Source organism: Dendropsophus ebraccatus, chromosome 9 (genome assembly GCF_027789765.1).
Source record: "Dendropsophus ebraccatus isolate aDenEbr1 chromosome 9, aDenEbr1.pat, whole genome shotgun sequence".
NCBI classification, from domain to species: domain Eukaryota; kingdom Metazoa; phylum Chordata; class Amphibia; order Anura; family Hylidae; genus Dendropsophus; species Dendropsophus ebraccatus.
In genome coordinates, this window is record NC_091462.1 from 112,917,332 (window position 1) to 112,978,279 (window position 60,948).

A 60,948-nucleotide genomic window follows, 5' to 3' on the forward strand; every position below is an offset into this window, starting at 1 on the left:
ATTAGGGGGCGCTTCATTGTCTGGATGGGGGAGGATGGAGCTCTGACGCCATTAGGGGGCGCTTCATTGTCTGGATGGGGGAGGATGGAGCTCTGACACCATTAGGGGGCGCTTCATTGTCTGGATGGAGGAGAGAGCTCTGACGCCCTTAGGGGGCGCTTCATTGTCTGGATGGGGGAGGATGGAGCTCTGACACCATTAGGGGGCGCTTCATTGTCTGGATGGAGGAGGAGGAGGGAGCTCTGACGCCATTAGGGGGCGCTTCATTGTCTGGATGGGGGAGGAGGAGGGAGCTCTGACACCATTAGGGGGCGCTTCATTGTCTGGATGGGGGAGGATGGAGCTCTGACACCATTAGGGGGCGCTTCATTGTCTGGATGGGGGAGGAGGAGGATGGAGCTCTGACACCATTAGGGGGCGCTTCATTGTCTGGATGGGAGAGGAGGAGGATGGAGCTCTGACGCCATTAGGGGGCGCTTCATTGTCTGGATGGAGGAGGAGGAGGGAGCTCTGACACCATTAGGGGGCGCTTCATTGTCTGGATGGAGGAGGGAGCTCTGAGACCATTAGGGGGCGCTTCATTGTCTGGATAGGGGAGGGAGCTCTGAGACCATTAGGGGGCGCTTCATTGTCTGGATGGAGGAGGAGGAGGAGGGAGCTCTGAGACCATTAGGGGGCGCTTCATTGTCTGGATAGGGGAGGGAGCTCTGAGACCATTAGGGAGCGCTTCATTGTTTGGATGGGGGAGGAGGGGGGGAGCTCTGAGACCATTAGGGGGCGCTTCATTGTCTGGATGGAGGAGGAGGAGGGAGCTCTGACACCATTAGGGGGCGCTTCATTGTCTGGATGGGGGAGGAGGAGGGAGCTCTGACATCAATAGGGGGCGCTTCATTGTCTGGATGGAGGAGGAGGGAGCTCTGACACCATTAGGGGGCGCTTCATTGTCTGGATGGGGGAGGAGGGGGGAGCTCTGAGACCATTAGGGGGCGCTTCATTGTCTGGATAGGGGAGGGAGCTCTGACACCATTAGGGGGCGCTCTCACAGATCTACACAGGACATCTGTATTAATACACCAGAAGGAAAGGATCTGTTGTTTTATAGTCATAGTGATAACAATATAAGATTATAATACATATATGATCAGCGTCTGACTAATCTGCTCCGTCCTCACACTCCATAGGCACAAAATCTGTGAACGCAGAGGAAAGAGACAACAAAGTGTTAATTTCACAAGTATGCAGAAACACCGATCTACATGATGTCTTGTCCTCTAATCACATCCAGAGCTGCAATCGTGATTCTGCTTTTACATATTCTCTTATCCTCCGGTCACCTCCAGAGCTGCACTCACAATTCTGCCATTATACCACATTTTGTTCTCCAAAAACATCCAATGCTATAATAACGATTCTGTTATCAGGTTTGGTATAGCGGTGTTATCCAGTCACAGTATGGTGGTATCAGGTTTGGTATAGCGGTGTTTTACAGTCACAGTATGGTGGTATCAGGTTTGGTATAGCGGTGTTTTACAGTCACAGTATGGTGGTATTGGTCAGGTCTGGCAGTGTTATCTAGTCACAGTATGGTGGTATTGGTCAGGTCTGATATGGCAGAGTATATATATATATTTTAATATTGGGGTCTGGGTATCACTGAGACCACACAGTAATCCAGCAGAATCCTGGATGCAGCTCTGGATGTGACTGGAGCCTTCCTCAGCATAGGATGTGGCGGGTGATACTCACAGTCTACAGAGGACATGATAGAGGATGAAGAGAATGATCACCACCACTGAGCTGATCAGGATGATCCTCAGGACACGCGCCATCTTCACTAGAGGAGAAAGACACAGAACTTACAGCACAGGATCACTGCTACAACTACTCCCATCAATCACAGTGCAGTCTTTGGCTGTCCTTTTCTGTATCTGGGAAAGCTGGGTTACAATATGGCCGCTCTCACAGCCCAGGTCACTCAGCTTTCCCACAGAATGGATATAAGTATTTTCCCCTCTATGTAACCTGTATTCTATGGGTCATACCATTTGTATCGGTCACAGGGGGTTCTCCAATAATGATGGAAATTTCAGAGCTCCGTTTTATGTCATCATCGGGGTAGTCAAAAAACATGGCGGCTCTGTGGGTGGAGCCAGAGGAGGCGGCGGGGAGGGAGTCTGGATGGGGGTGTCCGGGCCCTGTGAGAAGGAGCAGCACATGATCATTGCAGTCATTACATCTAATAAGATGAGTAATAGGGGAGTATAACACCGATAGAACCTTTCTTCCATCCTTAAAAGCAGGCGTCTGCTTTCTTCCAGACACAGCAGAACTCTTGTCCTCAGTTTGGGTGTGGTACTGCAGAACAGTTGTAATACCACACACAACCTGAGGACAGGGGTGGCGCTCTAGTGACAAGATATAGCTGTGCTTTTCTGTAATTTGGTTAGGATGGGGATTCTTCGGCCCTCCAGCTTCACTTTGGCTGCCCAGGCATGATGGGAATTGTAGTTTTGCAACAGCTGGAGGGTCAAAGGTTCCCCATCCCTGCCTTAAACATATAATAGGTTTGGTGGTGATGATGTCATTGTTCATTAACCCTTTGTGACACACCTGCAATCACAGCAATAAATCCTGAGAGGATCAGCCAGCAGAGGGCAGCACCAGCTTCCATCTTCCTTCCTGCGTATATTTCGCTCTGCCTGAGTGACATCACAATCTCCTCAGTGACATCATCCACAGGCTGGAGTCATGTGACTCACATTGTTTTCTTATGGCCTGTGTCCTTACATTACATACAGTAACTAGATGAAACCTTGTGCGGTATATGGTTTCAGTTCCTTGTCATTTGTAGCAGTTTTCCCCCGGATACCTACTCCTCACACAGCTGAGGGATTGTTACTGTGTATCACAATGACGCTACACAGACGTGTGACACAACCCAAATATACATGTGATACTACACATACACACAATGACGCTACACAGACGTGTGACACAACCCAAATATACGTGTGATACTACACACAATGACGCTACACATATAAATTCATGAGACAGAACACACACACAATGGGGGAGATTTATCAAACATGGTGTAAAGGGAAACTGCCTCAGTCGCCCCTAGCAACCAATCAGATTCCACCTCTCATTTTCCAAAGAGTCTGTAAGGAATGAAAGGTGGAATCTGATTGGTTGCTAGGGGCAACTGAGCCAGTCTCACTTTACACCATGGTTGATAAATTTCCCCCAATGACACTACACAGATGTGTGACAACCCAAATATACGTGTGATACTACACACAATGACACTACACACATATACATGTGACACTACACACACACAATGACAACACACACGTGACATTTCACATACACACACAATAACACTACACACATATACATGTGACACCACACACACAATGACGTTACACAAACACATGACACTACACGCACACAATGACGCCACACGAAGATGGATTTAGGTTCCTGTATTTATTGTAATATCGGCCCCACAGGAGGCTCAAGGCACAAGTCAGATACAGAGAGTAAAGTATAAAGTTCTGGATCTCCCATAAGGAACTCCAGGGGGGGGGGGGGGGGCGAGGAGTGGGCGACAATGGAGTAAGGCCACAGATAGCCCATCAGACTGCTGGAGAGCAACTACCAGCAGAACTACAGGATGGTCCATTACTCTGCTGGAGAGCAGCAGAGCATATGATGGTACATGACACTGCTGGAAAGTAACTACCAGCAGAGCATATGATGGTACATGGCACTGCTGGAAAGTAACTACCAGCAGAGCATATGATGGTACATGGCACTGCTGGAAAGTAACTACCAGCAGAGCATATGATGGTACATGGCACTGCTGGAGAGCCCGGACCAGCAGAGCATATGATGGTACATGACACTGCTGGAAAGCCCGGACCAGCAGGGCATATGATGGTACATGGCACTGCTGGAAAGCCCGGACCAGCAGAGCATATGATGGTACATGGCACTGCTGGAAAGCAACTACTAGCAGAGCATATGATGGTACATGGCACTGCTGGAAAGCCCGGACCAGCAGAGCATATGATGGTACATGACACTGCTGGAAAGCCCGGACCAGCAGAGCATATGATGGTACATGACACTGCTGGAAAGCCCGGACCAGCAGAGCATATGATGGTACATGGCACTGCTGGAAAGCAACTACCAGCAGAGCATATGATGGTACATGGCACTGCTGGAAAGTAACTATCAGCAGAGCATATGATGGTACATGGCACTGCTGGAAAGTAACTATCAGCAGAGCATATGATGGTACATGGCACTGCTGGAAAGCCCGGACCACCAGAGCATATAATGTTACATGACACAGTTGGAGGAGAGCCCAGACCAGCAGAGCCACATGAGGACATGCATTGGGGTTGGACAGGAGGGGGGCAGAGACCAGAGGTAATCAAATAACAGGGTTGGCCGGGGGTCTCCTTCACTTGTCGCCTTCCTTCGGTGGGGGTACAGTGCTGGGGAGTCCGAGGAGGCCGGTGGCCGTGCTGAAGAGGTTGATGGGAGTGGAGCCATCTGTGATGAGAGTCGACTGGATCCCCAGACCCTGCAGCAGCTTCACCTGGGAAAACAAAGGGTTAAATAGTAAAAACCACAGGCCAGACTGGTGGGCACGGTGCGGGGCACAGATGGGGTCACTCACCTGTAGCTCAGGCCCGGCCAGCGCTATGTCCCTCAGGGTGCCCGCTCCGATGGCCTCAGTCATGCCCCGGAATTTCTTGATGGCGATCTCGGACAGCTCCTGCTCCTTGGCGATCTCCAGCTTGTTCTTCTCCTGCAGGTACTTGAGCTCCTCGTTCCGGGCCTGACGCAGCCTCTGTAGCTCCGCCTCCTGCATATGAGGGATAAAGGTTTGGTCAGGAGACGACCCCAGAGGCACCCTCCATCCCCTGCACCGCTCAGCTGGCCCCACTCACCGTTTCTATGGCCAGGGCCTCGGCTCGTAGTTTGGCTTGCAGCACGGCTCCTTCACCTTCGATCTTAGCGGCTTCGGCTTTGGACTGTGCCTCGGCTTTGGCGGCTCCGGTGCTCTCTACCACAGTGCTGAGAGTGGAGAATATAGGGTTAGATGGGTTCATATATGACTACTGGGGGTCCTGTAGACCACACTAGACCCCGCTCATACCTCAATGCCTCCAGCTCCAGCAGCTCCTTACGTGCCCTCTCGGCCTCCGCCTGGTCGGTGATGCGCTGCCTCTCCAGACGTCCCTTTGCCTCTTGCTCCAGCCTTTCGGCTTCATGTCTGCAGTGCAACAGAACAGAGGTCAATATGAGCGACAAATTGCATATAACTATTGGGTGCAGTACCCCTCATCACCACCGGGTGCAGCATAGGAGATGCCTCTTCACAACAGCTCCTTTCCAATCTCCTATAATAGGTTGGAAAGTCTCAGAACTTTTCCGAACCCCCCTCACCCCCTCCTTCCCAGTCACCTGGCTGTGGCCTCCTGGGAGTTTGTGGTGATCTCGATGGCGAGCTGCACGCTCTTCTGTAAGGCGTCCCGGGTGCGCTGGTCCACAGGCTCCACTGACTGGATGTCCACACTGGTGATCACCAGGTTATTCTGAGGAAACTGGAAGGAGCTTCGGATCTTCACAGAGTCGTCAAATCCAAAGACGGCCGAACAGATGATGCGGTTGGAGTTCTGGCCGATAGAAGATACAATGGTCAGCCATGACTATAAGGTATGTAGACTCCCTGGGGCCCCTGGATCATATGTAACATTGGCCCCAGCTGAAGCAGACTGAACCTATCCCTCACGCTCTCACCTTATGGAAGTCATCAAACTGCACCGAGGCCACAGCTCCTCTGATCCGGGAGGCAATGGCCTTACAGGCGTCACCCACAAAATCCAGGACACTGAAAATCTTTGAAGCTTCCCGGGGGTCGGTCTTGTCCTTTATCTCAAAATGCCTGCGAGACACAGGGAACATGGATGTCAGACAACCTGCCGGAGTGCTGCTTTGTATCTAACTGCCCAATGACAGTTGTCTGGGCAACCACCGAGCTGTGCACCTCTACCCACCGGGACACAAGCCTCCTACCACCGAGCTGTGCACCTCTACCCACCGGGACACAAGCCTCCTACCACTGGGCTGTGCACCTCTACCCACCGGGACACAAGCCTCCTACCACCGAGCTGTGCACCTCTACCCACCGGGACACAAGCCTCCTACCACCGGGCTGTGCACCTCTACCAACCAGAACACAAGCCTCCTACCACCGGACTGTGCACCTCTACTCACCGGGACACAAGCCTCCTACCACCGGGCTGTGCACCTCAACCAACCAGAACACAAGCCTCCTACCACCGGGCTGTGCACCTCTACCCACCGGGACACAAGCCTCCTACCACTGGGCTGTGCACCTCTACCAACTAGAACACAAGCCTCCTACCACCGGACTGTGCACCTCTACCAACCAAAACACAAGCCTCCTACCACCGGACTGTGCACCTCTACCCACCGGGACACAAGCCTCCTACCACCGGGCTGTGCACCTCTACCCAACTGAACACGAGCCTCCTGCCACCGGGCTGTGCACCGCTACCCACCGGGACAAAAGCCTCCTACCACCAGGCTGTGCACCTCTACCCACCGGGACACAAGCCTCCTACCACTGGGCTGTGCACCTCAACCAACCAGAACACAAGCCTCCTACCACCGGGCTGTGCACCTCTACCCACCGGGACACAAGCCTCCTACCACTGGGCTGTGCACCTCTACCAACTAGAACACAAGCCTCCTACCACCGGACTGTGCACCTCTACCAACCAAAACACAAGCCTCCTACCACCGGGCTGTGCACCTCTACCCAACTGAACACGAGCCTCCTGCCACCGGGCTGTGCACCGCTACCCACCGGGACAAAAGCCTCCTACCACCGGGCTGTGCACCTCTACCCACCGGGACACAAGCCTCCTACCACTGGGCTGTGCACCTCTACCAACCAGAACACAAGCCTCCTACCACCGGGCTGTGCACCTCTACCCACTGGGACACAAGCCTCCTACCACCGGGCTGTGCACCGCTACCCACCGGGACACAAGCCTCCTACCACTGGGCTGTGCACCACTACCAACCAGAACACAAGCCTCCTACCACCGAGCTGTGCACCTCTACCCACCGGGACACAAGCCTCCTACCACTGGGAGACACAAACCTCCTACCACCGGGCTGTGCACCTCTACCCAACTGAACACGAGCCTCCTACCAAAAGGGCTGTGCACCGCTACCCACCGGGACACAAGCCTCCTACCACCAGGCTGTGCACCTCTACCCACCGGGACACATGCCTTCTACCACCAGGCTGTGCACCTCTACCCTCCGGGACACAAGCCTCCTACCACCGGGACACAAGCCTCCTACCACTGGGCTGTGCACCTCTACCAACCAGAACACAAGCCTCCTACCACCAGGCTGTGCACCTCTACCCTCCGGAACAGAAGCCTCCTACCACCGAGCTGTGCACCTCTACCCAACTGAACACGAGCCTCCTACCACCGAGCTGTGCACCTCTACCCACCGGGACACAAGCCTCCTACCACCGGGCTGTGCACCGCTACCCTCCGGGACACAAGCCTCCTACCACTGGGCTGTGCACCTCTACCAACCAGAACACAAGCCTCCTACCACCAGGCTGTGCACCTCTACCCACCGGGACACAAGCCTCCTACCACCGAGCTGTGCACCTCTACCCACCGGGACACAAGCCTCCTACCACCGGGCTGTGCACCTCTACCCACCGGGACACGAGCCACCTACCACCGGGCTGTGCACCCCTACCCTCCATGACACGAGCCACCTACCACCGAGCTGTGCACCTCTACCCACCGGGACACAAGCCTCCTACCACCGGGCTGTGCACCTCTACCCACCGGGACACGAGCCTCCTACCACCGGGCTGTGCACCCCTACCCTCCATGACACGAGCCACCTACCACCGGGCTGTGCACCTCTCCTCACTGGGACAAGAGCCTCCTACTACCGGGCTGTGCACCTCTACCCACCAGGGAACAAGCCTTCTAACAATGGGACACGTGCGACCATTTTAAATATTTTATATTGCCATGTTTGACACCGTAAGGACCCAAGCTATAAAGCTATATACGATTATCTATAGAGCTATAAAAAAAAAAAAAAAACTGCTTCAGAATTGCTGCATTTTGTCAATCTACCTCATACATTACATCCCCCCTACACTGCAGCCTCCTATACATTACATCCCCCCTACACTGCAGCCTCCTATACATTACATCCCCCATACACTGCAGCCCCCCTATACATTACATCCCTCCATACATGGTGCCCCCCTATACATTACATCCCCCCTATACATTACATCCCCCCTACACTGCAGCCCCCTTATACATTACATCCCCCCTACACATTACATCCCTCCATACATGGTGCCCCCCTATACATTACATCCCCCCTATACATTACATCCCCCCTACACTGCAGCCCCCCTATACATTACATCCCCCCATACATGGTGCCCCCCTATACATTACATCCCCCTACACTGCAGCCCCCCTATACATTACATCCCCCCTACACTGCAGCCCCCCTATACATTACAGCCCCCCTACACTGCAGCCCCCCTACACATTGCAGCCCCCCTACACATTACATCCCCCCTATACATTACAGCCCCCCTATACATGATATCCCCCCTACACTGCAGCTAGGCCTGTATTACCAGCTGCTGCTGCCCTAGACACTCAACCTGAAGACGCCCCATCTTTGGGGGGGGGGGGGGGGGGGGGGAGGGTGGTTTCGGCCACATGCATTTCTCTACATGTGGAAACATTGTCTGAATCGCGTTTTTCATGGCTTTTAACTGCTTAAACATAAACAAATTTCCACATACAATCAATGGTTAGATCTGTTTGCATATTGTGTGAAGTCGTGACATTTAAAACCGCCACACCAGACCTGACCAATACCACCATACTGTAACTGGATAACACTGCCATACCAGACCTGGCCAATACCACCATACTGTGACTGGATAACACCACCACACCAGACCTGACCGATACCACCATACTGTAACTGGATAACACTGCCATACCAGACCTGGCCAATACCACCATACTGTGACTGGATAACACCACCACACCAGACCTGACCGATACCACCATACTGTAACTGGATAACACTGCCATACCAGACCTGACCAATACCACCATACTGTGACTGGATAACACTGCCACACCAGACCTGGCCAATACCACCATACCGTGACTGGATAACACCGCCATACCATACCTGACCAATACCACCATACTGTGACTGGATAACACCGCCACACCAGACCTGAACAATACCACCATACTGTGACTGGATAACACCGCCATACCAGACCTGACCAATACCGCCATACTGTGACTGGATAACACCGCCATACCAGACCTGACCAATACCGCCATACTGTGACTGGATAACACTGCCATACCAGACCTGACCAATACCGCCATACTGTGACTGGATAACACTGCCATACCAGACCTGACCAATACCACCATACTGTGACTGGATAACACTGCCATACCAGACCTGACCAATACCGCCACACTGTGACTGGATAACAACACGATACCAGACCTGACCAATACCGTCATACTGTAACTGGATAACACTGCCACACCAGACCTGACCAATACCACCATACCGTGACTGGATAACACTGCCATACCAGACCTGACCAATACCGCCATACTGTGACTGGATAACACCGCCACACCAGACCTGACCAATACCGCCATACTGTGACTGGATAACACCGCCACACCAGACCTGACCAATACCGCCATACTGTGACTGGATAACACCGCCACACCAGACCTGACCAATACCACCATACTGTGACTGGATAACACCGCCACACCAGACCTGACCGATACCACCATACTGTGACTGGATAACACCGCCACACCAGACCTGACCAATACTGCCATACACGCCCACCCCCATCGAAAAGACTCCAGATTTACTGACAAGTCTGAACAGGAGGCGGGAGACTAAAAAAAATAAAAGTTGTTTCCTTCCCCCTGCAAGGTGCTGCCCCAGGCACCGGACCACGGGTGCCTAGTGGTAAATATGGCCCTGGCTGCAGCCCACCTATACATGGTGCCCCCTATACATGACAGCCACCCCTATACATGGTGCCCCCATATACACAACAGCCCCCCTTATACATGGTGCTCCCATATACACGACAGCCCCCCTTATACATGGTGCCCCCATATACACAACAGCCCCCCTTATACATGGTGCCCCCATATACACGACAGCCCCCCTATGCATGACAGACACCCCCATTCATGACACTCACCAGTTGTAGGACAGCTGAATCTGGAGTCGGGCATGATCCGCTGTCTCGATGTTGATGAGGTCGGTGCAGAAGTCGGGCCCCAGGAGCAGGCAGATGGCCTTGATGAAGTTGGAGCGTTTGGGGGTCCCTCCTGAGAGACTGAGGACTGTGAACTGCTCATCAGGGCCCAGAATCACCAGCTCGGGGCCAAACACCACCCTGTAAGACAAAGCAAGATGGTTACATATAAACCCATGAGACCACCACCACCTTTAACCTAACCCAGCAACTACATGTCCCATGATGCTTTACTCTGACATCATATAGGGGGCGTGGTCAGATCCCACCAGTGTCAGGGCCAGGAGGGGCAGCAGCATGTCACAGGCATTGTATACCACATCCTATCCTTTATACTCAGGAGATGGCAGTGATCTCAGGATCATACAGAAGATGGAGAGGGCTCACCTGGCCTTCTTCTCCCGGTAGTCGTACACTTGGACGGCCGCATTATGCGGCACTCGGTAGGTGACCACCCTGGTCTTGTCTCGTGGCGGCACCTCTTGTGATTTAGTCCCGCGGGCTGATCGGTCGGCCACGGGGTCTTTCCCAGATGCCAGGAGAGCCTCAACGTTGGGAGGAAGCTCCTTCTCCCACAGCTCCTCATCGTGGGTTAACATATAGGTGTGTCCAACAACGGCCCGCACCTGAGGGAGACATAGAATCTCATGATCCAGGCAGGAGGGATGATGGGGGTAGTGGTGTCCTAGGTTATATATATAATAATAGCCAAGACACTGAAGCTGCTACGCATGGTCCACCACTCCAGGTGCTATGAACATCCAATACGATACAAGAGACCAGCGTTTGCAGGTGAATCATGGATTGTTTATTTCATGACCCATAAAACCACAGACACATCAGCAATCTGCTCACAGAAATTGTCTATGTATCATGACTGATACATTTTCAAATGAGCTTATCGATGTCCTTGCAGCCCTTGCCCAAATAGTAGACATTACCCATCCATGCTCCAGGGCTCCTCCTGCTTCCTCCCCCGTCCCACGAGCTTCAGAGCGGCCAGTCAGAGCTTAGCCAATCTGTCTGGGACCGCCGCGGTCAGTGATTGGCTGAGCACCTGCCGCTCTGACAGGCCACTCTAATGGTGCGTTTACACAGAGAGATTCAGCTGACAGATTTTTTTAAGCCAAAGCCAGGAATGGTTTTAAAAAGAGGAGAAATCTCAGTCTTTCCTTTAGTCTGTTCCTTGTTTATAGCCTGTTCCTGGTTCTGGCATCAAAGATCTGTCAGATAAAGCTGTCTGTGTAAATGCACCATAAGGCTGCAGCACACGAGAGCGGGGAGGAAGCAGGAGCAGCCCTGGAGCGTGGATGGGTAATGTCTACTGTTTGCAGAATCGGCAGCCGCTGGCCACACATTGCTATTACATGCAGCGATGCGCGCTCTGCGCCTGATGATTTTAAGTTTGGACCTAATGAAACGATCAGCCGATGTCTCTGTTAATCAGCCGATTATCGCTCAGTGTAATGGGGCCCTTAGACACATACTAATACGGTGTGATACAGAGAAACTGCATTGGACATAGTTCTGTATAATGTTACTGATAGAGGAGCGATTCCCGATGCTGATTTAACCCATTAGGGAAGTATGTTTCAAATTGGAAAATCCAAAATGCTTCCGTCTCTTGGAGCGTACTCCTGTTATCCCCACCTCTCCGAGATGACTGTATCGACTCTCAGGGAATCAAGCTCGCCTCCATGAGCGGCAGCAAAGTGTAGGAATCTGTCAGGCGCTTCCCTAATGGGTTAAATCAGCGTCAGCTCCTCTATCAGTAACATTATACAGAACTATGTCCAATCCAGTTTCTCTGTATCACACCGTATTAGTATGTGTCTAAGGGCCCCATTACACGGAGCGATTATCGGCCAATTATCGCTCAGTGTAACAGAGACATCGGCTGATCGTTTCTTTAGGCCCAAACCTAAAACCATTGGGCACCGACCGCGCATCGCTGTATGTAATAGGACCATAAGAGTATAATTAACTCTATTATTATTGCAACCAAGTGTTTTTTATGCATTGTCTTTACTTGAGCTGAATGCTGTTTAGTACACTGTATTGTATTTTGTATTACATGTGTATCACATTACGTCCTGACGTCAGGAGGGGGGGGGGGCACGTGATGTTTAAATGGCAGCTGATGTGAGAACGTATCTGTCATGATTAAGGGTGCGGCTGCTCCAAAAACGCGTAGACAATTTCTGTGAGAAGATCGCTGATGCGTCTGTAGTTTTATGGGTCACAAAATAAACAAGCTTTGATCACTTGAAGAGGCTGGTCCCTTGTATCATATTGGAAGTCCTATGTTATATATCAAGGATGAGGAACCTTCAGCCCTCCAGCTGTTGCAAAACTACAATTCCCATCATGCCTGGAAAGCCAAAGTTTTAGCTTTGGCTGTCCAGGCATGATGGGAATTGTAGTTTTGCAACAGCTGGAGGCCCGATGTTTCCCCATCCCTGTTATATATACTGTATATGTGAGGAAAGGGTTAAATCCACAGATTGCTATGACGACAATCATAATGACCGCGTCAGCTGTCAGAACGGGTGCGGCTGGTCTCGTATTTCACATAGTGCAGTCCTTGTTCTATTCCTGGCCATGATGCTGACTGATGGACGATGCAGCTGGAGCGCAGCAGCCCAAGTCTTATTGGTTATGGATGATGGGGGTAGTCATACTGACCTTTCCTGTTTTGATGTCTCGCACGTATATTCCTTCATTTTCATCCAGAGGGATGGACTCTCTCCGCACCACAACCTCCACCTCTACTGGGGGGACATACTCCACGGGACCCCGGATCATCCAGCGGTCTCCGGGTTTTCGCTCCACATCATTCCCGTCCTGGTAGGAGACACAAGAAAGAGAAAGATAGGAGTAAGGAGGAAGATGGGTCCATGGTCATCTCCACATGTCATACTCACCTCATCCTTATCCTCCAGGGCCTGCACGGCTCTCAGGACCAGACCCTCCTCCTCAGACAGAATATACACATCCTGGATTCCTAACTCCAGACTTTCTCCAGGCAACAGGAAGAAGGACTTCTCCCCCTGCAAAAGAAGAGAGAGAGGTTAGCAGAGGTAATCACCCACTACTGAGGCCGGAGACTAAGCAAGGCTACCCAATACTGGGCTAGGCTGCCTACAGGAGAGCAGAGACTGGGCCAGGCTGCCTACGGGAGAGCAGAGACTGGGCCAGGCTGCCTACGGGAGAGCAGAGACTGGGCCAGGCTGCCTACGGGAGAGCAGAGACTGGGCCAGGCTGCCTACGGGAGAGCAGAGACTGGGCCAGGCTGCCTACGGGAGAGCAGAGACTGGGCCAGGCTGCCTACGGGAGAGCAGAGACTGGGCCAGGGTGCCTACAGGAAAGCAGAGACTGGGCCAGGGTGCCTACGGGAGAGCAGAGACTGGGCCAGGGTGCCTACGAGAGAGCAGAGACTGGGCTAAGCTGCCTACAGGACTGCAGAGACTGGGCCAGGGTGCCTACGGGAGAGCAGAGACTGGGCTAAGCTGCCTACAGGAGAGCAGAGACTGGGACAGGCTGCCTACGGGAGAGCAGAGACAGGGACAGGCTGCCTACGGGAGAGCAGAGACTGGGCTAAGCTGCCTACAGGACTGCAGAGACTGGGCCAGGGTGCCTACGGGAGAGCAGAGACTGGGCTAAGCTGCCTACAGGAGAGCAGAGACTGGGCCAGGGTGCCTACGGGAGAGCAGAAACTGGACCAGGGTGCCTACGGGAGAGCAGAGACTGGACCAGGGTGCCTACGGGAGAGCAGAAACTGGACCAGGGTGCCTACGGGAGAGCAGAAACTGGGCCAGGCTGCCTACGGGAGAGCAGAGACTGGGCCAGGCTGCCTACGGGAGAGCAGAGACTGGGCCAGGCTGCCTACGGGAGAGCAGAGACTGGGCCAGGCTGCCTACGGGAGAGCAGAGACTGGGCCAGGCTGCCTACGGGAGAGCAGAGACTGGGCCAGGCTGCCTACGGGAGAGCAGAGACTGGGCCAGGCTGCCTACGGGAGAGCAGAGACTGGGCCAGGCTGCCTACGGGAGAGCAGAGACTGGGCCAGGCTGCCTACGGGAGAGCAGAGACTGGGCCAGGCTGCCTACGGGAGAGCAGAGACTGGGCCAGGCTGCCTACGGGAGAGCAGAGACTGGGCCAGGCTGCCTACGGGAGAGCAGAGACTGCCTTTTAGGCAAAATATCAGATTTCCAATGGGAACAATCAGGGGTAGGCATTGTACATGAAGTGTATGCTGGGTCTTTGGATGATGCATTGCTGTAGGTATTATCAGTCATCTTTTGACATTACCTTCACTACTTTCCTCTGCCCGAGTTGTGGTTTCCCATCTGCCCCCACAGGGTCCAGGATGACACAATACTGCCGGCTGTTGAGCGTGGTGATGTCCACTACTCCCACCACCTCCTCGTACACATTGGGGATGTAGGCCTCCGCGTCTTCCATGGTAACCAGCCACTCCTCTCCAGTTCTCCGCAGGTTCCCCTTCTCATCGCGGTATGTTTTGGTGGCTTGGATGTGCAGAGCTTTCTAGAAGAAATAGACAATGTGCTCAATGGACCTGTGTGACTTTCAGAGCTGTCACCTCTGATATGGTCATAACACGGGCACAGTGAGGTGTCAGGTGGGTTGTGGAAAGCTTACACACATAATACATGATTCTATACATTATCTTGGGATTACTGGAGTTCATTTTTTTGCAGGATATCCATGGGCTTCAGGTTAGGGGTCATGATGGACAAGGGTCCCCCAAAAAACTTGCAGTGGTAAAGAGTACGTTATGAAATATACAGAAAGGACACAGCTGAGGTTCCCTGTATCCCTATGACTCTTATCACTCTATTCCTATTGCTTTATTGTAGTAGATAAGGTCACATTCCTACTGGGTAGCCGGAAAGGGCAAGGCACCTCCGGCCCCGGTACAGAGCTGTCACATGACGTAGCAACAGATGACCTTTACACTTATGTCTGATGACTTCCTTTTTTTTACAAAAAAATATTTTTTATGGTTTAGAATAAAAATTACATGGTGTACAATTAGGGTCTGTTCACACTAAGTAGAACAGGCGGAATTCCACCTGGAGCCCCCGCAGTGTGTCAACGCGATGCATCACGTGCTTCCGCTCAAAGAATTGACATGAGCAGAGAGCGGTGGAGAGGGGAGAGCGAGGCATTCTGCCTTTTTTACCCTTAGTCTGGTGAAAGTTGATGGCACAGCTAAGAAGGTCTGAGGGATACAGGGGTCCAATGCTGAACCACAGCTAGTACAAAGCAGCAATCATGGGCCTACAGGAAAATGTGGAGTTGGATAGTGTCGCTTTTTACCTTTTCTGTAAGGACGTAAGCATCCACAACGTCCACAACCTCTTCATATACACCCGGAAGATATGCCCCAACCTTCTTGACCAGCCATTCCTCCCCTATAAGATAGAAAGAAGTAGTCAGTGAGATATGGAGTGGAGGAATCACAAAGAAGGATGAGATCAGTGACCTTTCATACAAAAACTGACCTACTGGCCCATTATACATAGACTGGCCTCCGCCCCATTATACATAGACTGGCCACTCCACACTCCCCCTCCATACATAGACCGGCCACTCCACACTCCCCCTCCATACATAGATTGGTTACTGCATACTCCCCCTCTATACACAGATTGGCCACTGCACACACACACCCTCTATACATACACTGCTCACTGCATACTCCCCCCTCTATACACAGACAGGTCACTGCATACTTCCCCTCTATACACAGATTGGCCACTGCACACTCCCCCTCCATACATAGACTGGCCACTGTACTCTATCCCATTACTCAAATAGGACTCTTGCATACTGACCAGTGACTCTGGCATGGTCCTCTCGGTCCTGACACTCTTTGCGGGCCCGCAGGCGGATGGCCTGGTTGTGTCGGATCACTGTTGCTTGGATGGTCTGTACCACTTCCACCTCCTTCCTGGGGATGTAGGTGCCTATATGGAGGCAACATGCTACAGCTTAGGGCCACCTTATTAAAAGGACCGCATTCACAATATTGATATTTACACAAGATCCTACCTGGACCCTCAAAGAGCCACTCGTCACCAGCCACAAACTTCTCATTGTCATCCTCAAAGTCCAGTAGAGCTTTCAGGTGCAGGGCGGTGTTGGCAAGAACCACGGTCAGCGGGGTGATATTCTGCGCCCAGAGGGAAGACGTTAAACCTATTGCTAAATATTTACAGGTAAAAAGAATAAGCAGTCACTGAGGGGGATCTCACTGCTGGGCCCCCCAGGACTGATGGAATGGGAGTTGTAGTTGTAGTCATGGAAATCGGGGCTCCACCTGTCAACAAGTGACTAATAACTCAGCAGAGCCAAAAATGATCACATGACCTCTCTGCAGCCCTACCAAACAGAAAGTGTCCAGTTTCTGTGGAGTCAAGGGGCGGGACTTGCTTCTGATTGGCTTCAAGGAGCCATTTAGAGGGGCAATTGTGTCCAGTATATATTTACCTGCTGAAGCTCCTCCCCTGGGTAGAGAGGGAATGGATCCTGGGCCAGTCGGATCTCCTGATCTCCATGTCGCAGCTTGGCCTGTCCAACATCATCAAACTCAGCATTGAGCCCGGTGTCCCGCAGCACTGGATTCTGAATTATGCAGTAGTGACGGGGAGGGACCATGACCATACGGACCGGGTGAAAGAGAACCCTGCAGACCATCGCAACATTATGTCATACACAATGTACAAAACCAGGGAAAGAGAAGGAGGCTCCCCCCACAACAACAAGAATCTGTGCCATGATGGGAATATATATATATATATATATATATATATATATATATATATATATATATATATATATAATGGGATTTCTTTAATGCTGTCCCAGAGGTGACTGGAGCTGCCCTTTAAATCCATAAATATATCACAATATGAAAACATCAGCTGGTATGTGACGTAGATCATAACCTCAAACCCTCCCCGGATCACAACCACATCCCCCACCCTCCCTGGATCACAACCCCTCTCACCCAACCCCAACCCAGATCACAACCCAACATTGCCCCTGGTCACAACCTCATCCCCAACCCCCTGGATCACAACCCCTCACCCTGGCTCATAACCTCGTCCCCAGATCACAACCCCTCACCCCGGATCAGACCCTCCCCCCTACACTGAAGCTCAACCCCTTACTCCAGAACACAAACCCTCATCTCAGATCATAACCTGGGCCGAATTAAGGTCGGTAGAGGTTACAGGCAGCAATTTGGCTTCTCCCCAGTCTTTCCCATCACTGGTAACCTGCTTCCAGGCTGGTGGAGGCCACAGGTGCCGTCCCTTAATTCCCCCCCCCCCCCCAGTGTGGTCCTCACCTCTCATTGTCCTGCCGGATGTAGGTCTTGGGTCCGGTCACCACGCGGGAGATGTTACTGTTCTGGTCCAACACATGGATGTAGTGATAGGGGGGGATACGGATGATGGATTCCTCAGTCATTCTTAGGCTGGAGAGAACACAGCTCTATCATTATCATTATTCCTCCACATACAGGACACCTAAACTACACAGGAATCTAGTACAAGAGCGCTATGGAAGTCCTTCCTTCCTGCTGCGGTTAGGCTATACAACCAACACCAACCTAAGCACAGATCACCCCATACAGAGAAGTGAAAGATTCTAAGGTTTTTACTGCATCTTTTCACCTTTTTTTTCCCCTACTTTAACCATAATGCCTTTACTTTACCCTTTAGCTTTTTGTATGTGTAATATCTATGCTGCTGTAACACACTGAATGGTGGGACTATTTAAGGATTATCTTACATAACCAGGATAGCTGTCCAGGCATGATGGGAGTTGTAGTTGTGCCGCAGCTGGAGGGGGGGGCAATGCTCTATACATTATACAGCCCCTGCTCTATACATTATTACATGACAATTCACTATAGTCTTAGGGTACTATTACACCAAGCGATTTTTCAATGATAAACGATGTCAAGCGACCGCTATGGTGAACGACCTGAAATCGTTCGCCCAATTACACGGAATAATGATCGTTACTTATAATCGTTCTTGCGGTCGTTTTGTCTTTGCTATTGCGTTAGTCACTACTGCGAACGACCGAACAACGTCTTATTACATGCAAACTAACAATAAAAATAGGGCCAAATCAATTTCTCGTTGATCGTTTAATCGTTGTCTGCTATTACACTAAACGATAATCGTCGTGTGTTATAGGGCCCTTACTCCCACTGTTCCCTTCTCACCACCTAATATCCTCTTAGGGTGGTATTACACGGAACGATTATCGTTCGAAAAATCGTTAAATCGTTCGGATTTGAACGATAATTATTTCGTGTAATAGAAGGCAACGGTTAAACGACCAACGAGAAATCGTTGATCGTTTAATAGGATCCGGACCTATTTTTATCGTTTGATCGTTCGCACATCGTTCGGTGGAATAAGAATTCACAGCTGAAAAGTACGCAATAGCGACGACTAAACGACCGCAAGAACGATCATAAATAACGATCATCGTTTCGTGTACTTGGGCGAACGATTTCGGGTCGTTTGCCTTAGCGGTCGTTTAAGATCGTTTATCGTTAGTCGTCGGAAAATTGCTTGGTGTAATAGTACCCTTAGTCTTCTATCAGGTGTTTACAGGACTTAAGTGTCACCCCAGGGTCACACTCCTGCCTGACCTGACAACCGGCTGGCACAGCTCCAAACAAATCAGGCCACACCCAGCCGGTATCCTGTGTGTATTCAGAATGAAATTCACCCTGGGCGCCGTATACCTCCACACCTGTCGTCAGGCTGTGTGCAGAGCTACGCTGTAATACCGCACCCCAACAGAGCACAGAAGTGGCGCTGTTTCTGGAAGTTAACGACTATGATTCTCTATTCTTAGATAACCCCTTTACAGTATAGGAATCCCCATGTGTAATGTACGGCCTCATCAGGACTGTGAGGGACTTTTCTCCATTGCATAAAAAAATAAAAAAGTAAAGCTGCCCGACTTCTCTTCTCTACATAAACAGGAAATCCATGTGAATGTGCGGAGTTAATCCCTACGGGGGGGAAAGGTAGATCACCTCCCTACACCAGTGATCGCTGGACGCTGCACCAAAGACAACTCTACCTGCACTGCAGAACACACACAACCCCACTATACAGCAGAGTTGAGCCCGCGCAGCCCTCCTCCACCACTCCCCATGCTAACTACATTTCCAGGAAGCGTATTCCTGGCCCTGCTCCCCACCAGGGGTCCCTAGTATGTCCCCAGTATGTCCCAGTTACCTTCCCAGTACACCCAGCAGCACGGCAGATCAGATGAGGAAGTGGCAGGGCAGAGGGGAGAGGACGGCAGCAGCCACTCCTTATATTAACTCCTCACGGCTCAGGCTGATGTCATCACCTGTCATGTATCTGGGTGGAGCGGCCATTATACAGCAGTACACAAGGGGTTAACCTTCTGTAGTTAGGTTACTGGCAGTGACGCGGGGGTTTTCTCTCTTTGAGGTCATTGGGCGATTCTTGTTTTTAGTGGCTGACCAGATGCAGGGATTCGCTGTGGATTAGTGATGCAGATTCAGCACTTTAAAGTAGGATACGAGGGGGCGGGGTTATAGGAGATTATCGCGCGCCACGGACCAACATTATGGAATCCCCCTTTAAATATTTCCCAAAACTACAACAGAGGCGTAGGTTTTGTGGAGGATGAGTGGCGGGTAATTCCTAGGCCTGGCGGCTGGTCAGGCAGGACGGATACACTGCAGGCGGTACACCTGGATTGTGCGGGAAATCTGCAGCGTAATGTGAATGAGGTTTAACAACATCTGCTGATTATTGGAGAATCCGCACGGTACAGCAGAGTCGAGCGTGTGTGTGTGGAATAGTGAGGGCTCAACGTCCCCCAGCGTCATGTGGGGGCTGTATGCCGGGGTTCTTTAACCCTTTACAGGCTCCGATTCTGAAGCAGTCACATGGAAAGGTTTGTTACACCTAAGGCGATGTTCACACAACATCAAAAAAATAGGAAAGGCGTCCGATTTTTCTATTTAAAAACACGGAATGACGGACGCAGTGTATAAAAGGTAGGACGTTATCTGCGCGGACGGCATAATGATCATGACAATTATTTTCGGGTGTCTTTTGCAAACAACGGACTTTTTTTTTTTTAGTTGTTCACAGTTTTTTTTTTACCGTCCTTTCTCCGTTTTTACCATTAAATTCAATAAAGTTTTCGATTAAAAACAAAGCGCGATCAGTCCACCTGAGCTAGAATAATGGACCAGCGGACGTCACTGCACTGACAGGCGGCCAATCCTCGGACGTCTTTTTAAAAATTATAAATGGACAAGAAAAAACGTTGTGTGAACATAGCCATAAGATGAAAACCTGCAGGGGCCTGGTCCTATTCACACAGCTGAGGGTTTGTTACAGTGTATCAGTGCAGGCAATACCGCTGCTGTGCGCAACCCCCGGACGTGGGATATGACACATGAGCAGATAGATCTGGTATCATGTCCATGTGATACACTGTAACAGACACTCAGCTGTGGGACTCATGTAAGGATATGAAGGCTGGCACAGCGTATGATGCTGGGAGTGATAGTCCCACAGTCCCTGCCAGCGCTGTTGTGTGTTCATTGTGGGATGGTCAGGGCGCGGCACCAGCCTCCGTTATTCTGGGGATTATCAAGGTGAGTGCGGCCCCCAGGTGAGGCGGAGCCGGTTCTGCCACATATCAGGTGCAGGTGGAGATTGGAAAGACAAAGGTCGCTCATCCCTCCAGGACGTCGCGGATAATGCCGCACCGCAGATCCGGGGAGGGGCCAGTGTAATATATATATATATATATATATATATATATATATATATATATATATATATATATAGTACTACAGGATCATATACAAGGAAGATATTAACCCCTTCTAGGCCAGAAGCTTCTACAAACACATAATACAGCGATATCTAGTGGTCATCTTTAAATACTACTTTGACTGCAACGAGACCACAAAAAGTACAGACTTTTACGAAGGGTGTGAACAGCAATAACACCTCTAGTGGGAAACCACACTTATACCAAGTGCCAGTGAAGCTGAGTATTGTGTGTGGCCTTCACGTGCCTGTATGACCTCCCTACAAGGCCCGGGCATTCTCCTGATGAAGTGTCTGTATGACCTCCCTACAAGGCCCGGGCATGCCCCTGATGAGGTGTCTGTATGACCTCCCTACAAGGCCCGGGCATGCTCCTGATGAGGTGGCTGTATAACCTCCCTACAAGGCCCGGGCATGCTCCTGATGAGGTGTATGACCTCCCTACAAGGCCCGGGCATGCTCCTGATGAGGTGGCTGTATAACCTCCCTACAAGGCCCGGGCATGCTCCTGATGAGGTGTATGACCTCCCTACAAGGCCGGGGCATGCTCCTGATGAGGTGTATGACCTCCCTACAAGGCCCGGGCATGCTCCTGATGAGGTGTATGACCTCCCTACAAGGCCCGGGCATGCTCCTGATGAGGTGTATGACCTCCCTACAAGGCCCGGGCATGCTCCTGATGAGGTGTATGACCTCCCTACAAGGCCCGGGCATGCTCCTGATGAGGTGTCTGTATGACCTCCCTACAAGGCCCGGGCATGCTCCTGATGAGGTGTCTGTATGACCTCCCTACAAGGCCCGGGCATGCTCCTGATGAGGTGGCTGTATGACCTCCCTACAAGGCCCGGGCATGCTCCTGATGAGGTGTCTGTATGACCTCCCTACAAGGCCCGGGCATGCTCCTGATGAGGTGCCTGTATGACCTCCCTACAAGGCCCGGGCATGCTCCTGATGAGGTGCCTGTATGACCTCCTTACAAGGCCCGGGCATGCTCCTGATGAGGTGTCTGTATGACCTCCCTATATGCCCCGGGCATGCTCCTGATGAGGTGGCTGTATGACCTCCCTACAAGGCCCGGGCATGCTCCTGATGAGGTGGCTGTATGACCTCCCTACAAGGCCCGGGCATGCTCCTGATGAGGTGGCTGTATGACCTCCCTACAAGGCCCGGGCATGCTCCTGATGAGGTGGCTGTATGACCTCCCTACAAGGCCCGGGCATGCTCCTGATGAGGTGGCTGTATGACCTCCCTACAAGGCCCGGGCATGCTCCTGATGAGGTGTCTGTATGACCTCCCTACAAGGCCCGGGCATGCTCCTGATGAGGTGTATGACCTCCCTACAAGGCCCGGGCATGCTCCTGATGAGGTGTCTGTATGACCTCCCTACAAGGCCCGGGCATGCTCCTGATAAGGTGTCTGTATGACCTCCCTACAAGGCCAGGGCATGCTCCTGATGAGGTGTCTGTATGACCTCCCTATATGGCCCGGGCATGCTCCTGATGAGGTGTCTGTATGACCTCCCTACAAGGCCCGGGCATGCTCCTGATGAGGTGCCTGTATGACCTCCCTACAAGGCCCAGGCATGCTCCCGATGAGGGATGAGGTGGCTATATGACCTCCCTACAAGGCCCGGGCATGCTCCCGATGAGGTGTCTGTATGACCTCCCTACAAGGCCCGGGCATGCTCCTGATGAGGTGTCTGTATGACCTCCCTATATGGCCCGGGCATGCTCCTGATGAGGTGTATGACCTCCCTACAAGGCCCGGGCATGCCCCTGATGAGGTGTCTGTATGACCTCCCTACACCGCCCGGGCATGCTCCTGATGAGGTGCCTGTATGACCTCCCTACAAGGCCCGGGCATGCTCCTGATGAGGGGTCTGTATGACCTCCCTACAAGGCCCGGGCATGTTCCTGATGAGGTGTCTGATCTCCTCCCAGACCTGGACTAAAGCAGCTGCCAACTCCTGGACAGTCTGTGTGAGACATGATGGAGGAGAAATGTCCCAGATGTGCTCAATGGGATTCAGGTCTGGGGAACAGGCGGCCAGTCCATAGCTTCACTGCCTCCATCTTGTAGGAACTGCTGACACACTCCAGCCACATAAGGTCCAGCATTGTCCTGCATTAGGAGGAACCCCAACCGCACCAGCATATGGTCTCACAGGGGCTCTGAGGGTCTCATCTCGGTACCTAATGGCAGTCAGGCGACCTCTGGCAGCACATGGAGGGCTGTGTGGCCCCCCACACCATTACTTACCCACTGCCAAACCGCTCATGCTGAAGGACGTTACAGGCAGCAGATCACTCTCCACCGTGTCTCCAGACTCTGTCACATGTGCCACAGCTCGCATTGATGTGCCTGGATAAGCTGCACTACCTGAGCCACTTGTGTGGGTTGTAGAGTCCGTCTCATGCTACCACTAGTGCTACAACCAACATTCAAAAGTCACCAAAACATCAGCCAGAAATCATAGGTAGTGAGAAGTGGTCTGTGCTCCCCACCTGCAGAGCCCTCCTTTGCCAATAATTTCCACCTGTTGTCTATTCCATTTGCACAGCAGCAGCAGGTGACATTGTTTGTCAGTCAGTGCTGCTTCCTAAGGGCCCTTTTACACAGAAAGATTATCTGACACAGATTATCTGCCAAAGATTTGAAGCCAAAGCCAGGAATAGACTATAAACAGAGAGCAGGTAATAAAGGAAAGCCTGAGAGTTCTCCTTTTTTCAAATCCATTCCTGGTTTTGGCTTCAAATCTTTGGCAGATAATCTTTCTGTGTAAAAGGGCCCTAAGTGGACAATTTGGGTTCATAGAAGTTTGATTCAGGTGGATTCGCAGCAAACTCCGCTGCGGATCCAGTGTCAATGCAACAGCTCCCCACAATGGCAAAACATCAGCACGGTCAGGTGATGTGGAGGGAGACTGAGGTTGATTCACACAGCTGAGGGGCCAGGATACGGTCACACAGCTGAGGGGTCGGTGCAGTGGGTCAGGATATGGTCACACAGCTGAGGGGTCGGTGCAGTGGGTCAGGATATGGTCACACAGCTGAGGGGTCGGTGCAGTGGGTCAGGATATGGTCACACAGCTGAGGGGTCGGTGCAGTGGGTCAGGATATGGTCACACAGCTGAGGGGTCGGTGCAGTGGGTCAGGATATGGTCACACAGCTGAGGGGTCGGTGCAGTGTGTCAGGATATGGTCACACAGCTGAGGGGTCGGTGCAGTGTGTCAGGATATGGTCACACAGCTGAGGGGTCGGTGCAGTGGGTCAGGATATGGTCACACAGCTGAGGGGTCGGTGCAGTGGGTCAGGATACGGTCAGACAGCTGAGGGGTCGGTACAGTGTGTCAGGATATGGTCACACAGCTGAGGGGTCGGTGCAGTGTGTCAGGATACGGTCACACAGCTGAGGGGTCGGTGCAGTGTGTCAGGATATGGTCACACAGCTGAGGGGTCGGTGCAGTGTGTCAGGATATGGTCACACAGCTGAGGGGTCGGTGCAGTGGGTCAGGATACAGTCACACAGCTGAGGGGTCAGTGCAGTGGGTCAGGATACGGTCAGACAGCTGAGGGGTCGGTACAGTGTGTCAGGATACGGTCACACAGCTGAGGGGTCGGTGCAGTGTGTCAGGATATGGTCACGCTGGTATAATGGCTCCTCACAATCGCTGTCCCTCTGGTTTCCATGGTGACAGCTCTTGCCCCTAACAACCAATCACAGCGCAGCTTTCATTTCAAATCCTTCATTTGGAGATATAAAAGCTGTGCTGTGATTGGTTGCTGGGGTGACCGCACTGACACACGGCTGTGTACACTCCTGTTGCTAGGCCGGGGTGTCACGTGCTGCGGTTCCCATCCCCCCGGCAGCACACACAGCATTGTCACTATTACTATATCCTCTATGAGGAGAGGCCTCACCTGCAGAGTCACTGATCACCCGGACAGGTGCGAGCGTTACCTGACAGATAAAGGAGCGCCGCAGCCAATCACAGCCCGGCCCCGCCCCCCAGAGACTGACATCATATACAGGGGTCACACCTACTGCTGTTTGCGACCTGCCTGCTGATGTATCCAAGCTAACCAGGTGTGATACTCCCTGCTGATGTACCTGAGCTAACCAGGTGTGATACTCCCTGCTGATGTATCTGAGCTAACCAGTTGTGATACTGCCTGCTGATGTATCCAAGCCTACCAGTTGTGATACTCCCTGCTGATGTATCTGAGCTAACCAGGTGTGATACTGCCTGCTGATGTACCTGAGCTAACCAGGTGTGATACTGCCTGCTGATGTATCCAAGTTAACCAGGTGTGATGCTCCCTGCTGATGTATCCAAGCCTACCAGGTGTGATACTCCCTGCTGATGTATCTGAGCTAACCAGGTGTGATACTGCCTGCTGATGTACCTGAGCTAACCAGGTGTGATACTCTCTGCTGATGTATCTGAGCTAACCAGGTGTGATACTCCCTGCTGATGTATCCAAGCTAACCAGGTGTGATACTCCCTGCTAATGTATCCAAGCTAACCAGGTGTGATACTGCCTGCTGATGTATCTGAACTAACCAGGTGTGATACTCCCTGCTGATGTATCCAAGCCTACCAGGTGTGATACTGTCTGCTGATGTATCCAAGCCTACCAGGTGTGATACTGCCTGCTGATGTATCTGAGCTAACCAGGTGTGATACTTCCTGCTGATGTATCCAAGCTAACCAGATGTGATACTCCCTGCTGATGTATCCAAGCTAACCAGGCGGGATACTGCCTGCTGATGTATCCAAGCCTAGCAGGTGTGATACGGTCTGCTGATGTATCTAAGCTAACCAGGTGTGATACTGCCTGCTGATGTATCCAAGCCTACCAGGTGTGATACTGCCTGCTGATGTATCCAAGCCTACCAGGTGTGATACTGCCTGCTGATGTATCCAAGTTAACCAGGTGTGATACTGCCTGCTGATGTATCCAAGCCTACCAGGTGTGATACTGCCTGCTAATGTATCTGAGCTAACCAGGTGTGATACTGCCTGCTGATGCATCCGAGCTAACCAGGTGTGATACTGCCTGCTGATGTATCCAAGCTAACCAGGTGTGATATTGCCTGCTGATGTATCTGAGCTAACAGGGTGTGATACTGCCTGCTAATGTATCCAAGCTAACCAGGTGTGATACTCCCTGCTGATGTATCTGAGCTAACCAGGTGTGATACTGCCTGCTGATGTATCCAAGCTAACCAGGTGTGATACTCCCTGCTGATGTATCTGAGCTAACAGGGTGTGATACTGCCTGCTGATGTATCCAAGCCTACCAGGTGTGATACTGCCTGCTGATGTATCTGAGCTAACCAGGTGTGATACTGCCTGCTGATGTATCCAAGCTAACCAGGTGTGATACTCCCTGTTGATGTATCCAAGCTAACCAGGTGTGATACTGCCTGCTGATGTATCCGAGCTAACCAGGTGTGATACTGCCTGCTGATGTATCCAAGCTAACCATGTGTGATACTGCCTGCTGAGCTGATGTATCTAAGCCCATCACATATGATGCTGCCTGGTGAGCTGATGTATCCAAGCCTGTCATGGTGTGATACAGTTTGCCGAACTGCTGTATCTAATCATAGCATGTCATAATGTCTGATGAGCTGCTGTATCTAAGTCTATCATGTGCGATACTGCCTGCTGAGCTGATGTATCTAAGCCTATATAATGCCTTATGAGCCTGTGTATCTGAGCCAGCCGAGTTCTGTGGCCATGCTTATAATGTAAGATACTGTCTGGCCAGCTGTGTATCTAAGCTTATGACATGTGATACAGTCTCTCCTGTCGCAGTGCACAGGAGCCGCACTCACCCTCAGTGTATGGAACATACAGGAGCCGCACTCACCCTCAGTATAGGGGACACACAGGAGCCGCACTCACCCTCAGTATAGGGGACACACAGGAGCCGCACTCACCCTCACTATATGGAACATACAGTAGCAGCACTCACCCTCAGTATAGGAAGTACACACAGGAGCCGCACTCACCCTCAGTATAGGGGGCACACAGAAGCCGCACTCACCCTCACTATATGGAACATACAGGAGCCGCACTCACCCTCAGTATATGGAACATACAGGAGCCGCACTCACCCTCAGTATATGGAACATACAGGAGCCGCACTCACCCTCAGTATAGGGGGCACACAGGAGCCGCACTCACCCTCAGTATATGGAACATACAGGAGCCGCACTCACCCTCAGTATATGGAACATACAGGAGCCGCACTCACCCTCAGTATATGGAACATACAGGAGCCGCACTCACCCTCAGTATAGGGGGCACACAGGAGCCGCACTCACCCTCAGTATATGGAACATACAGGAGCCGCACTCACCCTCACTATATGGAACATACAGGAGCCGCACTCACCCTCAGTATAGGGGGCACACAGGTGCCGCACTCACCCTCAGTATATGGAACATACAGGAGCCGCACTCACCCTCACTATATGGAACATACAGGAGCCGCACTCACCCTCAGTATAGGGGGCACACAGGTGCCGCACTCACCCTCAGTATATGGAACATACAGGAGCCGCACTCACCCTCAGTATATGGAACATACAGGAGCCGCACTCACCCTCAGTATATGGAACATACAGGAGCCGCACTCACCCTCAGTATATGGAACATACAGGAGCCGCACTCACCCTCAGTATAGGGGGCACACAGGAGCCGCACTCACCCTCAGTATATGGAACATACAGGAGCCGCACTCACCCTCAGTATATGGAACATACAGGAGCCGCACTCACCCTCAGTATATGGAACATACAGGAGCCGCACTCACCCTCAGTATAGGGGGCGCACAGGAGCCGCACTCACCTGCAGCTTCACTCTGGAGTCTCTACTTTCTCCTTATCAGTCACTTGTAATTATTGCTGAGAGTTTAACCCTTACATCAGTAACCTGTGCAGGCAATGTAAAGGTTAAACCTTAATCTCTTTGCTGCAATAAGTGTCTGACGAGGAGAAACTGAAGGAGCCAGAGAAGTGATATTCATAGTATAGGGCCCATATTGCTATAGCATATATATTAGTAAGGACCTTTTACATGCCCCAGATGCAGTCATGTACAACCAGGCTGCTGTATGGTTCGTACAGCCATGTAAATACATTACTATCGGCTGCATATTCCCTGTATACACAGAGAGATGTGCAACCGATAATAATTTATACAACTACTCAAAAGATCAGCAAACAACTGATACAACTCCCATCATTTACTGACAGGCCACAGCCCTCAGAATATGCTGCGAATGAAGAGAGACCTCAAGGTGTTGTCCCCTCACAAACTTCAACTCCCAGCATGCCCTGAGAGATTCATAAGTGTAGGGCATTCTGAGAGTTGTAGTTATTCACAAGGGAGCTGTGGTCACAGATACATCACTCCAGGATGGGAGGGGGTGACCTGTCTCCTCTTACTGGTTCCGGCTATGTTCACACAACGTATGTTTTCGTAAAAGTACAGCCGTTGTTGCTATCGGCAACAATGGCTGTACTTTGTACGAAAACTTTGCTTTCCATGGGATCCCGGCCGGAGTGTATACACATAGAGGGAGATTTATCAAACATGGTGTAAAGTGAGACTGGCTCAGTTGCCCCTAGCAACCAATCAGATTCCACCTTTCATTTTCCAAAGAGTCTGTGAGGAATGAAAGGTGGAATCTGATTGGTTGCTAGGGGCAACAGAGACAGTTCCACTTTACACCATGTTTGATAAATCTCCCCCATAGCATACGCTCCGGCCAGGACCCCTCGCAGGGCCGCAAAGAACTGACATGTCAGTTTCCTGCAACCGCTATTCAGTGAATTGCGGCCGCAGAAACCCATGTCAGTGCACACTATGGAGCGAGCCGCTTGCCTCATAGTGAGCTATGGGGAGTTCTGATGCGGGCGCGCACTGATGCGCCCGCATCAGAACTTTGCGGCAGGAAAGATCATCTGGGATAATCTTTGCACAGACTGGCCACTCCATGACCCGGCCGGGTCACGGAACGGCCGGTCTCTTACGCCATGTGAACATGGCCTCCTTCTGTAAGTGTCCCCCAGAATCAGCCCTCCCAGGAATCCAGGACACATGTTCCAGATAGGGGCGCTCTGCAGTCTAGGTCCCCCCCTGGACCTCACACCTCACTCAGCATGCCCCCATATTGACAAAAGCTGATTGAGGTCCAGGGGGGGGGGGGCTTTTTTTTCAGATTCGCCCTGTTGCCAAAATGGCCTAGAAACTGCCCTGAACATACAGGAGCCGCACTCACCCTCAGTATATGGAACATACAGGAGCCGCACTCACCCTCACTATATGGAACATACAGGAGCCGCACTCACCCTCAGTATAGGGGGCGTACAGGAGCCGCACTCACCCTCAGTATAGGGCACACAGGAGCCGCACTCACCCTCAGTATATGGAACATACAGGAGCCGCACTCACCCTCACTATATGGAACATACAGGAGCCGCACTCACCCTCACTATATGGAACATACAGGAGCCGCACTCACCCTCACTATATGGAACATACAGGAGCCGCACTCACCCTCACTATATGGAACATACAGGAGCCGCACTCACCCTCAGTATAGGGGGCACACAGGAGCCGCACTCACCCTCAGTATAGGGGGCGTACAGGAGCATCACTCACCCTCAGTATAGGGGGCACACAGGAGCCGCACTCACCCTCAGTATAGGGGGCACACAGGAGCCGCACTCACCCTCAGTATATGGAACATACAGGAGCCGCACTCACCCTCAGTATATGGAACATACAGGAGCCGCACTCACCCTCAGTATATGGAACATACAGGAGCCGCACTCACCCTCAGTATAGGGGGCACACAGGAGCCGCACTCACCCTCAGTATATGGAACATACAGGAGCCGCACTCACCCTCAGTATATGGAACATACAGGAGCCGCACTCACCCTCAGTATAGGGGGCACACAGGAGCCGCACTCACCCTCAGTATAGGGGGCGTACAGGAGCCGCACTCACCCTCACTATATGGAACATACAGGAGCCGCACTCACCCTCAGTATATGGAACATACAGGAGCCGCACTCACCCTCAGTATATGGAACATACAGGAGCCGCACTCACCCTCACTATATGGAACATACAGGAGCCGCACTCACCCTCAGTATATGGAACATACAGGAGCCGCACTCACCCTCAGTATATGGAACATACAGGAGCCGCACTCACCCTCAGTATAGGGGGCACACAGGAGCCGCACTCACCCTCAGTATATGGAACATACAGGAGCCGCACTCACCCTCAGTATAGGGGGCACACAGGAGCCGCACTCACCCTCAGTATATGGAACATACAGGAGCCGCACTCACCCTCACTATATGGAACATACAGGAGCCGCACTCACCCTCAGTATAGGGGGCACACAGGAGCCGCACTCACCCTCAGTATATGGAACATACAGGAGCCGCACTCACCCTCACTATATGGAACATACAGGAGCCGCACTCACCCTCAGTATATGGAACATACAGGAGCCGCACTCACCCTCACTATATGGAACATACAGGAGCCGCACTCACCCTCACTATATGGAACATACAGGAGCCGCACTCACCCTCACTATATGGAACATACAGGAGCCGCACTCACCCTCAGTATATGGAACATACAGGAGCCGCACTCACCCTCACTATATGGAACATACAGGAGCCGCACTCACCCTCACTATATGGAACATACAGGAGCCGCACTCACCCTCACTATATGGAACATACAGGAGCCGCACTCACCCTCACTATATGGAACATACAGGAGCCGCACTCACCCTCAGTATATGGAACATACAGGAGCCGCACTCACCCTCACTATATGGAACATACAGGAGCCGCACTCACCCTCTGTGTCTCCTCTCATGTGGCTCCTGGTACTGAGGAGATTCTGCAGCGACTCATCCCGGAAGTGTCCAGGATCGGGGCTTGTCTGCCCTCTAGTGGAGCGCTGCGGTACTGCCCGGGAGGACTTACTGCTCCTGGCCCCGCCGTACAGCCGATTGTATATTGCCGGAGCAGATGACGTTAATTTTTATTTAAAGTTTAAAATATTTAAAGAAGTTTAAAACAAAACAAATACTGAATATTATCTGTATAACAAGGTGTGACCGACCCCACATGAGAATACTGCACCAAGCGGATGACAGCGCCATTGTGTGAGGTAATGATCTGTGTGAGGTAACAACCTATGTGTGAGGTAATCTCTGTGTGAAGAGCGGAGCGTCGGGTGGCTGCAGGGCCGTCATTTCTCCCACTGACTGGCAATCTGGGCGGCCCACCGGGGATTTAACCAGTATTCCAGAGGGTCAGTCCAGGCCCGAGCTACAGGATGAGATACGGTTGGGCATGGAGGATATAGGATGAGATACGGTCGGGCATGGAGGATACAGGATGAGATACGGTTGGACATGGAGGATACAGGATGAGATATGGTTGGACATGGAGGATACAGGATGAGATACGGTCGGGCATGGAGGATACAGGATGAGATACGGTTGGACATGGAGGATACAGGATGAGATATGGTTGGACATGGAGGATACAGGATGAGATACGGTCGGGCATGGAGGATACAGGATGAGATACGGTCGGACATGGAGGATACAGGATGAGATATGGTTGGGCATGGAGGATACAGGATGAGATATGGTTGGGCATGGAGGATACAGGATGAGATACGGTCGGACATGGAGGATACAGGATGAGATACGGTTGGGCACGGAGGATACAGGATGAGATACGGTTGGGCACAGAGGATACAGGTCATGTATGAAGTGACCACAGATGTTATAGCTCAGCCTGTAGATCCTGCACACTGTAGGTGGTGACGCTGATCACATACATGCTGGATCAGTGATAAGATCGGTTACATTCCTGGAGACCCCTGTGTGTGCGGGGAGCATCATCCTGCAGCTGGAAGCCATGAGAGACAACACCTGTCCTGTACATATCACTGAGCTGTCAGTGTCCACCTATCACTACATCACACCAGCAGGGGGCAGTGCATCCTCCTCACATGACACAAGAGGGAAGCTGTGTATCCTCCTCATCATCACACCAGCAGAGGGCAGTGCATCCTCCTCACATGACAAGTGGGGAGCTGTGTATCCTCCTCATCATCACACCAGCAGAGGGCAGTGCATCCTCCTCACATGACAAGCGGGGAGCTGTGTATCCTCCTCATCATCACACCAGCAGGGGGCAGTGCATCCTCCTCACATGACACAAGAGGGGAGCTGTGTATCCTCTCCTCAGCATCACACCAGCAGGGGGCAGTGCATCCTCCTCACATGACACGAGGGGAGCTGTGTATCCTCTCCTCAGCATCACACCAGCAGGGGGCAGTGTGTTGCTCCACAGCTCAGGCAGGATTAAAGTGCACATGTGACTCCATCCTGATTGAATCCTATGTTCCCTGCTGTAGCTGACAGTGGCTGCTGATTGTGTCCGGGAACAAAACAGGAGCTGTGACACCACATTTCGGGACTCTTGGTATGGTGACAGCTCGGCCTCGGTTCCTCTTATGGCGCAGTCCTGGTCCTCAGGATTATCAGGGAATAAACAAAAACTTCTTGAATTATAGGAGGAAAAAACTATTTTATTTACACAGGAGTAGGGATAGGAAGCCCAGCCACCGGGGGGCGCTCTCTCCACAGCTGCACCATAACCACTACAAGTCCCAGGCATCCTCAGCAGTCAGGCCATGCTGGAGTCCTCCTCACATATTAAACAAACGTAAGTAAATGTGAACCCTCCGGAGCAGCACTCCAGTGTGTGGTGAGCAGTGACCTACAGACAGCGTGCAGTACATAGAGATGGCCACTAGGTGTCTCCCACATAGATATTTACACCAGGATTAGTTACAATCCGCTCAGTACTTCCGCTGGCGGGGGAAGATGGCGGACGATCGTTTCGGGGTTGGCACAGAGTCCGGGTCCATGTCGAACAGATCGCGCCCAGTCTTCAGGATCTGCTCCTCGATCTTCTTGTGGCGCTTCATGTCGGAGAGGACCTTGTCCAATCGCGCCTCTCGCTTCTGACTGCGGCCCGAGCTCCCTGAGAAGCGGAAGAGAAAGAGTTAAATATATGAAGTCCTGTCCCCTTGCTGTACACTACAGCTCCGCTCCATCACACACAGCTATGAGGCATGCCCTCTAGTGTCAGGCTGCTCTCTCTACACCATGCTGTACACTACAGCCCCGCTCCATCACATACAGCTATGAGGCATGCCCTCTAGTGTCAGGCTGCTCTCTCTACACCATGCTGTACACTACAGCTCCTCTCCATCACACACAGCTATGAGGCATGCCCTCTAGTGTCAGGCTGCTCTATCTACACCATGCTGTACACTACAGCCCCGCTCCATCACACACAGCTATGAGGCATGCCCTCTAGTGTCAGGCTGCTCTCTCTACACCATGCTGTACACTACAGCTCCTCTCCATGACACACAGCCATGAGGCATGCCCTCTAGTGTCAGGCTGCTCTCTATACCATGCTGTACACTACAGCTCCTCTCCATGACACACAGCTATGAGGCATGCCCTCTAGTGTCAAGCTGCTCTCTACACCATGCTGTACACTACAGCCCCGCTCCATCACATACAGCTATGAGGCATGCCCTCTAGTGTCAGGCTGCTCTCTCTACACCATGCTGTACACTACAACTCCTCTCCATCACACACAGCTATGAGGCATGCCCTCTAGTGTCAGGCTGCTCTCTCTACACCATGCTGTACACTACAGCTCCTCTCCATGACACACAGCCATGAGGCATGCCCTCTAGTGTCAGGCTGCTCTACACCATGCTGTACACTACAGCTCCTCTCCATGACACACAGCCATGAGGCATGCCCTCTAGTGTCAGGCTGCTCTCTCTACACCATGCTGTACACTACAGCTCCTCTTCATCACACACAGCCATGAGGCATGCCCTCTAGTGTCAGGCTGCTCTCTCTACACCATGCTGTACACTACAGCTCCTCTCCATGACACACAGCCATGAGGCATGCCCTCTAGTGTCAGGCTGCTCTCTACACCATGCTGTACACTACAGCCCCGCTCCATCACATACAGCTATGAGGCATGCCCTCTAGTGTCAGGCTGCTCTCTCTACACCATGCTGTACACTACAGCCCCGCTCCATCACATACAGCTATGAGGCATGCCCTCTAGTGTCAGGCTGCTCTCTCTACACCATGCTGTACACTACAGCCCCGCTCCATCACACACAGCTATGAGGCATGCCCTCTAGTGTCAGGCTGCTCTACACCATACTGTACACTACAGCTCCTCTCCATGACACACAGCCATGAGGCATGCCCTCTAGTGTCAGGCTGCTCTCTCTACACCATGCTGTACACTACAGCTCCTCTCCATCACACACAGCCATGAGGCATGCCCTCTAGTGTCAGGCTGCTCTCTACACCATGCTGTACACTACAGCCCCGCTCCATCACACACAGCTATGAGGCATGCGCTTTAGTGCCAGGCTGCTCTACACCATGCTGTACACTACAGCCCCGCTCCATCACACACACCTATGAGGCATGCCCTCTAGTGTCAGGCTGCTCGCTCTACACCATGCTGTACACTACAGCCCCGATCCATCACACACAGCTATGAGGCATGCCCTCTAGTGTCAGGCTGCTCTCTATACCATGCTGTACACTACAGCCCGCTCCATCACACACACCTATGAGGCGTGCCCTCTAGTGTCAGGCTGCTCTCTCTACACCATGCTGTACACTACAGCCCCGCTCCATCACACACACCTATGAGGCATGCCCTCTAGTGTCAGGCTGCTCTCTCTACACCATGCTGTACACTACAGCCCCGCTCCATCACACACACCTATGAGGCATGCCCTCTAGTGTCAGGCTGCTCTACACCATGCTGTACACTACAGCCCGCTCCATCACACACACCTATGAGGCATGCCCTCTAGTGTCAGGCTGCTCTACACCATGCTGTACACTACAGCCCGCTCCATCACACACACCTATGAGGCATGCCCTCTAGTGTCAGGCTGCTCTACACCATGCTGTACACTACAGCCCGCTCCATCACACACACCTATGAGGCATGCCCTCTAGTGTCAGGCTGCTCTACACCATGCAGTACACTACAGCCCGCTCCATCACACACACCTATGAGGCATGCCCTCTAGTGTCAGGCTGCTCTACACCATGCTGTACATTGCCACTCTGCTCCACTGGCTGGCATACTGATGATAGATTTACATGGCCCCTCCCCTATGACTTACCTGGCGTTCGCCGTCTGTCAATTAAAGAGTTCTTCGGAGTGATAGGTTCATCATCAAAATCAAACTCTGTTGGGGCAGCCGGCCTGCGGGGGCAAAACCACAGATCAGGAGGGGGCAGTATACACCAGACCACAGACGTCATCACCGCTAGAATCTGTCAGTGTCCTGTACCAGACTGCACCAGGTTATCGCTGTGCGGCTGGGACCAGAGCGCCAACCCAGAGACTGTGGTGTAATGTGAACGCCGCTCAATAACCCGGTAATCCATGTAAGGACCGAGCCAGTTCCTGGTTTTGCACTTTAGTTTTTTCCTCCTTGTGTTTAAAAGGCCGCAGCGCACAGACCCACACAAGGTTTTTTGTGACACCAACTGTACATTGTAATGACAAACTTAAAGGGATATTCCACTCAGACATAACTTGTTATGTTGCTGCCCATGGTGAGACCAACCATACTTGTTATTATCTATTCAGTCTCCTTCCCCCAGTTCTCAGCTGCTGCTTTCTGCTGAAGACACAAAAATCTGTGTGTGAGCTTTTCTCTCTGTCTCCCCCTCCCTTCTGAGACAGCTGATGTAAACAAGTCCCTGGCTGGCTGTATCTGCAACATTGTAGCTTCTTTGTAATGCTGGGAGGATTAATCAGAGTGAATTAATCAGATGACCTCAGAATTAGAAAGAAGCTACAATGTTGCAGATAAAGCCAGCCAGGGACTTGTTTACATCAGCTGTCTCAGGATGGAGGAGGGGGAGGCAGAGAGAAAAGCTCACACACAGATTTTTGTGTCTTCAGCAGAAAGCAGCAGCTGAGAACTGGGGGAAGAAGACTGAATAGATAATAACAAGTATGGAAGGAATCAATAGTCTCACCATGGGCAGCAACATATCAAAGGTTATGTCTGGGTGGAGTACCCCTTTAATCTTCCATAAAATACGCTGCAAAACCGAAATAAAAATAAAATCTAAAATTTATACTGAGAGCAACGTTTAAATGGTTATTACGCAGCTTTTAGCAGCCGGGAGCGGCGACTTCTATTCATGTATGTGAGACAACGCTCTGTGAGCCTGGACTCCGGACGGAGATGGCGGTGTGCTTAGTGTACAGACTGGATGAGACGGTAACGGACCCTCAGCTGTGAGAGGTGTGGGGTGGGATACTCACGTCTCGTCCTCATCCTCCTCTTCCTCCTGCTCCTGGTCGGACTCCTCGTCCAGGGAGTCAGGCTCGGGGGTGGGCGGCCGGCGCACCAGGATGTCCACCTGTAGGGGCAGGGTTCTCTCGCTGGCGATCAGCTCGTACAGACGCTTTATCTCCTCGGGGGCCGGCGTCCAGCCTTCGGTCTCGTCCAGGTCGTCATCACTGCACTGGATGCACCACTCCTCCTCATCCTCCTCTTCCTCCTCCTGGTGCCGCTGATCTCCATCCTCCTCCTCATTCTCTTCTCCTTTCTCCCCTTCCTCCTCTTTCTGACCCTCCTCTGCCTCCTCTCGCACCTCCTCTTCTTCCTCCTCCTCTTCTCCTTCCTTCACGGCCAGTGACTCCATGCCGGACGTCACCTTCTCCTCCCCATCCTCCGAAGCCTCTTGCATCTGAATACGGGAAACAGAGCGTGTTAGTGACATCATCATACCAGTAGTCACATGACCCCCATCACCTGCATACAGCGCGGTCACCACATTATCATGTGACATCACACCTGTAGTCACATGACCCCCATCACCTGCATACAGCACGGTCACCACATTATCATGTGAAATCACACCTGTAGTCACATGACCCCCATCACCTGCATACAGCGCAGTCACCACATTATCATGTGACATCACACCTGTAGTCACATGACCCCCATCACCTGCATACAGCGCAGTCCCTACATTATCATGTGACATCACACCTGCAGTCACATGACCCCCATCACCTGCATACAGCGCAGTCACCACATTATCATGTGACATCACACCTGTAGTCACATGACCCCCATCACCTGCATACAGCGCAGTCACTACATCATCATTACTATAGATCAAGGCTCCTCCACCTTTGCTCTACTACAACTCCCAGCACGCCCTGGCAGCCTCTATTTCCTGCCTGTGACACGCCAGCTGTTGCAGTACTACAACTCCCAGCATGCCCGGAGAGACTCTGGCCGCCTGTGCATATTGAGAGTTGTAGTTTTGCAGGGAGTCATTACTAATCGATCTCCCGTTACCACTCACCGTCCTTCTCAGAACTATCCGCCTCTTACAGACTCAGCAGGACGCAGCCATTTTACCTCCAGTCCTGTTTACCCCGCCAGGATCACCCGACGTCACTTCCGCTTAGTTGTCGTCGCCTGTTCTATCCCCACACGTCCACACGGTGGCGCCAGTATTCCTCTGGAAACAATAAACCAACAAGACTCGTATCTGATATAGAAAACCCCAACTCCTGAGAAAGATAATAATTCAGGTAATCGAGACTTGCCCACAGTAAACATGGCGGCTCCGGTCACATGACCACGTCGGCAACGGCTTAGTTTTTAAACTGACCAATTAGGGTTGGTTTGCGGTCCAAGTCTCTGGTTGGTGGGTGTGACGTTACATCACGTGCTAGGCCGGGCGGCTTCTCATTGGCTGATGGTGAAGGCGGCCGCCAAATACGAATTGAGAATCGAGTAACTGATGGTTGTTCGGATCCGCAGCGGCCTGAGGTGAGTGCGGGGCCCGGAGAGGTGAGGGGGAGGGAGAGCAGCGGCCTGAGGTGAGTGCGGGGCCCGGAGAGGTGAGGGGGAGGCAGAGCAGCGGCCTGAGGTGAGTGCGGGGCCCGGAGAGGTGAGGGGGAGGCAGAGCAGCGGCCTGAGGTGAGTGCGGGGCCCGGAGAGGTGAGGGGGAGGGAGAGCAGCGGCCTGAGGTGAGTGCGGGGCCCGGAGAGGTGAGGGGGAGGGAGAGCAGCGGCCTGAGGTGAGTGCGGGGCCCGGAGAGGTGAGGGAGAGGGAGAGCAGCGGCCTGAGGTGAGTGCGGGGCCCGGAGAGGTGAGGGGGAGGCAGAGCAGCGGCCTGAGGTGAGTGCGGGGCCCGGAGAGGTGAGGGGGAGGCAGAGCAGCGGCCTGAGGTGAGTGCGGGGCCCGGAGAGGTGAGGGGGAGGCAGAGCAGCGGCCTGAGGTGAGTGCGGGGCCCGGAGAGGTGAGGGGGAGGCAGAGCAGCGGCCTGAGGTGAGTGCGGGGCCCGGAGAGGTGAGGGGGAGGCAGAGCAGCGGCCTGAGGTGAGTGCGGGGCCCGGAGAGGTGAGGGAGAGCAGCGGCCTGAGGTGAGTGCGGGGCCCGGAGAGGTGAGGGAGAGCAGCGGCCTGAGGTGAGTGCGGGGCCCGGAGAGGTGAGGGAGAGCAGCGGCCTGAGGTGAGTGCGGGGCCCGGAGAGGTGAGGGAGAGCAGCGGCCTGAGGTGAGTGCGGGGCCCGGTGTGTGCGCGTCCTGCTCCGGGTCAGCTGCAGTGCGGCACCGCTATGTGTGTATTGTGCTGTATGGAGTCTATGCCCCTCAGGCCCCCGGGAGATGTGGGCACCGGAGGAGTTGTCATAGTTACCTACGTGTAGTCCACCTATTAACCATTCACCTCCCATCATAGAGCGCCTATTTGCCGGCGCTGGAGGACTACATCTCCCAGGAGCCATGGGCTGTCCCTCAGACAACACTTCCTGTCACCCGTCTGATTTTACGAGGCTGAAGTTGGTTTCTTATTCAGAGGACTTTTCTTTTTCCTGTTTTTTAGCAATTATTCTTACAGAAAATGTATAATACTCATAACGTACAGTCAGTGGGGAGTCCTGAGGGGACGGTGATAAACACGGCCAAAAGGAGCCCACGGGTGGCATAAAAATGGCCATCAAAGTGAAAACACAAAATTATGATTTAAAGGGGTAGTGCAGCGCAAAAAAAATGATTTACAGAATAACACACAAAGTTATACAACTTTGTAATGTATGTTATGTCTGTGAATGGCCCCCTTCCCCGTGTCCCCCCACCCCCACCCGTGTACCTGGAGGTGTGGTGCATTATACATTACCTGATCCGTGTCAAGGGCCGTCCGCCATCTTGTGCCAAACGTCATCTTCGGGCGGACGAATCGCTGCCGCCGTCCCCCTCCGCCGCGATTGGCCGAGCATAACTGTGCTTAGCCAATCGCGGCTGAACACAGTTGTGACGCGGCGGAGGGGGACGGCGGCAGCGATTCGTCCGCCCGAAGATGACGTTTGGCACAAGATGGCGGATGGCCCTTGACACGGATCAGGTAATGTATAATGCACCACACTTCCAGGTACACGGGTGGGGGTGGTGGGACACGGGGAAGGGGGCGATTCACAGACATAACATACATTACAAAGTTGTATAACTTTGTGTGTTATTCTGTGAATCATTTTTTAGTGCCGCACTACCCCTTTAAAGTGACTGTACCACCAGGCCCAGGCTGAAGCACTGGAGGAAGAAACCCCAGCCCCTTCATGACTCCATTAGAATCAAAAGAACCGGGGCGGGGGGTTTCCTCCCACTAAGGGGGGGTCGGCCGCCTCCAGTGCTTCAGCCTGGGCCTGGTGGTACAGTCACTTTAAAAAATAAAATTGACTTCGGGCCACTGATCTCACACTGGTATTACACAGAGAGGGGGGACCCCGCATCACACTGGTATTACACAGAGAGGGGGGACCCCGCATCACACTGGTATTACACAGAGAGGGGGGACCCCGCATCACACTGGTATTACACAGAGAGGGGGGACCCCGCATCACACTGGTATTACACAGAGAGGGGGGACCCCACATCACACTGGTAATATAGACAGAGAGGGGGGACCCCACATCACACTGATACTACACAGAGAGGGGGGACCCCACATCACACTGATACTACACAGAGAGGGGGGACCCCACATCACACTGATACTACAGAGAGGGGGGACCCCGCATCACACTGATACTACACAGAGAGGGGGGACCCCGCATCACACTGGAAATACACAGAGAGGGGGGACCCTTCATCACACTGATACTACACAGAGAGGGGGGCCCCCGCATCACACTGGTAATATAGACAGAGAGGGGGGACCCCGCATCACACTGGTAATATAGACAGAGAGGGGGGACCCCGCATCACACTGGTAATATAGACAGAGAGGGGGGACCCCGCATCACACTGGTAATATAGACAGAGAGGGGGGACCCCGCATCACACTGGTAATATAGACAGAGAGGGGGGACCCCGCATCACACTGGTAATATAGACAGAGAGGGGGGACCCCGCATCACACTGGTAATATAGACAGAGAGGGGGGACCCCGCATCACACTGGTAATATAGACAGAGAGGGGGGACCCCGCATCACACTGGTAATATAGACAGAGAGGGGGGATCCCGCATCACACTGGTAATATAGACAGAGAGGGGGGACCCCGCATCACACTGGTAATATAGACAGAGAGGGGGGACCCCGCATCACACTGGTAATACACAGAGGGGGGACCCCGCATCAAACTGATACTACACAGGGAGGGGGGACCCCGCATCACACTGATACTACACAGGGAGGGGGGACCCCGCATCACACTGATACTACACAGGGAGGGGGGACCCCGCATCACACTGATACTACACAGGGAGGGGGGACCCCGCATCACACTGATACTACACAGGGAGGGGGGACCCCGCATCACACTGATACTACACAGGGAGGGGGGACCCCGCATCACACTGATACTACACAGGGAGGGGGGACCCCGCATCACACTGATACTACACAGGGAGGGGGGACCCCGCATCACACTGATACTACACAGGGAGGGGGGACCCCGCATCACACTGATACTACACAGGGAGGGGGGACCCCGCATCACACTGGTAATACACAGAGAGAAGCTCCAGTGCTCCTAATGGTCTGTATGTACAATGGAGCAAATGCCAAACTGCAGCACAATGGCATCGAGGATGAAGATAAGAGACATCCCATCATCCATGGCGTCTCCGTTGCAATAGGGACATAGCAGCAGATTGGAGGACTCCCAAAGAATTTTTGAGCGGAGAGATGCGTGCGATTCCTCCCGTAGAAAGACTATGTCACTGAGGCAGGCGGGATTCCACAGCAGAGAGTTCCGATGCAGAATTCCACCTAATTTACCCTGTGTAAACTGGCCTTAAAATGGGAGTGCGGCGGTAAAGAATTATTCACAGAATAACACACGTTACAAAGTTATACAACTTTGTAATGTATGTTATGTCTGTGAATGGCCCCCTTCCCCGTGTCCCACCCGTGTACCCGGAAGTGTGGTGCGCTATACATGCCTGTCACGTGCCGACTCATCTCCGATCTTCAGTCAGTGATGTCATCTTCGGACGGCCGGGCCGAATCCCTCCGGCTGTCCTGAGTGCCGGCCGCCCTCTGCCGCGTCATCGGCTGCTCAGCCGCGATTGGCTGAGCCAAACGCGGCTGAGCATCTGATGACGCTGAAGAGGGCGGCCGCCACTCGGGACAGTCGGAGGGATTGTCCGAAGATGACATCACTGACTGAAGATTGGAGACGAGTCGGCACGTGAAAGGTAATGTATAGCACACCACACTTCCGGGTAAACGTGCGGGGGTGGGGGGGACACGGGGAAGGGGGCCATTCACAGACATAACATACATTACAAAGTTGTATAACTTTGTAATGTGTGTTATTCTGTTATTAATTCTTTACCACCTCACAACCACTTTAAAGGGGAACTATCTGGAGGTGAGAGTACTCTAACCTGCTGATATGTCGCTGCTAACCTGCTGATATGTCCCTATTGCAGCGGAGACGCCATGGATGATGGGATGTCTCTTATTGTCATCCTTGATGCCGTTGTGCTGCAGTTTGGCATTTACTCCACTGTACGGTAAGACCCTTAGCAGCACTGGAGCTACTCTGTGTAGTATCAGTGTAATACGGGGCATCCCTCTCTCCGTATTATTAGTGTGAGATCAGTGGCCCAAACTTATTTAACCCTTTGAAATCACCTGTTATTCAAATCATGAAAAATGCCTGTCTGCCCACTTTGATGCCAGTTTTTATATCCAGAACCACTTTGGGCCAGGCTGGACTCTCCTGGATGTGATGCGGGGCATCCTTCTCTGTGTGTTCGCTGTGTGAAATCAGTGGCCAAAAGTCAATTTTATTTTTAAATCATAATTTTGTGTTTTCACTTTGATGCCCATTTTTATGCCACCCGTAGGCTCCTTTTGGCCATGTTTATCACCGGTCCCCTCAGGGCACCTCACTGACTGTAGGTTATGAATATTATACATTTTCTGTAAGAATAATGGCTAAAAAAAATCCTCTGAATAACAAACTGCTGAATAAGAAACCAACTTCAGCCCGGTTCTGATTTTTACCTTCTCTCTGTTATTACTGGTTCCCTTTCTTCTTGCTCCATTGAGGCTTTATATTCCACACAAGGATCCTCTGCCCCCGGCTGCCCCCCAGCGTCATGTGACCAGGGCCTCACAGGAGAGGTGCATTGTGGGGTTTGTTGCAGAATCTAGTGGTGGATTTAAAGGGGCTCTTGTCTGCCCACCGACTAACCCCTATAGGTCCCAGTATGGCAATGAACGAGATCTGTGATGTTTGTGCAACACATGGGATGTGAGGACTGTAATGGCTGTATGAGGGACTGTAAACCCTCACAGCGGGGCCGCCGGATATGTTTTACAAAAACCTTCATCATGTCTCCCAGAAGCCTGTGGGGAAACGTGTTATGTCTGAGACCAGGGGCGGCCATAACCGTGAGAGAGAAGAGCCAACACTGCGCATGCCGCAGCCCACCACGATGCATGACGGAGGCAGTGGGGAGTCAGGGGGGAGGGGGGTCATATACATGGACAAATATCAGTCCCCAGAAGAGACCTGAATGTGACCTGAGGAGGGCGCTGTACACAGGAGAGGCCACCACCATTGCTGTACACAGGAGAGGCCACCACCATTGCTGTTCTGGGGGCCGATGTGACGCTGCTGATTCAGGGCTCCAGTGTGATCTGTTCCTCAATGGTTTTGTTTTTCAGGTGCTTATTAGATCAGGGCTACCCTGTCACAGCGGAGAGGGAATCAGTGAACACCGGCCACCGCCTGCGCCCTCTATAGGTGAGTGGATGCAGCTGTAGGGGCTGCAGTGATACCCCGAGGGGCTAAGAGATGTACAGTTATCTATGTCCTCATTTACTATGAATCCATTGTTTCAGGATCAAACATGGCGAAGAGAGTGAGTATGATGGACGGCAACGGGGGGGTGAATAAGAAGCCATCCCCGGCCCGTGTGCGAGTGGCTGTGCGGCTGCGGCCGTACATGGAGAAGGAGGAGGATAAAGCCTGTGTCCGGGGTCTGGACTCCCAGTCACTGGAGATTGTCAACTGGAGGAACCAGCTGGAAACCATGCAGTACCAGTAAGTCACCGGTCACTGTGCTCTAAGGGCCGAATTACACAGCCCATGACTAACGTAAGCGAGCGCCAATCTGCTAGAACTTACTGAGCCTATTACACAGCCCATGACTAACGTAAGCGAGCGCCAATCTGCTAGAACTTACTGAGCCTATTACACAGCCCATGACTAACGTAAGCCAGCGCCAATCTGCTAGAGGCCGATAATTGTGCACCATGGGATATGTTTATAATTAGCAGAAATAATAATCTGTATACATCCCAGTCCACACTCCTTAGTGTCCTTCTAGCTTCTGCTGCTGGAACTTCTGAGCCGGTCTCTGCAGTGACTGGTCGTTCAGCCAATCAATGGCCGAGACTAGATTGGCTGAGCGGCCTGTCACTGCAGAGACTGGCTCAGACGTTGCAGCTGTGGGCAGAAGCCAGGACACCAGGGACAGGGATGTATAAAGGCTTTTTTTTTTTTCTTTTTTCTTTTTTATAGAATTTTTCTTAAAAGATAAGGGTTACAAAAGGGAAGGTCATATAGGATTATGATCCAGTTAGGATAATGTCATCAATTATCCAAACAAAAAGATGAGTGTATTATTTTTTCCATAAAGATAAAGCATATTACAATGGATCAGTCAACATGACATCTTTGGTGGTGGTGGGGACACTCAGGAGGAGAAGAGTAGCATCCCGGGGGAGGGTCATTTAGGAGGAGAAGGGTAGCGTCCCGGGGGAGGGTCACTCAGGAGGAGAAGGGTAGCATCCCGGGGGAGGGTCACTCAGGAGGAGAAGGGTAGCATCCCGGGGGAGGGTCACTCAGGAGGAGAAGGGTAGCATCCCGGGGGAGGGTCACTCAGGAGGAGAAGGGTAGCATCCCGGGGGAGGGTCACTCAGGAGGAGAAGGGTAGCATCCCGGGGGAGGGTCACTCAGGAGGAGAAGGGTAGCATCCCGGGGGAGGGTCACTCAGGAGGAGAAGGGTAGCATCCCGGGGGAGGGTCACTCAGGAGGAGAAGGGTAGCATCCCGGGGGAGGGTCACTCAGGAGGAGAAGGGTAGCATCCCGGGGGAGGGTCACTCAGGAGGAGAAGGGTAGCATCCCGGGGGAGGGTCACTCAGGAGGAGAAGGGTAGCATCCCGGGGGAGGGGATGAGGTCAGCAATAAAATAGGAGATAAACCCAAATCCAACCGGTCCTCACGACTAACATTCTGTTCTAAACACAATGTTGTATTGTGTCAGTCTGTCTCTCACACAGTGGGAGGAAGTTAGACCATGTGAGGTGGAATCGTTAAGCCTTTTTTTTTTTTTTTTTTTTTTTTTTTTTTTCTCTCTCTTTGAGTAGATAGAGAAGCCTCTATCAAAGAGATGAACTAGTTTCTTGTGTAGGAGCCGTCTTGGTGGAGCGGGTTCTATCGAGCAATGGAGAATGGATTTCCTTGCTGCAGCGGAGACATACAATCGGCCACCGACAATTTTATCGGCGGTTTTCCTGTCGGAATGCCAGATATACACCAAAGGGGGTGAGGGGGCAGGGGGAGGTGACACCTCCCAAAAATCCTTTATAGAAGGGCACGCCCCTAAAGTTATGAAAGAGGTCAGCGTGTGGGGCCTCGTAACTCGGGCAGGTGCGGTCTGTCGTGTTTCCAATAAGGATTCCCATATGAAGAGATATGTAAGATATTGTTCACCGTGAGGTCGTCTTTCCCGGTGCTCCATTATGAGATTCCTGTGGTGGTGGAGTAACCAGATACGCAGTTTCGCAACATATAACGGGTTTGCTTGGAAGGCGTCAAAGCCAGGAAGAGGTCGTCCTAGTCATCCACAGACATGTGACCACTCACCTTAACAATCTAGCTGTGACTGTGATGGAAGGGATGGGGACCCACAGTCATGTTGTGCAGACGTTGCTCATTGAAGGAGAGTGGTCGTTTCTGGGCCTTGTCTACCAGATGTTCCAGACAAGAGATCCCGTTTGCCATTTATAGAACATGGGCAGGGAGGTGCCATTTTGGAAGCGTCAGTAATGGGGAATAATGAGGGCTTAAGGAGAGTATACGATTACTTTTAGTCCAGGCTTTCCAAGTGGTGTGCAGGAGGGGGTGACGCCTGACATCCAGGGGGAGCTCAGAGTGGGGGACGTGTAAGAGGTTAAGCAGGGATAATCGCTGTAAACTGTTGATCTACAGTCGTGTCTCTATACACTGAAGAGCAAGTTATCCAGTCATCCACCACCCATAGCACTGTCACCAGGCTATAGGGAGAGAGCAGGAAAGTTGATGTAGGTGGCAGGGACTGTAGTATATAGGGGTATAGATGGTGGAGACTGTAGTATATAGGGGTATCTGTGGCAGGGACTGTAGTATATAGGGGTATAGGTGGCAGGTACTGTAATATATAGGGGTATTGGTGGCAGGGGCTGTAATGTATAGGTGGCAGGGACTGTAGTATATAGGGGTATAGGTGGCAGGGACTGTAATATATAGGGGTATTGGTGGTGGGGACTGTAGTATATAGGGCAATTTGGGGTATATCACTAATTTTAGGCGGTTCACTCTCCTCAGAAAGGAGGGGAATAAAGGGTGTCCAGGGGCTCAGTTGGGATTCTTAGGGTCCTTTGACACAGAACAATTATCTGACAGATATTTGAAGCCAAAGCCAGAAACAGACTATAAACAGATCAGTTGATAAAGGAAAGCCTGAGATTTCTCCTCTTTTCAAATCCATTCCTGGCTTTGGCTTCAAATCTTTGGCAGCTAATCTTTCTGTGTAAATGGACTGAGTATTTGTGAATGGGGATTATATTGTGTTGGTACAGCTGGGACTGGTCTCTGGTAACTGACGTTCCTATATAGGGGAGCACGGGGTGTTCCAGTTTAGTTATAAGACGATGCTGAGGAGGCTCCTGCTGGATTCTTCAGGTTGAGGGCTTCAGATTTATTAATGTTAACAAAACCAGAGCGTGAACCATAGAAGTGAATATGGGAGAGGATGTTGTGAAGAGATGTGTGAGGATTAGAAATAATCGGGAGTGTATCATCTGCGGAGGCTGACACTTCTGACCAGAGGTGCTGATGTTTATACCCAGGTGTGGCGTGTGGTGGCAACGATGCCATAGTAAGGGGTCTGTAGTCAAGTGGGCAGCCCTGTCTCATGCTTCTATGTAGGGTTATCGGACTTGTGTTATGACCATTGATGACCAAACTCAGGCCCTCCAGCTGTTTCAAAACTACAATTTCCATCTAAAGCTTTGGATGTCCAGGAATGATGGGAATTGTAGTTTGCAACAGCTGGAGGGCCTGAGTTTGACATGCCTAGTTAAGATAAGGGGACGTTGTTGAGAGAGAGAGAGAGAGGGCCAGATACGGGAGGAATTTGTCCCCAAATGCTCAATGCCTGAACACAGGGGACAGGAAGGGTCATGAAACAGAGTCATGTCAGCATCTAAGCCTAATAACCTCATGGGGGGAGAATGAGGGGACTGGGCTTGAATTGTGGCAGCCACCGCCTGTCGGATACCCTGTAAAGCTAGGCTTTCCAGCCAGCGAAGGACTACAACTCCCAGCAAGCCTTTTGTAGTTAGGACATGCTAGAACACAGGTGTCTAACCCAGCTGTTACAAAATTACAATTCCCATCATGCCTGGACAGCTAGAAGTTGTAGCCTTGCAGATGTATGTACCTGCTTTAGTCACCATCTGAGTGACGGACATGGTGGCTCTGCGGCATCATCTCCTCTGGTTCTGCCTCTTGCTTCTATCTGTACCTGGAAAAGCTGGGTGATGTGTACTCCTCCTTCTCTGTTCATCAGGTTTGATGCTTTTTATGGAGACAAGGCCACCCAGCGTGAGATCTACACCGGCTCTGTCTACCCCATCCTCCCTCACTTGTTAGTGGGGCAGAATGCCAGTGTGTTTGCCTATGGACCAACAGGAGCGGGTATGTAGTGTCCTGTCTGTCCCTAGGGGTTCAGTGTACAAGTCCTGGACTGTATGTAATAAGATGTCCTCTATAGGTAAGACCCACACCATGCTGGGGAACCCCAACCAGCCGGGTATCATACCACGAGCGGTGAGAGACCTGCTGCAGATGACCCGGGAACCGGAAGAGGAGAACTGGAGCTTCTCAATCACCATGTCCTATGTAGAGATCTATCAGGAGAAGGTGGGTGACTGTCTGCACCCCGTCATGTGTTTATAGCTGTGATCAAACCTAGACTGACACAGTGCTGGATCCCTCACATAATGGACCTGTAATGAGTAGTGCTGCATGCTGTGCTGTTCTGACAGATAGTAGTGTGAACACAGCCTGACACTTGTCTCCTCAGGTGATGGATCTGCTGGAGCCCAAAAACAAGGACCTTCCAATCCGCGAAGACAAAGACCACAATATCCTCATCCCGGGGGTCACCCAGAAGACCATCAACTCCTTCTCTGACTTTGATGAGCATTTCATTCCTGCCAGCCAGAACCGCACAGTCGCCAGCACCAAACTGAACGACCGGTCCAGCCGTAGCCACGCCGTCCTGCTGATCAAGGTGAGGGGGGGGGGATTGTCGTATCACATGATGGATGACTACTCCTGTTTTTTTTAGCAATTGTTGGACAGAAACACTTGTATTTGCCTCACTTGGCAAAGAGTGGGGCATAGAGGGCGACTACATAGAGCAACGTGCAGCAGATCGCTGTATCGTTATCTGGATTTTTCAGCCTTTTGAAAGACCACAATCAGCTGATATCATGCATGTCGACTGATGGTGGTCTCTCAACAGACACTAAAAGATTATCGGCTGGTGTCTTGGGGCCCTATTACACCAAAGATTCAAGCTAGGGCTACACTGCAGCTGTACAACATTAAAGGGAACCTGCCATCGCTTTCATGCAGCCTGAACCATGAATCACTGGGGTGGTCCCCGCAGCTTCTGCCCGTCCCACCAGCCTTGATTGATCTTCGTTCAGGTATAGGAAGAGACTTCTCAATCCAGGCTGGTGGGGCAAAGCTGGCCGGAACCACCCCGATGATGCATGATTCAGGTAGCATGGAAATGATGAGATTCCATTTCAAAGGGGAACTCCAGGAAGGACCCTTTTATTCAAAATGCCTGGGGAGGATGGAAACAAAAACATCCACTTACCTCCCTGACTCCCATGCTGCCACATGCAGTCCGCCACTCCGGTCCCAGGACGTTTTCTGGTGGCGAGAAGGGACATGATGTGGCCGGCCCATTCAGCTGTACATGTACGTCCTGGGACCGGAATGCCGGACTTTGTGCCCACTGCAGGAGCCGGAGAGGTAGGTGGATGTGGTTTTCACCCTTTCCCATATTGAATATAACCACAGAACTTCCAGAAGTAGTGTAAGAGTATTACAATGCAGTCTGCGGCACTTCCGGGACTTGTCCACCACGGCTCCTGTCAGAAGAGGACCACCCACCTGCTGAGGTTGCCAAGTGAGAGACATCTTTAACCCCTTCAAGACCAAGCCTATTTGCACCTAAAAGACCAGGCTCATTTTTCAAAATCTGACCTGTCTCACTTTATGCGCTTATAGCTCAGTGATGCTTTAACGTATGCTAGCGATTCTGAGATTGTTTTTTCGTCACATATGGCACTTTATATTAGTGGCAAAATTTGGTCACTACTTTGTGTGTTTTTTGTGAAAAACATCAAAATATCATGAAAAATTGAAAAAATTAGCATTTTATGAACTTTGAAATTCTCTGCTTCTAAAAAAAGAAAGTTGTATTAAATAAATTAGTAACTAAGTCACATTACCAATATGTCCTCTTTATTCTGGCTTCATTTCATAAACATATTTTACTTTTTTAGGGTGTTACGGGGGTTAGAAATGTATCAGCAAATTACCACATTTTCGTGAAAGTTTCCAAAACTGATTTTTTTTAGGGACCAGTTCTTATTTTAAGTTGATTTAGGAGGTTTGTATACTGGAAACCCCCATAAGTGACCCCATTTTGGAAACTAGACACCTTAAAGAATTAATCTATTGGTATAATGAGCATTTTAACCCTACAGGGGCTGGAGGAAAGTATTCACCATTAGGCTGTAAAAAAATGAAAAATTAAAATTTTCCAATAATATATACATTTAGATTAAAGTTTCTCATTTTCAAAAGGAACATGAGAGAAAAAGCACCCCAAAATTTGTAACACATGTTCTCTTGAGTACTACGGTACCCCATATGTGGGCGTAAACCACTGCATGGGCACACAGCGGGGCTCAGAAGGGAAGGAGCGCCAATTAGCTTTTCCATTGCAGATTTTGCTGAAGAAGTTTCCGAGCGCCAGGTGCATTTGCAGTGCCCCTGTAGTGTCAGCAGAGAGAAAAAACCCCATAAGTCACCCCATTTTGGAAAGTACACCCCTCAAAGAATTCATCTTGGGGTAGGATGAGCAATTTGACCCCACAGGTGTTAGAGGAAAGTATTCAAAATTAGACAGTAAAAATGAAAAACTCAAATTTTTTCCAATAATATGTTCCTTTAGTTTGAAATTTTTCAATTTCACGAGGAACAAGAGAAAAAAAGTACCCCAAAATTTGTAACGCAGGTTCTCATGAGTACAACGGTACCTCATATGTGAGCATAAACCACTGCATGGGCACACAGCGGGGCTCAGAAGGGAAGGAGCGCCAATTAGCTTTTTCAATGCAGATTTTGCTGAAGAAGTTTCTGAGCGCCAGGTGTGTTTGCAGAGCCCCTGTAGTGCCAGCGGAGTAAAATCTCGCCATAAGTCACCCCATTTTGGAAAGTGCACCCCTCAAAGAATTCATTTTGGGGTGTGGTGAGCATTTTGACCCCACAGGTATTAGAGGAAAGTATTCAAAAGTAGACAGTAAAAATGAAAAACTCGAATTTTTCCAATAATATGTTCCTTTAGTTGGAAATTTCTCAATTTCACGAGGAACAGGAGAGAAAATTCACCCCAAAATCTGTAACGCAGGTTCTCCTGAGTAGAACGGTACCCCATATGTGGGCATAAACCACTGTATGGGCACACAGCCGGGCTCAGTAGGGAAGGAGCGCCAATTAGCATTTTCTCTGCAGATTTTTCTGAAGAAATTTCTGAGCACCAGGTGCATTTGCAGCGCCCCTGTAGTGTCTACAGAATAGAATCCCCCCAAAAATCACCCCATTTCGGAAAGTACACCCCTCAAAGAATTCATATTGGGGTAGGATGAGCATTTTGGCCCCACAGGTATTAGAGGAAAGTATTCAAAATTGGCCAGTAAAAATGAAAAACTTGAATTTTTCCAATAATATGTTGGTTTAGTTTGAAATTTCTAAATTTCACAAGGAACAGGATAAAAAATGTACCCCAAAATCTGTAACGCAGGTTCTCCTGAGTACAACGGTACCCCATATGTGGGCATAAACCACTGTATGGGCACACAGCAGGGCTCAGAAGGGAAGGAGCGCCAATTTGCTGGAGCAAAACCGCAGCTAGTAACAGTTATTAGAATAGCGCAGTTACTAAAATACAATAAAAAAAATTAGATTACAGGTAATGTGGGGTGGTTACGGGTAATCTGGGGTGGTTCTGGGTAATCTAGAGGTGGTTACGGGCAGTCTGGGGTGGTTACGGGCAGTCTGGGGTGGTTACGGGCAGTCTGGGGTGGTTACGGGCAGTCTGGGGTGGTTACGGGCAGTCTGGGGTGGTTACGGGCAGTCTGGGGTGGTTACGGGCAGTCTGGGGTGGTTACGGGCAGTCTGGGGTGGTTACGGGCAGTCTGGGGTGGTTACGGGCAGTCTGGGGTGGTTACGGGCAGTCTGGGGTGGTTACGGGCAGTCTGGGGTGGTTACGGGCAGTCTGGGGTGGTTACGGGCAGTCTGGGGTGGTTACGGGCAGTCTGGGGTGGTTACGGGCAGTCTGGGGTGGTTACGGGCAGTCTGGGGTGGTTACGGGCAGTCTGGGGTGGTTACGGGCAGTCTGCGGTGGTTACGGGCAGTCTGGGGTGGTTACGGGCAGTCTGGGGTGGTTACGGGCAGTCTGGGGTGGTTACGGGCAGTCTGGGGTGGTTACGGGCAGTCTGGGGTGGTTACGGGCAGTCTGGGGTGGTTACGGGCAGTCTGGGGTGGTTACGGGCAGTCTGGGGTGGTTACGGGCAGTCTGGGGTGGTTACGGGCAGTCTGGGGTGGTTACGGGCAGTCTGGGGTGGTTACGGGCAGTCTGGGGTGGTTACGGGCAGTCTGGGGTGGTTACGGGCAGTCTGGGGTGGTTACGGGCAGTCTGGGGTGGTTACGGGCAGTCTGGGGTGGTTACGGGCAGTCTGGGGTGGTTACGGGCAGTCTGGGGTGGTTACGGGCAGTCTGGGGTGGTTACGGGCAGTCTGGGGTGGTTACGGGCAGTCTGGGGTGGTTACGGGCAGTCTGGGGTGGTTACGGGCAGTCTGGGGTGGTTACGGGCAGTCTGGGGTGGTTACGGGCAGTCTGGGGTGGTTACGGGCAGTCTGGGGTGGTTACGGGCAGTCTGGGGTGGTTACGGGCAGACTGGGGTGGTTACGGGCAGTCTGGGGTGGTTACGGGCAGTCTGGGGTGGTTACGGGCAGTCTGGGGTGGTTACGGGCAGTCTGGGGTGGTTACGGGCAGTCTGGGGTGGTTACGGGCAGTCTGGGGTGGTTACGGGCAGTCTGGGGTGGTTACGGGCAGTCTGGGGTGGTTACGGGCAGTCTGGGGTGGTTACGGGCAGTCTGATATGGTTACAGGCAACCTGCTGTGGTTACGGACAATCTGGGGTGGTTGCGGACAATCTGGGGTGGTTACAGGCAACCTGCTGTGGTTACAGGCAACCTGCTGTGGTTACGGATAAACTGAAGTGCTAATAGGTAATCTGAGGTGGGTACCTGTAATCTGGCGTGGTTACGGGCAATCAGGAGGGGGTCACTGGCAATTTGGGGTGGTTAGAGGCAAGGTGCAGTGTTCAGAGGCAAGGTGCGGTGGTCAGATGCAAGGTGCGGTGGTCATAGGCGACGTGCGGTGGTCAGAGGCGACGTGCGGTGGTCAGAGGCGACGTGCGGTGGTCAGAGGCGACGTGCGGTGGTCAGAGGCGACGTGCGGTGGTTGCGTGCAATCTGGGGGGTTACATGTAATCTGGCATGATTACAGGCAATCTGGGGTGGTTCTGCCCAACCTGCGGTGGTTAGGGGCAACCTGGAGGGGTTACAGACAATCTAGAATTGTTACGGATAGAGTGAAGTGCTTATAGCTAATCTGGGGTGGTTACATGTAATTTGGGGTGGTTACAGGCAATCTGGGGTGATTACGGACAATCTGGAGGGGGTCACTGGCAACGTGCGGTGGTTACGGGCAACGTGCGGTGGTTACGGGCAACGTGCGGTGGTTACGGGCAACGTGCGGTGGTTATGGGCAACGTGCGGTGGTTATGGGCAACGTGCGGTGGTTACGGGTAATCTGGGGGGTTACGGGCAATCTGACGTGATTACGGACAACCTGGGGTGGTTACGGGCAACGTGCGGTGGTTACGGGCAACCTGCGGTGGTTACGGGTAATCTGGGGGGGGGTTAGGGGTAATTTGGGAGTAAACTGTAATTATTACTATAATAAAAAGTGTGTGTTTTATTTTTTTGTATGTTTGTCACTTTTTGTACTTTATACATTAATTTTCACTGTATTACTATGATTACTGTGATATTTTCTATCACAGTAATCATAGTTCAGTGACAGAGACCAAATTGGTCTCTGTCACTTTAAATTTTCAGAGCTGGCTGCTTCTGGCGCGCATGCGCACATCAGAAGCAGTCAGGACTTCGAGGAGGAAGGAGCTCCGTGGGTTCCGGTGAGTATATGGGGAAGGGGGGTGACTGGGGGACGGGGCTGACTGGGGGGGTGGGGGGCGACTTGGGGGGTGGGGGGACATCACTTTTTATCCCTTGTCACCAATCATTTATGGTGACAGGGGATAAAAAGTGCCGGCGGCACATGGCACAAGCGATCAGCGGTATATAGTATATACCGCTGATCGCTTGTACCGGGACCTCACAGGGGGGGTCCCGATGACTGCCCCATGCTCTCCGCTACCTCCGGTGGCGGAGAGCATGGGGCTTTCATTCATTTTTCTTGCTTGATCACTGTGAACAGACATTAGTCTGTTCACAGTGATCGCGGCGGCCATCTTGGATCCGATGGCCGCCGCGGGAGGGGGGGTTAGTGACTGGGGCACTAGGGGGCTGATCTGGGGTCTGATTTTTACTTATTTCATCTCCCCCCACCGTGGATTCACGGTGGGGGGAGATGAAATACAGCGGCGGCACCGGACCATTAGTGACCGCCGTTTCGGCGGTCACTAAGGGGTTAATGGGGGTCAGCTGCGGAATCGCAGCTGATCCTCATTATCTCCGGTGCTGTACACAGATGAGAGCAGGATCGCTGTCTCTGCAGCGATCCCGTTCTCATCACAAAGCCCCTGTCAGTCAGGAACGTATATGTACATTCCTACTGCACGGGGCATGTGCAATAGGAACGTATATATACAGATGGCTGACGTGAAGGGGTTAAGATAGTAATGTGACAGAGAACACGACCACACTGAGACCGGGCGGGTGGGTTTGGATCTTTGCTGACTGTGAGTGCACCTTCAGCCTTGTATTAGATGGTGATGGAGATGTTACCCCGGACTTGTTACACCTCATGCGGCTGCTGTGACATCTGACTCTAGTATGAGACAATATGAGGTCACAAGACCGCCTGCACAAGACATATATATACTCCAGGGCTGTAGAGAGCTGTTCACACACAGACTAGAAAGGCTTATGGTGTGTTTATATATAGAGCATTATTGAAGCCAAAGCCAGGAACAGACTATAAACAGGGAACAGGTCATACAGGAAAGACTGAGATTTCTCATCTTCTCAGATTCTCTCCTGCCTTTGGCTTCAGAAATCTGTCAGAAAAAAATTGTGTTTGTATACACTATCATGTGTTCCAGTCTTCTCTGGCCTGGAAGTCTAACCTCCACCATGTGTTCGCTCCCGTCCTCACACTCAGCACATCACATGGCAGCCACTTCCCATCCCCCTCTGCCCAGGTTATATAGAGGCGCAGTATGCGGGGTTGCTCTGTGAGGGTGCGCTCGCATTCACATTGCTGTTCCGTTAATGGGATTATGGCGCATTAGCTGTGGAGTTGGACGGAGGTTTCCGGTAATTGCTCCCAGCGGGTACAATGGCTCTTATGAGAATGCAGATTTAGCAGCACTTTTTTAGTGCCTGATTTATTGTGTGGTGAGATGACGGCTCAGCTTGGTTACTGCACCGTGCAGGCATGATCAGTAGATGGCGCTGGTGATCTGTGATTAAGGGGTTGTATATACGCAAGCATAACGGCGTTATGTAAATTAGAGGTGAAACATTGTCATGCACCAGTGTCTGTAAGATCTAAACACCTTGAACACCTAGAGACAGACATGAACAGGCTTCATAGCTCCTAATATAAGCTGCCAATACATTAGACGGATGATTGCCTGATCTCCTCCCCCCCCTCCCCACTCACATACACGCTCAGCTAAGTTAGGTGTGCATGTGACTTTAGTGTAAAGATTGTGGGGTCGGTCACTGTCAGGTGGAGTAGGAGTCTTTGCTCAGCTGCAGGTGTTCAGAGGCAGAGAGAAGTTCAATCAAAAATGGTTTACTGTAACGCTGTGAAGGACAGTACAGAATCTTACAGCCTCTGTAATGGAACAGCTGCCTTATACACTGAGAACGATGTAGTTGAGTTTAGATGCACTTGTGAATCTAGTAGTTAGTTGAGAGACTTTTTGTTGTACGTCGAGGTAAGGCTGGCATACTGATGGCTACGGAGTTGGGGCATATTCAGACACATTGGTTCATCTGGGGCTGTTGGAGAAAAGCCCTGAATCCATGGGAAAGGACATTGGCCTGCGCTACCCTGTGGGGGTGCGGAACGTTAAGGCCCACTAAGTGAGAGGGCTAGCAACTTGCAGCCGAGACTCCGGCCTTTGCACTTATTTTAGCTACTGACTGGTTTATACCTAAGTTACTTGTAGAATCCTTCAGAGGTAGCAGAAGAAGAGAAACAGTCCCCCAGTGGGAATAGGTTAGTCCCGTCCTCCACCACAGTCCCTCCACATGGTGCTCTAGCCGGACATGGCTCGGATCTAGTAGTCAGAAGAAATAACAGAAGTCCTGTATGAGACTCATGACCGCAGGCCAGAGCCAGGAAGAACACCCTCAGCAGGTCCGTGTGAGTCTTGCTCATAGAACACTGACCTGAACTGCACCAAATGTCACACCCCACTATAATATATATATTCATTTACCAGGAGGGGATCTTATTGGGCAATAAATTAGGATGACACTCTGATAGCTGAATACTCCTGAGGTAACAAGCTCAGGGATTGGTTAGTTGAGTATCAGAAGACAGTGGTAAGAAATACACAATCAATATTAGAGACATCAGTTAATTCTTATACACTTCTTAGCTAGAAGTAGAACAGTGACACCTAGTGACGGAGTTGCATGCTACAGACTTCAGCCTGATCACTGGCCCTGGAGAATTCCCTGTCATCCCTCAGGAAACATCTTGGATTGTTGGGATTATTTCCAGACCAATATCAGATCTGTTTTGTTCTTCTTTCCAGGTACAGAAGAATCAGCAGATCTCTCCGTTCCGGCAGCTGACCGGGAAGCTGTATCTTATAGACCTGGCTGGCTCTGAAGACAACCGCCGCACCGGGAACCAGGGCATCCGCCTGAAGGAGAGCGGCGCCATCAACTCCTCCCTGTTTACCCTCAGCAAGGTGGTGGACGCCTTGAATCAGGGGCTCCCCAGAATCCCTTACAGAGATAGCAAACTGACCCGGCTCCTGCAGGTGAGGGCCCCGTACACTCTGTAGCTGCCATATCTGAGGGGACACATGTCATGCTTAGGGATTTGTCGGCTACTATTCTGATAACGCTGCTATGGGTGACCCAGCTGCATACCCCAACACATGGCACCAAAACAATGTTGGAGACCTTCAAAAGGGTCCAGCTGCCAAGTTACTCTGGGAAAGGCCTGTTGTACCTCTGTGTACACTGCTCAGTTTCTTGGCTCCAGTGTTGGGCTTGTGATGCTACTGTTGATAGTATCGCACGTCTAATGTTTGCTCCCGTTCTCCTCAGGATTCGCTCGGAGGCTCTGCCCACAGTGTCATGATTGCCAACATCGCCCCAGAACAGAAGTATTATTTTGACACACTCACTGCCCTTAACTTTGCTGCTAAGTCTAAGCAGATAATTAACAAACCATTCAGCCAGGAGACGACACAGGCACCAGGTAGGAGGACACATCCAGGGTCGGGCATTGGGGGACGATCTCAGACATAAGATCTGCTGGGTACCATAATCTAATGTCTGTTCAGTTCAGCCCACCATGAAGAGACCTCGGGAAGACATGGAGAATACCGCCTCTCACCATCAGACTAAGAAAACAAAGATGGACTCCATAGATGAGTCTCCTAACACGTCTAAAGAAGGCCTCAAACGGTACGACTCCTGTCCTGAGAGGGTTGTGAACTGGGTGTCTGCCCTGCCGCTCCTTACTGAGCTCCGATCTTCTTTCTTACAGGGAGAAACTCCAGCTCTCCTCCTTAGACCCTGCAGTAGTGGAAAGGCTGCTGAAGCTGGATAAGATCCTGAGAGAGAAGGGCAAGATGGAGAACCAGCTCCTAAGCACGCCCAAACGGGAGCGCATGGCCCTTCTGAAGAAGTGGGAAGAAAGTCAGACTGAGATTGAGGTGAGGCGGCAGCAGGCGGTAACGCTCTTATATATATATCGGTGGATATAATTGGGCTCTTAGATGGACGCCTGTTCATCCATTCTTTGGTTAAGTTTATAGGTGGCCATCTCCCTTACCCTACTTTTTTTTTTTTCCTCCCCCCTCAGAGACTGAAGGAGAAGCAGAGGGAGCTGGAGGAGAAGGCCCTGGCAGCTGAGGCTCGGCTCGAGAAATCAAATGCCTCGGACTTTGAGATATCAGACTCCAGTGTGAGCGAGAGCACCTTCCGGGCACCTCTAAGGACCCGCGCAACGTCCACCGCCAAAGCCAAGAAGGTGCTTCGTGTCCTGCCGCTACAGGGTGAGAAACTTTGAGACCTCACAGCTGAGGGCGAGCTCTCTGGCATGGGCCTGGGTAGGAGTCAGAAGCTCCCCCGTTAGTGATTGGGGTGATGGGGTGTGCCCTCCTCTGTCAGTACGGCAGCTGACATCTTATTCGTCCTGTTGTCTCCTTATGTTTTGTTCAGGTATCAACCAAAATGCAAAAGAAGGGATCACGGTGGTCGAGAAGAAAACTCGGGTGAGTGGGGCGCTTCTAATTTTCAGGGAGGTGGGGGACGCCAAGGGCTGATGCACCAGTCTTTCCACCAATATATCAGCCATGTTTTCTTTATGCCCATATGTGTCTCCTCCACAGAAACCTCAGGCCGGGCAGGAGAACACGCCCAGCTGGGAGGTAAATATAAGGACGGATCTGCTCCAGAGCGGCCGTGAGAAGATCCTAAACCTGCTGAACAGTGGGTCTGTGAAGGAGCTGAAGTCCCTGCAGAAGATAGGGGACAAGAAGGCAAAGCTCGTCGTGGGCTGGAGGGAGGTGAACGGCCCTTTTAAGAAAGTAAGGAAAACCTTTGGTGTGTTGTAAATGATCGCTGCAGTATACAGTGTGTATTCCTGTATTGTGAGATTCAGGGACAGTGGCTCAGCAGGAAGAGATGTCAGCCTAAGGGCTCTTTTACACAGAAAGATTATCTGACAGATTATCTGCTAAAGATTTGAAGCCAAAACCAGGAACAGACTATAAACAGAGACCAGGTCCTAAAGAAAAGCCTGAGATTTCTCCTCTTTTTAAATCCAGTCCTGGCTTTGGCTTCAAATCTTTGGCAGATAATCTGTCAGATAATCTTTCTGTGTAAAAGGGCCTTAATGCTGTTATGTGGGCACAGAGTGACACAATAATAGGGAGTTCAGGCCCACTAGTGCATGAGCTAGTTGTCCGGGAGACCCTCAAGGGACACACTAACAAGTTGCAGTAGAGACTCGGCCTTTGCACTTGTAGTTTAGCTATCTCAACACACTTGTAGAATCCTTTAGAGGTATCAGAAGTAGAGAGGACAGTCCCACAGTGTAACAGGTTAGTCCCGTCCTCCCCCCAGCTCCACACAGTGCTCTAGCCGGACATGGCTGGGATCTAGTAGTCAGTAGAAATACCAGCAGTCGCACAAAGCTCCTCACCTGGAGGCTCACGATCAGCAGGCTTTGTGACAGTGCTCTCTTTTACACTTGGCAATACTAGAACTACAGTGAACCCATAGTCATATATTTAGAATAACCCTCTGTGATAGGTAGATACTCCTGAGGTTAGTGGCTCAGGGATTGATTAGCAGGATATCAGAGGACAGTGGCAGGAAATGCACAATAATAAAGACATCAGTTAACCCTTATACGCTGTTAGGGTATAAACCCACACACCGTATATGCAGCAGATATGCAACAAATACGCAGCAGATTTGTTGGTACAGATTTGATGCTGTGTTCAGTTATTTAGATCTAATCTGCTGCGATTTTGCTGCGAGTTTGCTGCGTATCGCAGCAGTAAATACGCTGCATATACGGTGTGTGGGTTTATACCCTTAACTATCAGCTGTGCAGTAGAACAGTGACATCTGGTGGTGATAGTTGCATACTACAGTCTGACGTTATACAGCCATATGGTACCGACCTATACTTAAGAAAAGACAGTGGCCCCCTGTTCTGGGACACTGCACATACATTACAGGAGGCGTCTCCAATAAACTTTAGTAAGCAGTGTGATCTCTCCTTTCAGGTGGAGGACCTGGCCACTATGGAGGGGATGTCAGACAAATTTGTCGCCTCCTTCTTAAAGGTAAGACTCCAGGCTCCATGTTTTCTGCATAATTCCCATAATGATGGGAATTATAACTGGGGGGGGCTGTTAGAAGGATCCGATACTGAATATGTCTTCTTACAGATTAACATCCTGAGCGTTGCTGCGAGCTGAAGACCCCCGGACCCTGCACTTATCACTGAGGAGCCGTCATGGTTTCTGTGAAACCTTTTAACCCCCTCCCCCGGTGCCCATTCCTCTGCCCCTGCTACTGGAGGATTTAATGGCTGTGGACTGTCCAGCATCCTCCTTGTACATCTGGCTCACTATCCTGTACATCATTATGAGGACGGAAATGGGGGTTCAGTGGGGGATCTTGTTTTATTATGAGGATTTTAATATTTGTATGAGCTGAATCTGTGCAGCGAGCCTCCGACCCTATGTTTAGTGTATGCGCCAGTGTAACCACTCATGTATATAAGAAGAATCATTTTAAACAGACTTTTCCGCCCTGCGGGGGGCGCTATTATCAGGAGCTGCGGCCACACAGTAGCTATTCCTGCAGATGGAGATGTATTGTAAGTTATTGGTTCATCTGTGTACAGTGTCTGGATGTCGGGCGGCAGCACTAAAGTCTTACTCCATGTCTCCTAATGATGAATTGTATATTGTTTGCTGAACCTGAACTTTTTATTAATAAATTGTCTGTTTTTTTTATTTTATTTAAAATGTATCATATCTTCACTGATTGGATGTTATAATGTACAGGGATCTACTGACTGGTTATTACATATATCAGGGGTACTCAACTTTTAGTGAGGGGTCACTTACCGGGGTCTATTGACAGGTGAAGGTGCGAGCTGAGCATCAGTAGTAAACGTGTTTTGTTACACTTCACAAATGACGTTGAACTATTCACATACAGAATTGATGCTTATTAGTGGGAAAACTGGCATTTTTTTCTCTCACCAGCCCTTTGAAATTAGGTACATAGGGGATGACTGCCACAGTAGTATATA

General features: G+C 51.5%; 4 protein-coding genes across 8 annotated transcripts; 1 reads left to right on the top strand and 3 right to left on the bottom strand.

Annotated features, from left to right (window-relative positions):
- Window positions 1-3,473: 3,473 nt before the first annotated feature.
- On the bottom strand, window positions 3,474-31,258 carry MVP (major vault protein). 2 transcript variants are annotated; one of them, XM_069984539.1, is made up of 17 exons: window positions 31,236-31,258; window positions 17,823-17,951; window positions 16,961-17,156; window positions 16,523-16,643; window positions 16,306-16,437; window positions 15,788-15,882; window positions 14,756-14,992; window positions 13,372-13,497; window positions 13,133-13,291; window positions 10,835-11,073; window positions 10,391-10,588; window positions 5,821-5,965; window positions 5,485-5,696; window positions 5,177-5,293; window positions 4,968-5,094; window positions 4,694-4,882; window positions 3,474-4,612 (listed from the first exon to the last, which is right to left on the bottom strand). In XM_069984539.1, the coding sequence occupies exons 2-17, from the start codon at window positions 17,942-17,944 to the stop codon at window positions 4,475-4,477; spliced, it is 2,553 nt and encodes an 850-aa protein (XP_069840640.1). In that variant the 5' UTR covers window positions 17,945-17,951; window positions 31,236-31,258; the 3' UTR covers window positions 3,474-4,474. The 2 variants fall into 2 exon arrangements, with proteins under 2 accessions (XP_069840640.1, XP_069840639.1); XM_069984538.1 differs by lacking the exon at window positions 31,236-31,258 and adding an exon at window positions 19,744-19,850.
- A 209-nt stretch (window positions 31,259-31,467) lies between these two features.
- On the top strand, window positions 31,468-60,652 carry KIF22 (kinesin family member 22). 4 transcript variants are annotated; one of them, XM_069984540.1, is made up of 15 exons: window positions 31,468-31,551; window positions 43,695-43,773; window positions 43,872-44,073; window positions 47,867-47,994; window positions 48,071-48,219; window positions 48,383-48,592; window positions 56,687-56,917; window positions 57,210-57,363; window positions 57,449-57,572; window positions 57,655-57,823; window positions 57,973-58,165; window positions 58,332-58,384; window positions 58,502-58,699; window positions 59,909-59,968; window positions 60,074-60,652. In XM_069984540.1, exons 1-15 carry the CDS (start codon window positions 31,531-31,533, stop codon window positions 60,101-60,103), a joined length of 2,001 nt encoding a protein of 666 aa, XP_069840641.1. In that variant the 5' UTR covers window positions 31,468-31,530; the 3' UTR covers window positions 60,104-60,652. The 4 variants fall into 4 exon arrangements, with proteins under 4 accessions (XP_069840641.1, XP_069840642.1, XP_069840645.1 ...); XM_069984541.1 differs by lacking the exon at window positions 31,468-31,551 and adding an exon at window positions 38,275-38,343; XM_069984544.1 differs by lacking the exon at window positions 31,468-31,551 and adding an exon at window positions 38,559-38,593.
- Window positions 32,968-37,972, bottom strand: PAGR1 (PAXIP1 associated glutamate rich protein 1). Its single transcript, XM_069984546.1, has 4 exons — window positions 37,871-37,972; window positions 36,816-37,243; window positions 35,656-35,738; window positions 32,968-33,446 (listed from the first exon to the last, which is right to left on the bottom strand). Exons 2-4 carry the CDS (start codon window positions 37,241-37,243, stop codon window positions 33,262-33,264), a joined length of 696 nt encoding a protein of 231 aa, XP_069840647.1. The 5' UTR covers window positions 37,871-37,972; the 3' UTR covers window positions 32,968-33,261.
- LOC138801039 (uncharacterized) lies at window positions 37,971-43,414 on the bottom strand. Its single transcript, XM_069983453.1, has 3 exons — window positions 43,321-43,414; window positions 38,183-39,112; window positions 37,971-38,029 (listed from the first exon to the last, which is right to left on the bottom strand). The coding sequence occupies exons 1-3, from the start codon at window positions 43,412-43,414 to the stop codon at window positions 37,992-37,994; spliced, it is 1,062 nt and encodes a 353-aa protein (XP_069839554.1). The 3' UTR covers window positions 37,971-37,991.
- Window positions 60,653-60,948: the final 296 nt, after the last annotated feature.

Bases quoted from the DNA above. Each gene is read 5' to 3' on its own strand.
- MVP (XM_069984539.1), bottom strand. From the start codon at position 17,944: ATGACTGAGGAATCCATCATCCGTATCCCCCCCTATCACTACATCCAT. The intron at 15,883-16,305 runs GTCAGTATGCAA...TCTATCTTATAG, and splicing joins GGACCATGCCAGAGTCACTG to GGGAGGAATGGCTGGTCAAG. The intron at 14,993-15,787 runs GTAAAAAGCGAC...TATTTCTTCTAG, and splicing joins CTTACGTCCTTACAGAAAAG to AAAGCTCTGCACATCCAAGC.
- KIF22 (XM_069984540.1), top strand. From the start codon at position 31,531: ATGACAGCGCCATTGTGTGAG. The intron at 56,918-57,209 runs GTGAGGGCCCCG...CGTTCTCCTCAG, and splicing joins AACTGACCCGGCTCCTGCAG to GATTCGCTCGGAGGCTCTGC. The intron at 57,364-57,448 runs GTAGGAGGACAC...ATGTCTGTTCAG, and splicing joins GGAGACGACACAGGCACCAG to TTCAGCCCACCATGAAGAGA.
- PAGR1 (XM_069984546.1), bottom strand. From the start codon at position 37,243: ATGCAAGAGGCTTCGGAGGATGGGGAGGAGAAGGTGACGTCCGGCATG. The intron at 35,739-36,815 runs GTGAGTATCCCA...TTGCCCCCGCAG, and splicing joins GAGGAGGATGAGGACGAGAC to GCCGGCTGCCCCAACAGAGT. The intron at 33,447-35,655 runs GTAAGTCATAGG...TCCGCTTCTCAG, and splicing joins TGACAGACGGCGAACGCCAG to GGAGCTCGGGCCGCAGTCAG.
- LOC138801039 (XM_069983453.1), bottom strand. From the start codon at position 43,414: ATGGCCGCCCCTGGTCTCAGACATAACACGTTTCCCCACAGGCTTCTG. The intron at 39,113-43,320 runs GTGAGGGTTTAC...GCCGCACTGCAG, and splicing joins ACATATCCGGCGGCCCCGCT to CTGACCCGGAGCAGGACGCG. The intron at 38,030-38,182 runs GTCAGTTTAAAA...TATTGTTTCCAG, and splicing joins CCGCAAACCAACCCTAATTG to AGGAATACTGGCGCCACCGT.